Consider the following 60,948-nt stretch of genomic DNA (forward strand, 5'->3'; position numbering starts at 1 on the left):
GTGAATTAATGCTGGAAAGGAGGGAGGGAGGGAAGGAAGGAAGGAAGGAAGGAAGGAAGGAAGGAAGGTTGGTTGTTAACCATTTGTTGACACACTGGGCCACAAAATGTGAGAAGAGCAAAGACGGTGACTCTCCCCATGTAAATGTATTTCTCTTTTTGTTGTTGTTTTCTCTACCAGAAGCCACTCCAAAACAGATCTGTAGCTACCATGATGTGGTTGAGTATTTGAATATCTCCTCTCAAAAGGAACTCCTCTTATACTCTATGCCCAAGAGGAACTGGGAAAGCTCCTTAGAATTGAACCTAGACTTCACGTTGGTATCCATCCTTGCAGTGGTAAGAAAGAAAGGCACACCATCTCTTTGCTTTCCAGTGGCAAAAGTAGCCCAAATATTTGTCAGTACTCTTTTGGAAAAGTGAGGTATTAGGGCAAGAGTTGCAGAATATTCACCTATATTCACCTAAGATGCTCTTTAATTTCTTTCAAGTAAAACTTTGGTAAACTTTGGTGAGTTTTCCTTAAATGACAAATAATTCTTTTCTTCCATCAATAGCACTTTCTTATATAGAAACAAGCTGCTAGGGGGAGAATTGCAGAACACTCACTAACTTGCATAATATATAAAAGACAATGAAGTCTCACGATATCTTTAAGGCTTTCCAATATCTTTCAATTAAAGCTTTGGTGAACTGTAGCCCACTTCATCAGATGCAGACACTTGTCCTTTGTTCAGCAGTTACCCAGTTGTGTCATAGGTAATCTGCTAGTTGTGGGTGATGTGTGTATGTATGGTTATTTTCATAGGGTGTTATCCACCTGGCTCAACCCAGTGACATTCGAAGTATAATCATATCGTTACTTGAGAAGAATCTCCATTGGAGGCCATGGGAATCATGTTTGAGACAGTCTGTACAGCCTAGCACTGCCTATGAATGGACTCCTATCAATCACCATTTCAGTTTTCGATGCTATTTCTGTTTCTTTCCCAAAAAGCTTGCAGCCTGCTAGGATACCTGAAAATTGCTCTAGAGCAGAATTTTCCAAACTGTGTGTCAACTACAATGCATACATGTGACACATGAGCATAATGAGAAATGACAATAATCTTGGAAATATATGTTATTATCTTAGACATCATATATTTTAAACATAAATGAAAGGTTTATATTAGATATCTTGTATCTCATACATTTTGTTATTATAATTTATGTATGAATTCATATCTCATATAAGAAGTTGGTTTAACCTCTATTTTGCTAGTAAAACCTAATTTCAGAATCATTAAATTATACATGTCTAAACTTGTGTCAACCAAATACAATTTAGTCTATGCAATAGGAGAACTATAATGACCATATAGCATGTAGCAACACCATAATCCCCAATACAATGAAATAAAAAATACAGTGGAAATGGGACAACTGTTCTCAAACTGAAAGTATCTTGGTCTGATATCAGTCCCAGTGTATGAAAGCTTCAGGGGTCCAAATCTGATGAAAAAATCCTACACAAAGGAGTGAAATGAAACTGGTGGATGGTCAAGTAGCAACTGTGCAGGATGGAAAAAATAATAATGGAGCGCAGCTCTCAACGCTCAAAGTCTCCACGAATGAAGTCAATCATGATTCAAAAGGGCTATAAAAGTCCAGACAGGATGAAAATCCTCCAATAAAAGGGGTGAAAAAGTTCAGTTGCAGGTACAGTACCGGTACTGGGTTTTCTGGTTCCCTGTTTCAGGAAGAAAACTCCCTTTCTACAGGTGATACAGTGGTCAGCAACTACGAGTAATGACGCACATCTGTATACAAGACATAATATAACATGCAATTTACCAGCAATTTACTACAACAAGTCAACATAGTTAACAAGTTAATCACATAACAAACAGTATACTCATACCATGCATAATAGCATCAAGGGAAATTGCATCAAGATTCTCTCAGCGAGAAGTCCTAATAGTTAAGTGAATGGTTTTAAAGAGATACTTGATGGCTTAAAGAAAGCAGCTGAAGTTAAGTGATTCATTGAGCTTTCCTACTGATATCAGACCAAGACCAGAATTGATATCAGACCAAGATGTTTTCTGTTTGAGAGCAGTTGCTCCTTTTTCACTGTATTTTTCTTTTCATTGTATTGAGCTTTGTATTGGGGATTATGATGTTGCTATATGCTCTATGTCATTATTGACGTTTCGGGCTAAATGGCCATGTTGTAGAGGCATTTTCTCCTGACATTTCGCCTGCATCTATGGCAAGCATCCTCAGAGGTAGTGAGGTCTGTTGGAACTAGGAACATGGGTTTATATATCTGTGGAATGGTGGGACAAAGAACTCTTGTCTGTTGGAACTAGGTGTTGAAACATTCACACCTAGCTCCAACAGTCAAGAGTTCTTTGTCCCACGCTGGTCATTCCACAGATATATAAACCCACTTTCCTAGTTCCAACAGACCTCACTACCTCTGAGGATGCTTGCCATAGATGCAGGCGAACTGTCAGGAGAAAATGCCTCTACAACATGGCCATATAGCCCGAAAAAACCTACAACAACCCAGTGATTCCGGCCATGAAAGCCTTCGACAATATATTGTGTTTGTTTGTATATATTTACAAGCATTCTGGGATATTGCTTAGTAAACTTGTGTCACCAAGATTAAATGCTTGCAAAGTTCTGCTCTGGAGGGTAGGCAGGAAGGAGAATCAATTCTCTGTCAGTTGAATGGGGATCTTCCACAATCTGCTTTTCTGCCAGTAGAAATCCACCGTCTCTTCATTCTTCGAGGAAGGAAGCATAGTAGGCTTATCCTGGTAATATTTTCCTCTTTATTTTTTTACAGCAAGAAAAGTCGCAGGTGGTCGCATTCTATTTCTGGCTTAATTTGGTAAGGTATTATTTTTCTGCTCTGAAAATAGATCCCGGCTAAATTGAAAAACCAAGCTAACTAACTGTGGTCTCACCCCACCCCACCCCACCCCTAGAACTGGACAAATGACTTCATCTCCTGGGATCCTTTGGACTTCTGTAACATTTCCGCTATCACTCTTCCTGCAAACATATTTTGGGTCCCTGAAATTTTCATAGATGAACGGTGAGACATTTTATGTTAGATTTTGATGATGCCTTCAGATAGCATTTTGAAAGCAAGTGTATCTGATTGCTGTGCCAGATGCAACACTATGGATTGATGGACTCATCCTCATTCACACTCCTGTTTTTCTCCACAACTTCCTTAATTTCCTTTTCAATTTTATTTATTTTATTTGTATAATTTTTATTGTGTTATGTGAAAATAGCATGCAATCTACAAAATTCAACACTCAAAATGCAAATATTATTTCTCCAATTACACCCTCCCCTTCCCCCCCCCCCCCCCCCGGTGCCCCAATTCCCACCTGTGACTTTCGACACCACACAATATGGAACTACGAGGGGCGTTCATTAAATATTTCCCCTGACCCACTTCCTGTGGACTGAGAGCAAAGAAACTTGGAACAGTTATTAGTCCTTCTCTACATAGATGCCACCTAGGAACACACACTTCTCCCATCTTTTTAAGCAACACCTCGCCTGTAGAAGTCGACAGGTTGCTCCAAAAGCCATGTTGTGAGTTTGGAAATCAGAAACTCATCATCTGAAAAATGCTTGCCCTTCAACAATAACTTCATTGTTGAAAAGAGGTGGAAGTCCAATGGTGTGAGGTCGGGTGAATAAGGGGGATGTGGTAAAATTTCAAAGCCACAGGAGCATGCTTTCATTTGGGAAACATGTGAGCTGTAAACTGGTTCATTGTATTGCCGAAGACAATACCACGTCTCTTGGTTTTGATGGCCTCCTGCAATTCCCACAGCAGTGAAGCTTAGTATACCCAAGTAATCATGGTATCCTTTGCTAGGAAATCCATCAATATTACTTCATGCAGGTCCCGAAATACTGTGAGCATGACCTTGCCTGCCAAGAGTTGGACACGTGCCTTTCTTTTTGAGGCAGTGAGTCATGATGTTTCCATTGCATTGACTGGACTTTAGTCTCAGGCTCATAGTGATGAACCCAGTTTTCATCCTGTGTGATCAGTCAGTTGAAAAGGTCCTCCTGGTTTCCATGGCACATTGTTAAGAGAGCCTGAGAGCATTCAACTGGTTCCTGTTTCTGGAAAAGTGTGAGCAGCCAGGGGACCCAGCAAGTGGTTAACACATGTGAAGATGGTCTTGAATGACTGTTTCCACAGACCCCACACTAATCTTGACATTTTGAGCTAGGTGGCGAATGGTTACACTGTGATTTTCCAAAATGGCGACCTCCACTTGCTGGGTGGTGTGTTCATCAATAATAGAGTAGGGTCGCCCTGGAATTGGAACTGTTTGCACCGAAGTCCTGCCACATTTGAAATGATGATGCCACTTCTTGAATACATCATATGATGAGGAATCATCACCATAAACCTCTTCCATCTCCTTGAAGATCCCCTTTGGTGTGCGGCCTTTCAAGTCAAGGAACCTGAGTGCTCTGTATTCCACTGGGTCCATTATCAAACATCACACCACTTCAGCACCCGTAAAAGCAATACCATTATCAGTTCTGAGTTGTAAATTGACACATAACCTATAGAGACTTATATCATTACACATGTGCAGTTTTAACATCTTGTAATAAATAGCAGTGAGTCAGGAAAAGTCTTTAATGAACGCCCCTCATAGTATCGAACAAAAATCTATCCTTATCATTACACTAATAGATTCCCCGTGTGGCTATTTCAAAATTCTATTTTTATCTTCTTTTTTAAATACCCAAAGGCAAGACTCCATTTTCTCGCAAACTCTTAATTGTTTCCTCCCTTTATGCCATTGACTAATTTTCTTCTCCAATCCTTAATGAGTAGTTGTTTTTCCCTCTTCCACATGGAAGCTTAATATCTATTATGTTGAAAATAACATTATTTCCTAATGATTTTACTATGTCTTTAGAGCTGATGAAAACAAGTACACAGCCAGTTCTTTTGTCAGCATCAATTCCACGGGACAATTTCTTTTCTTTCTATCATATCGGCTTACTTCCTCCTGCAACCTAGATGTCCGTGCATTTCCTTTTGACAAACAAAAATGCAAGTTAACAATTACAGCCTCAGCATATCCAGGTAACACAACTGTCTTTCTCCTGTCATACATGTACTTTTTCAATGCACATTCCCAGGCTGTGCATTGAGACTCTGGAACTCCTTGCATAAGGAAACCAGAATGGGGCTCTCCCTGCTGTCCTTACAGCACCAGGCTAAAATCTTTCTATTAAAGAAGAAAGTTGTTAAGATTGGGTCACAGGGTGTTGTGTGGCCTTTTATGTATTTTAAATTTGTTTAAATGCTTTTAATGGTTTTCATTATTCATTTTGAAATTGTACTAGGTTTAATTCTATTTGAATGTTTGTAGTCTTTAGGTTTTAATTTGTTTATTTCATTGTTTTTATCAATGTTCACTTTTCAAGTATATTTTAGAGAAAAAATGATATATAACTAAATAATAATAATAAGTTACCATTATTATCATCAGCATCACTATCATTGTTTTCCAATTTTCTGCCTCTTTTCTACCTTTGCCTTAAGTCTCTTTCTTACTGCTTCCATGATTCCCTGTGTGTGTTTTACCCACATCTCTTTCTACTGCTGTTTTTCCTTGCACATCTGCTCTGCAATGCTCTCGCTTCCCAATTCTATGTCCTCAAAAACTGAGTTGTTTCCTGAAGAGTTTTTTGGCCTTCATTCACCACCACCACTCAATGTATCATTGACACCTCACTTCATGTGATCTCCTGTAATGGTTTTGTTTGCATGCTAAGCGACATGGAACCAAGAAGAAACCATTACTTTATTATGGTTATGATTATTATGATGGTTATGGTGGTGGTGGTGATGATGATGACGATGATGAGTATTATTTCGTACCCACCTCTCCTCAAAGCTCGAGGCAGGATACAACATAGTAGAAATACATACATAAAAACAATAAAATCATTAGAACACATATGCCAAAGAACTGAGACATTATATTAAGCACACATTTAAAATATCCATGTTAATAAAATTCCATTTTAAATTCAAAGTCTAACATCTACTGGGTAGGCCTGCCAGAAGAGATAGGACTATAACTCTGTTTAACATTCTCACAATTCATTTAGTTGTTGCAGCTCTTCTAGTAGGTCATTCCACAGTCTAGGGGCAACAGAAGCAAATGTCCTCTGGAAGACAGTTGCCAGTCTAATTCCAGCTGGATGAAGTAAACATCCCTAGGGGACCTGAGTATATGGGGCAGATTGTACAGGAGAATGCCACCCTCCAGGTAATCTGGACCCAAATCATGTAGGCCTTTAAAAGTCTAAACCAATACTTTGTATTTTGCTCAGAGACTAATTGGCATCCAGTGGGATAGGTTTAATATAGGTGTGACATGTTCACTCCTAGATGTACCCATAACCAATATGGCTACCATATTTTGAACTAGCTGAAGTTTCCAAACTTGTTACAAAGGTAGACCAATGTACAATGTATTGTAGAAATCCAACTTTGAGGTTATTGGCATGTGCACTACTCTTTCCATCTTCCAAGTATAGAAATTCTCCATAGAACATCGAATGGATAGCTATTCCAACTCAGCAATACAGATATGGCAATGTCCGGTGTTTCCATTTCAGCTGGGCAATGGCATCCAAATGGAGGACAGGCTGGGGGTCGTAATGGAGCTCACTAGGATATTGGGTATCTGCTTCTTCAGTTTCCCAATGTACTTATGTTGGCATAACTTGAGTTTCCACCAACATAAGTCACCAACAAGATACTGGCTGAGGTGTATACTGTGCAGTTCTACATTTGCCTCGTTCTTGGAAGTTTTTGAGAGAAACAGACAGTGACACCTTCAGCTGGTTGCTTTTAGATTTGTTCTCATTATCTCTTTTGTTTTGCTTTGTTTCTTCCACGATAAAATCTATTAAGGGGGAAAAGACAGAATAGTTGCATAGTGCCTTTTCACTGTGATTAAGAAAGTCATCTGCATGGAAGCACACTTTGACTAAATTGTCTTGAAGTGGCAACTCCGTATCATTTGTTTTCTCTTATCTCTAGATGAGAACATTTTATTGAAGAGTGTTAAATCTTCCAAGGCAACCAATCAAGATAGTCACAAATATTACATGACTAATGGGGAATGGAAGTTTGAAGAGTTGAGGACCATTCATCGTTATATATCTTATGGTTCACTGAACTGCAGTGCGGTCATTTATGAGGTCTGTGTGTGCATGTGCAATTATTAAGCTGCCTGTTGACTTATGGCAGCCCCAGGAGTGTCATAGGGATTCTTAGGCAAGGACCAGCGATAAATAGATTCATAGTTTAAATAAAGTAAATAAAGAAAACCAGAAGTGCAGATAAAGTCAAATATAATGACAATGGAAGAGCTACAGGCATTTAAAACTGAGGACCAAGATACAAAATAATTTAAAGATTCTCTGTATCTTCTTTCAGTCGTCAATCAATGCAGATTGACGACTGCATAGAAACTGCTCTGGTAGTGGCCCCTTTTTTAGAAAATAGCTTGTACATCAGAGCACATAGATATTAAACTAATCCCATTTCTTTTAGAATGATCCACATTGTCTGTGAATAACTATTTGAATGGTTCATCTATCTCCATCAAAGTTTTTATTTCACAACATCCCTGGTTTGTTCCACAGTTCTTCTGGTTCATGATCAATAATAGTAGTGCAAATCTGTTTTTTTAATTAATATAGATTTTTCAGGGGCATTCCTAACATTGTATTGGAATACTATGATTGACAGAGTCCGATTCATGACAAAAGTCAGATAGAAATCAAATAAACCAATAAATTGAATTAATGTTCTTTAGCTTTGCTCTACTTTTTGGTATTAACAGTTCCTGGTCTGTGCCACCATCTGCTCATGGTGTTTTGGGGGGGGGGGGGGGGCAGAGGTTTTTTTGTGTTGCTTCTCCTACATTTGATATTTTATTTCTCTATTGAAATCTAGTGGCATCAACTTCTTATATAGTCATTGGGTTACTTGAAGAATGAAACAGAATCAAAGAATTGGAAGAGACCACAAGAGCCACCCAGTCCACTCCCCTGTCATGTAGGAAAACACAATCAGTGCACCCTCAAATACAATTCTAGATATTAGGCCAAATCCTCCAGCAACTTTGCTGTTTTCTACTTTTGCATTTTGATCATTTTCTATTATGAAGATCTTCCATTTGGATGTATGATCAATTCTTCCTGGATATCTACATATAACCTCTCAATTTCTCTTCTTCTGCCTGATCTTAAATTTCCTTTTCTCACTTCTTCTTGAGAGAATGAAAGTTAATGTCTGTTTGCACTATGATGACTAGAAGAGACAAAAATAATTTTATTCGATGATTTCTTCTTTTTATTGTTTTTTTCCTGCTCCCCCAAAACTGGCAAATCCAAAGACGTTCTTTACAATTCAATGTCCCTTATGCTTTAGAACCTTGAAGCTCTGTTTGTAACAAAAACATAACAATAAAAATGTAATTAAAATTATAATTATTGTTCGAATAAACTTTTAAAAAATATAACAACCCCACTGATTTTAAGCTAAATACTACACATTTGACATTTGTCAAAAGATCTTCATACTGGAAAATACAAGTAAAAATAGTTTTCGATTTCTCCAATATTGTGTTTCCTACTGACCCCCCCCCCCCCCCCACACACACACACACACACGCCCGCGCGCGTGCATGACCCCCCCCCCCCCCCACTTTCAAATTTCCAGACATTTTGCATATTCATTCAGGTGGCAAAACTACTTGGGTAAGTTTTGCTGCCCACACCATGCCCCGGAATGTGGTGGAGACTCCTCCTTTGGGGCTTTTAAGCAGAGGCTGGATGGCCATCTGTCAGGGGTGCTTTGAATGCAATTTTCCTGCTTCTTGGCAGGGTGTTGGACTGGATGGCCCATGAGATCTATTCCAACTCTCAGATTCTATGATTCTATTAAAAATGTTAATTTCCCCTTACAATTTGGATCTGTGTTGCTTGTTTGTAACTTGGCAGGTTTTCTGTGCCTTATAGAGATATATATCCTCATGAGAATAACATTTTAAAAAGTTAAAAGTTATCATTTGGACTAACATAAGGATGCAGTAATAAGAAAATTCTGGATTGTTTACAAGTTTGGTTTTCATTTTAATTGTCACCCAAGCGATTAAAAGGAAAGGAATCACACAGCCATTCCATTTCTAAGGCTGCTCCAGCACACTTTGGATCTCACCTTAGAGCTTCCTAGAAATTCCACTTTTTTCCAAAATATAAATCACTGTAATGAGAATATTAAATATTTAGGCAGGGTACATTAAATTAAATATTCAGGTTGTCTCGCCCATCCTTAAATTGCTAAGAATTAGACCTAAGCTTCTGCTGTTATTAATAGTATTTGTATTGAAAATGTTCTACATTGAAATATGTTATTTTTATATCTTTCTTCTTCTCTTTTTGGACAGATAACTATGTCAAGGCGATCCATTTTCTATGTATTAGTGCTGATTGTTCCAATGTTTACTCTCTTTTTACTGGACATAGTCATTTCTTATGCTTTTTCCAGTCCTGGAGAAAAGGTTGCTTTCAAAATGTCCTTGATCCTAGAAGTTACATTTTTGTCATTGATACTTACTGATATGCTACCAGCAACATCAGATGATCCACCAACAATAGGTAACTGCCTTTACTGGGAGAACTGACTAGCACTGACAGTCTGAACATTTAAGGGCTATCAAATACCTTGGACTGATTTTCATGAGACCCATATGCCCCATGGTTAAATGAATGAATAATGCTTTACTGGAAACTTGCTCATTTGTACCTATTAAGATGCACAAAAAGAGTGCCATAATTATCTCTTAGCATTTAAATGGAACTTTGCACCACACTTACAAACGTATAAATCACTTCACATATGTTATCTTGAGGTCCTTAGCACAACTGGTTAAGGGAGGCCAGTTGTATTTCCTATTCTTAGTACTGGTCTGTAAGAACTAGTATAGCTTATTCATTTCAAATAACTAGCAAGTTGTAATCAACCCTCCCTTCATTCTCTACCTTCTTCCCAGGGATATGGATGTACTAACAACAATCATTCCTTCTCCTTCTTTTTCCTCCTCCTCTTTTTCTTTTTCCTCCTGTTCTTTTTCTTACAGTAACATTAAAGCAAACCTGTGTTATATCATGGATTCCACACCTGACCACAAAAGAAAGAAACACTGCAGGGGAGAATGGCTAATGAGGGGTGTTGGTTCATTGTCAGTAGTTAAAGATCTTGATTTAAGGAGAAAATACCCCAACTGTTTGGGCCTCCAACTCCCAGAAGCCCTAATGAGCTTGTTCAATTCTCAGGAATTCTGAGAGTTGAAGGCCCAAATAGCTGGAGGGACGAAGTTTGAGGATGCCTGGTTTGGAGAAAGACACTACAGACTTAGTTCACAGTCTTCCGGCTCCTTTTCCATGTGCTTGGGAAATGGAGCCCCACAGGAGTCTCCCGGAGACCATCAGATGATATAAGGGCACTTCCGATGGGACTCTGTGGGACTCCGTTTTCCTTGTACATGGAAAGGGAGCCCGAAGACCTCTAGTCAGATGTCAATTGAATCCGATAGAGAAAGAAGGGGTAAAGTGGGGAGAAGACAAAGAAAGGCACAATATGCAAGTGGGATGGCTGGTCACCCCTGAAGACAGGGAAAGGTGGAAGGGAACAGATTAAGACGGTTCCCTCTGCTTTCCCCCACTTTTCTCGTTTCCTCCCACTCCATCTGATGAGGTCCTAAGTAGATGCTCGTGAGTTACGAATTCCAGGGGAGAACATGATCATCATCATGAAAATTTTCTAAATGACAAGCCACCTTATCTCCACAAAGGTTTTTGCCTCTTCACATTGTTACTCATGATATGATATCTGTTCATTTTCACCACTTCTGTTTCTTCCTTAATATAGCAAAGTTTTTCACCGGCATGTTCATGCTTCTGGTCTTCGGCACTTTAGAGAATGCCTTTGAGGTGTATTTTGGTGAGAAGAAGCTAAAGCTCCCATCCTTGGTAGCACGTGTAAATACATTTAAAAGAAATGAGAAAAAGGAATCTGAGGACACTGTTACCTACTTGGGTAAGCATTAATCAACAGGTAAATAAAAATTACAGAAAAATGCAAATTCTGAGCAGTTGAGAAATACGAATGAGTGCTCTTCACTTAATTTTTAAAACTTTTCCTCTTAGACAAAATGGGAAAGTATCCCCTTTTCAGACTAAAAGAGCTGTACATTAAGATGAATCCACACCGTAGAATTACAGCAGTTTTATACTGGAATAATTGGCATGGCTCCTTCCCATGGAAACCTGTGATTTTGGTCTGTCTTCTCCTGTATTACGGCACTGCACATCTCTAGCAGAGAACTCTAACTCTCACATCAGTTTCAGTCAGTCAATCATTTGTTGTATTGGACTAAAAGCCATTACAAATCTTATGTTGTTGTTCATTCGTTCAGTTGTCTCCGACTCTTCATGACCTCATGGACCAGCCCACACCAGAGCTCCCTGTCGGCCGTCACCACCCCCAGCTCCTTCAAGGTCAGTCCAGTCACTTCAAGGATGCCATCCATCCATCTTGCCCTTGGTCGGCCCCTCTTCCTTTTACCTTCCACTTTCCCCAGCATAATTGTCTTCTCTAGGCTTTGCTGTCTCCTCATGATGTGGCCAAAGTACTTCAACTTTGTCTCTAGTATCCTTCCCTCCAGTGAGCAGTCGGGCTTTATTTCCTGGAGGATGGACTGGTTGGATCTTCTCGCAGTCCAAGGCACTCTCAGAACTTTCCTCCAGCACCACAGTTCAAAGGCATCTATCTTCCTTCGCTCAGCCTTCCCTAAGGTCCAGCTCTCACATCCGTAGGTTACTCCAGGGAATACCATGGCTTTGACTAGGCGGATCTTTGTTGCCAGTGTGATGTCTCTACTCTTTACTATTTTATCGAGATTGGACATTGCTCTCCTTCCAAGAAGTAAGCGTCTTCTGATTTCTTGGCCACAGTCTGCATCTTCAGTAATCTTTGCACCTAGAAATACAAAGTCTGTCACGGCCTCCATATTTTCTCCCTCTTATAAAATCTTATAAAAACCAATAAAAATCAATAAAGAATACAATACATACATACACATACATTCACATTCATGCACCAAAAAAATTCAAGATAATGAACACAATCTATAGCAATATCTTTCAAATAAATACCACAAATACTTTTAACAGCTTTCATGAATAAAGAGGTTTTATGTGTAATTTATTTGTCACAGTCTGATAGTAGCAAGCATACTTTCGTGTAATATCTCAAACCCTATAATAAGGAGGCCAACATTTGTCTAAGAATCACTTCCCGGGTTTTTTTTAATAAAGCTGGCAATAGCATAAATGTCACCAGAAATGCATCACCAGAAATATAATATGCAGATTTGATAAATGTGGATTTAATATGTGTGGGTATGAATGGAACTGAATGGGAGGTATATGGATGGAGTTAATAATTTTGGAGACACCATTCTAAAATATTAAAGCCTGTAATGACTGACTGCCTGCTTGCTGGACTATAATTAAAAGTTGCTAAGGAGAACTGAAATGGTTGACTTGCCATAGTAAACTGATAAGAACTGTGACAGTGATAAGATAAATGTTTACAATGTTAAGAATGAAGTCAACACAATGCTAACATCAATCAAGAAGAATCAACATCTGTCCAGGATGGAAGACGTTTATCATTAATTTACAACTTTGGGACTCCGTCAGCAGAATATTCCTAGATAAAAGACTCAATCTAATAATTTTCAAAATGTGACAGACAGCAGCAAGCTATTCACCCGCTATGCTGTAGTCCATGGGAAGTCAGAGATAGTGAGTGTACCTATGGAGAGTGCCAGGTCTGCTATGGGAAAGCAGGATTCTGTACACTTTGGGGCTTCTTTCTCAAGGGAAGAGGAAGGAGTGCATTTTGGAGTCATGATACATTTGCAGGGAGTCATGTTCTGCTGTATGGAAAACAGAGATCCAGTCCTTGCCATTGTGCTTAGGGAAATAAGTTTTGGCATTTTGGAATTTTGGCATTATGGAAATTTTGGAAGTTTTGTAAAAGGTCTGATATACCCTCTCATACTGGAATTTGCAATAAAAATATTGCAATTTTAGCAGGCTGGAGGGAAAATAGGGTCTGGCCTAAACAATATTCTTCTCCAGGAGATGACAGAGGAAGAATGGTGATGTATGCATGAGGGTGAATGCGCGTTTATATGTGTGTGAATGCTGAATGAAAATGTAAACCTCTTTTGTTTGTTATTTAGCCAATATAAGTGTAAGTTGTTTGTGAACCCAATGTAGTTACATAGAATCTGTATGTCTGTACGTCCAATATCGTTCCTTGTGTAAAAATGTAAAAGTTTTGTCAAAGGTCTGATATACCCTCTCATACTGGAAATTGCAATAAAAATATGCATGCTTTAAAGTCATTGAAAAGTTATTAATGACATAAAGACAAGAATGTATCTTTTGCCCCACCCACATCACTAATACAGAGCCTTCAATTGCTCAGAATATTTTTATATCTGCCCTGTATCACAGCACTACATGTTCTTAGACAAGAAGTCTTGCACCAGTCTTGAGCTGAGACATTTTATTTTTTAATTCTCAGGTGTTAGGGATGGGCAGATATAGTTTGGTATCCTATTGGTTACCCCCAACTAGAGTAAATACATTCAATCAAATATTAATTTGTGAGTCAACACAATAGTAAATTCCATGTATTGAATAGGTCTACTACTTTAAGAACTCTCAACAGGATAGGCCATCATTTCCTGTCACATTTTCAAAGCTTCTCCTCATTTTCTTCCGCACAGGATCTGAAGTCCCTAAAGGGAATGATCAGGGCACTCCGTTTCCCTTGGCAGAAAGCAGCACTCTCGCAGACAGCCTGGCATTTCTGAAACATCTGGATGGGGAGCTGCAACAGAACAAGAAACGCTTGGCTCTAGAAAAGGGCCAGGATGTCACTGAACACCATGAGATCTTGCTTCCTGTGGCAAAGGGGTTGTATTATATCCGCCTGATTTTGTCACTGATGTTTTTAGCCTTCATCATTATAAGCTGGGCAAACTAAAGTACAGATCATTGACATTTAGTACCCCATGTCTCTCTGGCCCCTTTTACACTGCCATATAACATCCAGATTATCTTCTTTTAACTGGATTATATGGCAATGTAGACTCATATAACCCAGTTCAAAGCAGATAACCTGAATTATCTGCTTTGATAATCTTAATTATATGGCAGTGCAGATTCAGTCCAGAGAATCCACACGTGGTGCAATTGTGCTAAGTGACCTGCTCTTCTTTGCGTGAGGTCACTAAGACTACATGGCAGAAAGTTATATGGAATGACTGAGCAAATATTTTGGGGAAATTGGTAGGAATGGGTAAGATTTACAACACTGTGGAGAGTTGAGAAAGTGTTTGATTTTTCAAGGCTCCAGTAACATGTTTTCAGACCTGACATCTCAGCAAAGGGAATGGACAATCTCTGAGGCCAGAATTGCCACTTTAATTTCCTATAATGCCCTTACAACACCTACGATGACATGCAGAATTCACAATTATGTGGGCATTCTCTCTCCTACAATATTGTGGCATTGCATGCAGATAATTGCATAAGCGCAAGAAATACTGCATGACAAATATATTTTCTAAGCAATTTCCCATTTGTGGAGTTTCAACAAGCATAGGCAGGGTTACTAAATGCATAGAAGGCTGCCTTTGAAGACAGCTCACAAACCTGAATTACTGCAGAATGTCGTTGCTCATTTCTTTGTGGAGCTGTAGAAGTTATGTTTAACTGTTTGTTATGCCTCCTAGAAATGCTCAGGAACTTTGTACTGTGTTGCATTTAAGAACTGCTGCGAAATAAATGAATGTGTGAATAAACTGCATACTCAGATGCTACTGGACTGCATCTCTCAACGTTCCTTCCCACTGGCTATGCTGGCCAGGATTAATGGGATCTGCAATCCATCAACATTAATATATGAGAACAGTCTGTCTAAATCATCTGTTATACAATGCTAAATGCTTAAAAACAATATCAATTTATGCATAAGTAACATAAATAAAAACAGTAAAGAGACTGGAATTATCGGCCTTTTGGCTAAGATCAAGTGTAAAAACAGTAAGGAGATTGGAATTGTTGATGACTTTTCATACAATTATTACTGTGTAAGTATTATATCTGCATGACAAGAAAAATACATAAAGAAAGGAACTATCACCTCATTCTTAAGCATAAAATCTGTGGTTTTCATGGGCCACCATGAATCATTCTGAAGGCACACATGGCAAGGGATACATGTAGACCAGTGCTGAATATATTTATGTTTACAGTTCACCACAAAGAAAGAAAGCTGGATGGTGCATTGAACAAGTACATATTGTGCATCCTTCTGAAACACATATCTGAAGCCCACATTTCTTTTGCTTCTATGGCCTTGTGATTTCTTGAATCACATACAAAAGTACAGTAAATATAGCCCCACTATATTTTGTGTTGGCCAAGTCTCATCTGGAGTACTACACTGGATTCTGGTTGCTTAATTTTAAGAGGGATACAGTTCTGGTTGCCTCATTTTAAGTTGGAGCAGGTTCAGAGACAGATAACAGGAATGATTAGAGATATAATAGAGAACAAAATATATGAGGAAGGACTGAAGGAAGTGGGCATGTTTGCCCTGGCAAAGAAACAACTGAGGGGTGACACAACTGCACTCTTTAAATGCCTCAAGGGCTATCACGGACAATAGGAGGGGAAGACTTATTTTCTGCTCTCCCAAAGGGTAAGGTGAGATCTAATGTGGTTTGAAGTTATAGGACAGGAGACTTTGAATGAATATTAGAAGAAATATCTTGATAGTAAGAGGAGTTCAGCAGTGGAAGCAGCTGCCTAGAGGAGTGGTGGTAAAATAACTAGTACACAAATAACCATTTAATATAGTTCGACATTAAATGATTTACAGAGTTAATATAAAATGCCATCTACATTTCCAGATAAGGAATCACTTTCTTACAAAGTATTTTTATTTTTGGGTTGCTATGAGTTTTCCGGGCTGTATGGCCATGTTCCAGAAGCATTCCCTCCTGACGTTTCACCCACATCTATGGCAGGCATCCTCAGAGGTTGTGAGGTCTGTTGGAAACTAAGTAAGTGAGGTTTATCTATCTGTGGAATGTCCAGGGTGGTGGAAAGAACTCTCTGCTATAGGTACGTGTGAATGTTGCAATTAGCTATCTTGATTAGCATTTAATGGTCTGCAGTTTCAAGGCCTGGCTGCTTGCTGCTTGGGGTAATCCTTTGTTGTGGGTGTTAGCTGGCCCTGATTGATTCTTGTCTGGGATTCCCCTGCTTTTTTAGTCTTTTTATGTTTACCCAGGCCATTTTTCCCTTGTACTCTGACTGGCTGGATGGTTTTTAGTAGCATTGCCATTGGGAGGCATTGGGATGGTGATGGTGGTCTGAAGGAACACAGGCTTTCAGCGCTAGAATGTAGCAGGATGTCTGCAGGAACAATGCAATAATGCCGGAGCTAGTAAAGAATAAGGTTCTGTCCTAGCCCCTCTTATAGTAACAAGGTATGAAAGAGACAAGCTGCCTCCAGAACTCATGACTGCTGAAGCAAGAAGAGCTAGAAGAGAGAAAGGGAGAAACGGACATGCCTGAATTACCTGCTGTCCAGCCTGTTACAAAGCATAGACCTGTACACATCTGGTCATGAAAATAAACATCATCAGAAAAATGGAGGTTAATGAAGAAATGGTTATCTTTGGATGAATTGTGGAAGACTCCTTTAAGTGGGCTCAAGAAGCTTCACATTGTTTTTGTTTACTTCTGCAAGGATTGCACATTTGCCGGAATATATTAGATTGCTTCTTTTTTGTGGCGTATAAAAACGCTCCCTATTTTTTTTTCCATGTTATTTCTACCTCTGGTTTGACATTTTCAGTTAAAGTAATGCATAAAACACGTCAACTTTATTAATGGATGTTTTAAATCTTTCTATCAGTACTCTCTGTTTATGGTTTGACAGCTGTCAGCCGTAGGAACTTGCTTTCAAGTGTACACCAAAGCTATTGCTCCAGATTAGCTCAGAGTTGACTACATTGAACACAGCATTTCTCCTAGTTTTTAAAGAAAACATATAAAACTTTTGGTAGCGAAGAAAATAGCTTGTGAAATTTCCATTAAGTGATGCCAACGAAGCCATGCAAAAACCTTCTTTGGCACCTTAAAAACAAGGTTATTGCTTTGAGATAATTGTCTTTAAGTATCCTTCTTCCTCAGTGTGATATCTCCTAGAACCATCCCGTAAATACAGCAAGTGTCTTTTTCTCCATTATCTATCCATTAACTGTCCATTATCACCCAAAGGCCCCAGACACCAACAATGGAATCCATTTTCTAGATTGGCATTGAATGTGCAATTTTATTTCATTAACTGAAGTACTGAAAGAAAGATAGTTACAATGAGGATGTGACTCCAATTTGGCATTTGAAACATGGGTCCTGCCAGAGCCCAAGGCATCTCCAGCGATTGGCTTTTGGATTTATTGCAAGGTTTTGATTTTATTGCAAATGAGCCAATCAACAATGTGGATTGGATACCTCAAAATATTTCACCTTACATTTCTTTGGAGTGAATCATTGGATAAAAAGGACTGACAAAGAACAAATATGCTGAACTTAATCTGAGGTGCCGCCTTCCAATCATAATTTGGCAAAGATATCTGGATGGAAATCATTTCCAGTCTGTGTTTATAAGAAACTTTTTAAGCGTTTCAGAACAATTCAAATGGCTCTTGACTTTTCCAAGGCAGACTACTTTTTGGCATTGACAAAAGTATATAATAGACCTCATCACTGCAATACAGAATTATTTATTCTTACCAGTTGACTCCTCAATAGCAACTCCTTTTGATATTTGACCGGTGTACGAAAAATATGTGGAGCACTTTTTATTTTTGTGTCCTTTTCATTCTCTTTCCAGGTAAGAGTCACATTGAGTTTTGCCTAAGTAACTACTATGTACATTAAAGTTACTTTTTTGCAAGAGAAAGTAACTTTTCACTTAAGATTGTATGCAACAGGGTGGATGAAGGTCTGAGGACTGGTTGATTGTTTGATTCACAGATTGATTGAGTTTATGGATCACTTTTCTCCCAAATGGGACTCAATGTGTTAAAATGGGTAATGGCCAGAGGAATTGCCTGAAACTAGTGGGAAAATTGGGTTTGCTTCAAGTGACAATTATGAGAAGAAGAATCTTTTCATTCTCTTCCTTTCCAGGGGCTCTCTGCAAATGGAACTGTTCACACCACAGTTTGGTCGAGTATCTGAATATTTCCAATGACAACAAGCTCCTGTTATATACCAGACCGAAGAAGAACTGGAGGGAACCATTGTATGTCCAGCTGGATTTTACTCTTGTTTCTATCCTGGCAGTGGTAAGTGCCCAAAATTTCTGGTTTATTGTGTACCAAATAGAGAGGTGGAAAGTAAGAGTCTTGCACAATCCGGAAAAAAAAAATTAACATGTGTGTGTTTCATTAATTCCAGTGAGAAGGTTAAACATATTAACCCTAGCTGTAGACATCTGATGTTTGCTCTGCCTCCTTCTGTCTTCCTATTATTATTTCTATTATTGTCATCATTATTATTATTCTATAGGTAGAAAAGTTGCAGGTGATAACAACTTATTTCTGGCTGTTTGTGGTAAGTCATTTTTATCATTACCATTTCTAGTAAACCTGTTAATTTAATCTGATCAGACTGCAATAGGTCTTTAAAAATCCACTAGATTTTTTAAAAATCCTTTTTTATTTGGTTTCTTTTAAATAGTTTTAATTCCATAGAGGCATAGACTATTTAATTTCATTTTAACAATAACTTTCTGTATACATATGCCTTTATATGTATTCTTACTTGTTTATCTTAATTTACATAACCTGCTTTGTGTCCCAGTTTCAGGGAAAGGCAGTTATGATGTAAGGGCTCTTTTATATTGTAATTATAGCAGTTTGGTCCCACTTCAATTGCCATGGCACCATCCTATGGAGTCTTTGAATTTGTAGGATTATGTAAGCTGTAGCCATGGGAACTAAACTGGTATCAATGTAATATAATAATTGTCTAGTGTGAAACAGAGCTAAATGAATGTGCAATTTTCATTTATCAGTTATAATGTTTTGTTTACTCTTCTTTGTCCTGTCCCTTTTCATGCCTGCCCTTCAAGCAGAAATGGAAAAATGATTTTGTATCTTGGGATCCTTCCGATTTCTGTAATATTACTCATCTGACTCTACCAGCGGATAAATTCTGGATACCTGAAATCTCTATAGAAGAACAGTAAGGATAATTTGTTGCATTGCTAACTTCTCTTGTTCTATGTTTTACTGTTTGAACTATTTCTCCATTGTAAACACTGAAGAGGTTTTTCACACCAAGTGGTTTGATTAAACTTTGGAGAATGTATCAAAAATTTTGCTTGAAATTGGGATGAAAAAGAAAGTTTTTCACAGTATAACTAAAAAAAATACCAAAATGATGTTGCCATTCCACTCAGTGGAGATCATGGAGGTCCCTCCCCACCGCTGTCCTGCTTCCTACCCAAGAAATTTGCACACATACATTCATTCCTTGAAAAGTATGATATTTTTAGACAATCAAAAGCACTTTTGTCCCATTGACTTCAATGGGGGAGATGATCACAACTGCTCGGGTTTCCCACTTTTGCAGGACTCCTTGAACCTAACCACAGCAGATGTGAAGAGCAAATTGTAATTCTATTGGTATCATACTCTCTGCCTTAAATTGCTTCTAAAATATGATACAGGCTCCATCCTTTCTGCTTAGAAAAAAAGTTGTTTTAAAAAATGTTAAAAAGCTAGTAACTTTTCCGCTTTCACCCATGTAATTATTGATTTTGTATTGCGTCTGAGGGTTCAATCCATTGCTTTCATGTCTAATTGTCAGCTGAGAGGCATTTTATTCTGCTCGGTATTTTAGATGACTTAGGGTGCATCTACACTGTAGAATTAATGCAGTTTGACACCACTATGAAATCTTGGGAACTGTAGTTTTAGAAAATCTGTCATCTTCCTTGCTAAAAAGTGCTGGTGCCTCACCAAACTATAACTCCCCTGATTCCATAACATTGAGCCATGGCGGCTGAAGTGGTGTCAAATTGCATTAATTTTACAGTGTAGATGCACTTCAAGTTTTGTTAAGTGAGTTACTTCCTGACTTATCTGTTTTTTCATGTGCAAAAGATTTGTTATGTCAGTCTATTGCAGCAGCAGCAACAACAACAACAAATAATTTGTGAAATGTTAAAGATGGCAGAATTTATTATGGCACAGAGATTTGATGAATTATTTTCCACTTCACTATGAAATTTCATCCCCATGGGAGGTGGCTTGAAGCTATGGCTTAGCCATTTCAAATGGCATTTAAGTAGTGAAGTCACGATGCAAAAAGCTTCTTGGAGCTCAGCTAAAGCATTCAGACTTGAATAAAAACAGTGATATTTGGGTGGTGCTCTTTTTTTAAATTGTTGTGATTCTGGTTAAAATTGCCACTCCAAAACTGATATTTACATGTTTGATGTCAATGGAGCCTTCCCTCCTAATCCTAGTACAAGTTGAACATTTCTTATCTGGAATTCCAACATGTGAAATGCTCCAAATTCAAAAATTGTTCACATGGATGACTGAGATGGTGACATGTTTGCTTTTTCATAGTTCAGTGTACACAAACTTTGTTTCATGCATGAAATTACTAAAAATACTTGATGCAAAATTACCTCCTGGCTCTGTTTTCAAACTGTATATATAACTTAATTTCATATTTAGATTTTGGTTCCACATCCAATATACCCAATTATATATGTATATGCAAATATAGTTGGTCCTTCTCATTTGCAGATTAGATTTTTGTGAGTTTGATTATTTGTAGATTTCATTAATACTGGTATGTTTTCTCTAGGTATCTCTAGGTCCCCCAGAATGACTCTATGGCCCCTTCTTCGCTGCCATATACAATCCAGATTGGATTATACAGCAGTGTACACTCAGATAATCCAGTTCAAAGCAAGTAATGTGGATTATTTGCTTTGATAATCTGGATTATGGTATATGGCAGTGTAGAAGAGCCCTATGATCAACTGGAAGCAAGCTATTGAGTTGCACTGGAGCACCTAGGGATCTATAGAAAGAACACTTTTCTAGAAATTTGTAGGCCCAGCAGCACAACTTTATGGTCAGTCTCCAGAAGAAGTTGAGCATAGAATTGTGCTGGAAGACCCAGAGATTTCTAGAAAGGTTTTCTCAGGTTATCAAAATATTCAGTTTTCCCACTTTTGCGTGGATCCTGTACTCCTAATGGCAGTGAATGTGGAGGGCTGGCATTACAGATATTCCAAAATCTGAAGAAAAATCTGAAATCCAAGTACTATTAGTCCCAACTTGAAGTTGTTTCAGGAACAGATGTTGTTAAGAACTAATAAAATATTTCACTCTTCCTGTCTTCTTAAAGCAACATGAATGAACTATTGTGCATGTAAGTGGGCTGGCGTTTGCTTCCAGGACCCTAGTGGATGCCAAAATCTGTGGATGCTCAGGTCCCATTATATACAACAGTGTAGTAAAATGATATCCCTTATATAACATGACCAAATTATGATATGCTTGTAGGGTTATTTAAAAAATATTCTCAAACAGTGGACTTCATGGTTGTAGAATGTGTTGATATGGCAAGTTTTAAATTATCTATGGCTAATAGACAATTTAAAAACAAGTGCACATGCAAAAATGGGCTCTGTCCTCGTTAAAAGTTTGTTGATTCATCTACCAGTCCAAACTTTCAGAACCAGTGATGATTCCCAAATTCATACAGGAGCAGAGAAATCACCAGGAAGGCCCTTCAAACACATCCTTCTTAAGAACTATGCAGCCTGCAGTTGAAGCCAGGATACTGAGTGGAGCGAATACTCACGAGCCTTTTCTTCAGTCTCTATCTTAATTTGACTTTTCATTTGTTGACTATATTTAGGGCCAACGAAGAGAAGTCCAGAAGCAGCCCATTTCTCCAAGTTTCTTCTGATGGGATGATGATGCAGTTCCAAGCTTTTCATCTGATGTCATCTTGCAGCCTTCACATCTATACCTTTCCTTTTGATAAGCAGATGTGTAACATAACAGTGCTATCACCTATGCATTCAGGTAGCTGGGTGCAACACACGTCTTTTGAGTGTACAGTACAATCAGTCCTTCAACATTTGCAAGATAATTCAAGCTGATTTCTACACAGGGCTCAAAGTGGTGACTATACAAGCTGGTGCTGCAATACTAACTCAGATCATACTCATGTCTTCGTTTCGAGGCTGGGAACATTTGCTCTTCCAGATATGTTATGCTGCGGCTCCCGGTAGTCCCATGCAGCATAATCAACATAGGTGGAGTCCCCGGTGGCACAGTGGGTTAAACCCCCTGTGCTGGCAGGACTGAAGACTGAGAGGTCGCAGGTTCGAATCTGGGGAGAGTGCGGATGAGCTCCCTCTATCAGCTCCAGCTCCTCATGCAGGGACATGAGAGAAGCCTCCCACAAGGATGGTAAAAACATCAAAACATCCATCCGTCCCCTGGGCAACGTCCTTGCAGACGGCCAAATCTCTCACACCAGAAGCGACTTGCAGTTTCTCAAGTTGCTCCTGATATGTCAAAAAAATCAACATAGGTGTTGCACATGCAATTTTAAAATCAATCAGATGCTTGTGTAAATAAAAAAAAATGTTTGTACTGAGCAGTATGTTTATGTGTGTTGTGAGGAATATCTGTGTGGAGATTACAATGACAACAGAATTGGGTGCATAACTGCTTTCCTCTTGCCTTTTTTCTGCTCCAGATGAAGAAATAAAAATGTGGAATGATGAAATTACAATTGAAGTGGATGCCAAAAGTCGCAACACGTACTTAACCAATGGGGAATGGAAGTTCAACAAAATCACATATTCCAGTGACATAATGTCTGGTGTCCAGATGAAATATAGTGCAGTAACTTATCAGGTATAGAGCTGATTAAAATTATCCATCAGGGCTTTCAGATCCATTGTCTAATTACATAAATGATATTGATTAATGCCTGAAAGGACATTCTGTAATCACTGTCAGAGATTTTTCTGCTTGAAATTCAACAGGTTTTCATGCAAAGACGCCCAGTTTTATATGTGCTAAACCTGATTATTCCAACGTCCGCACTCTTCTTTCTGGATTTGGTCATTTCTTTCACTTCTGCCAGTCCATCTGAAAAGATCAATTTCAAGATTACATTGATCCTGGAAATTTCTGTTTTATCTTTGATTCTGAATGAGATTCTGCCAGCTTCTTCTGATGAGCCTCCTCTAATAGGTAGATATCATACCTTCAAAAGTGACTACAAGAAACATGCTAGGAGAAATTAGTATTTTATACAGAATTTGCAATTAATTTATTAAAAATATATTCTTACACCTATTGATTAAAATTGAAAGATATAACCATATTAGTCTGACCTATCAGTACACCAAGGGATCTTGTAGCTTTGTAATAACCGAGAGAACAAAGTTGCTAAGTAGCATAAGCTTTCATAGACCGAGGGTGCATCTACATGATAGAATTAGCACTGTTTGACAGCACTTTAACTTCTATGGCTTAATGCAATGTAATCCAGGAAATTGCAGTTTGGTGAGGAAACAACACTCTTTGGCAAAGAAAGCTAGAGACCTTGTAACACTACAATTCTCGTGATTCCATAGCATTGCGCCATGGCAGTTAAAGTGGTGTCAAACTGTGCTAATTCTACAGTGTAGATATACTTGAAGTCTACTTTCTAAAATACAGAAGATGGAATTTTAAAATAGTAGTTTTTTTTGTTTTTTTTGTTTTGTTTTTTTTTGTTGAAGGCCAGGTCTGCATGTTTGCAAAGCAATGGTTACCATTTATTGTTGCAATTAATTACTTTTAGGGGATAATTTGGAAGGATATATAACATTTCTAGTCACTTCAAATTATCTTTTATATTAAATGAAATTATTAACGAACCAGTCAATTAATAAAGGTTATAGATTTGTCAACAATGACAAACATCATTTTAAGTTTGTAGATTAACAGATTAGTGAAAATTATTTTTTCTAACCGAATTATTTCCTTTCCTATCCTAAGATGGATTTCCTATTCTAAGATAATAAGACTCTAACAGTTGTCCTATTTTATACCCATTGAAACAAATGAGAAATCCCATCAGCCTAATCTAGGGTAAGCAGCAGGGATCATGGTGGGAACTGCAATCAAATAACATCTGGAGTACTGTAAGATCCCCATCCCTTCTAGAAAGCCAAATAAATCAATCACTCTTTCTTCTGTTTTGCAGCGAAATTTTTCATGGGCATTTTCTTGTTGATGGTTACTAGCCTCCTTGAGAATTACTTGACAATGGCTCTGAAGGAGATGAACCCTCCCAGGTGGTTCCTCAAATGTGAAAAAGGCATTTGCTTGAAAAATAAGCAAAACACTTCTGAAGATTCTGCTTCTCACATTGGTAATCACAAATCAAGAATTTTGTTATGCAGCAAGCAAGACTAAATTTTGAAAGATTTATTTCCTTTTGATCAGTGAGCAAGAAAATGGTAGCACTGGAGGATATCTTATTTTCCAATGTACAAATTGAGAGACAGTAATAAGGAACAGGAGGTGGGAGAAAATTAGCGGGAGAATGGATATATACTAAAAATGCTACTGAGGACAAAAGGGATTCTCATTTTTATAAAGTAGGCAACTATTGAAAGAAACATAGGTACAAAGATCACTCCTAAAGAACCATTCTGGGCAAAGTTAATGAAGCAGTAAACTATTTTGTCACAATTTTTGCAAGGGTGCTTACAAAGAGAGGCACGTACAAACAATGTTCGGCATGTTTTTACATCTTCCTTTCCTCTCGGCCTCTCGTTCCCTCACTTCATAGAAGGTTACAGTCTTTGCAGTTGCCTTTCTTTTTATGGGAAATATATATTTTATCAAATTTACAACAAAGCATGTAACTATGTCTATTGAGCCTACGGTGGCACAGTAGGTTAAACTGCTGAGCTGCTGAACTTGCTGACCGAAAGAATTTCTGCTTTTTTCCTTTCTAGAAGAGATGCTGCAAAATGAGAAGGAATCGGTTGATAATACCACAACGAGCAAAGAAAACGAGGAAAAAGAGGCCTATGTTTTTCTCAGAAGTGTCTATTGTGAGGTGAAACTAATGAGGGAACAACTATCCGCCTACACCAACCAAGTTCCAGAAAATGCAAACTGGAACAGGCTTGTGCTTTGGTTGGAGAGGCTGTTTTGTTATGCTCGGTTCTTTATATCAATGCTCTTTATAGGTTACATTATTAGAAAATGGAGAAGTGACATGTGATTTCATGATCTTCACATATCAAATATGATTAATTGGTGAATAAACTGGTTGCATGTACATCCTGGTTTTCTTTTCATTCAAAATGTTCCAGATGGCATGCATGGATTTCTCCCTACTTCACAACAGATTTCTGTGAGCTGGATGAGGCTGCCCAAGGTCATTCCTTCATAACTCTGTGGCAATTCAGGAGTGAGTCTTCACTTTCTCAGACTGTGCAAACCACTAGAATTTCCTTAGTGTTTCGTGTGCATATTTTTATTACCACCTCTGTTGAAAGACATGTTCAGAGTTTTGAATAAGACAAAAAAGTACCAAAGGGATAACTGGATTAATCTTCATTTATGTACACCAAGAAGTTCCTCTTTCACATTCACTTCATCTTTTGGGTAGCTGGGAAGTGTTTATAATATCTTCAGCCTAAAGATCTCAGATTTCGAAGGATTTGCAGAGCAGAACGTAAAAACATAAGAAAATATTATTGGCTTTATGATATCTCAAAGCATGGTAACATGATTTTTTACTATATTGTTGAAGGCTTTCATGGCCGGAATCACTGGGGTGCTGTGTGGTTTCCAGGCTGTATGACCGTGTTCTAGTAGCATTTTCTCCTGATTTTTTGCTTGCATCTGTGGTTGGCATCTTCAGAGAGAAGATGCCAGCCACAGATGCAGACAAAACGTCAGGAGAAAATTCTGCCGGAACATGGCCATACTGTTACGGAAATTCGTTTGGATGCGTATGAAGAAAGCAGATGGACAGCAGGAGATGATTTCAAGAAAGTTTACTGTTGGCCAAGAGTGGTGACAGCCCAACTCGCGTTGGGAAAACAAACTGTCACACCCAAATTGGGTGTGCTGGCTTGTTATAAGCTTTTTCTGACATGGGCACACTAAACAAAGCTTAAATTTTCATTTCCCCCGAAATCACATATTATTATTTCCAATAGGCAGAAATGTTCATAAGTTCAGAGTTATATTTTGTTGCTATTCTAACAAGCACTCTGTTGTTCATTAGAGTTCAGAGAGAATGTGATAAGACACTGGGAAACAATTGTACCAAAAGAGAGTGGAGTTTTACTCCTTTTTGTTCCAGGTATCTTATCAGCTGAAGCACTGTGTCCTTCAGAGAGCCTGCTTGTTACTCAGCCTTAGTCAGAGGCCATTCGGATTTTTGGACCTTTTAATTTCAGCATTATTTTGAAACTCCTTTGGGCTCTCTCTTATAAATGCAATTAACAATTTAAAAGCATTTCTTAAGCCCCCTCAATACAGCCCAGAAACCACACCCCACCAATTTTTTTACTTTTTTTTTTATTTTTTTTTTTTACTGCAAGCATCAAACTTAGGAAGCAGTAATGTCCCAAAATCCAAGACCAAATCCACAGGAACTAGAGTCTATGAGTCCAGAATGTCCAAGAATTCAAAGTCCCACAATGATCCAGAAACAAACTTGAGCAGTTAAATCCAAAGGCATGAAGATAAATCCAAGGCAGGAAACAAACAGGAATCTCAGCATGAGCATGAAGCCATGAATACAAGACAAGGATACTCTTCTATTCTAAATGTTGGTTTCACTAAAAGTTACAGTTTCAAAGGCTCTATCTTTATTCAAAAAGCCATGGCAAAAGCATTCAGTTTCTCTTGGGAAACCTCTCACTGACCCCTTTTTTCTCTTAATCTTTCGGACCGTCTTCTACCCCCTTCAAGGTGGCGATGTTGATTGATTTGACTTCTCCTATCAAAGGGTGTCTGGTCCTCCCTTGGTTTGCCAATTACTGCATTCTTTTCACATTCCAACCTTGACTGCCCATAGTCTCTCTCAACCTTTTTTTCTGCCTGTACAAACACATCTACACAATCTGGCTTGACCAAAATCCCCATTTCCAAACCTCTGTGAGCCTGCAGAACCTTGATCATTTAACTCAGGAGCCTGAGGCAAAGAAACAATTGCAGGCTGAACCTCTACAGAAGATAGGAATGATAATGCAACACCTGTTGTAAAAGAACAAGTTACCAATATATCGGTTAACTTCCCAATTAACACGCATCCCAATAAGGTAGCTCTATTCTACTGTGGTGGGTAAACAGCATGTAAAACTTCTGTTAAATAGGCCCAAAACTGGGTCCTGATGGATCCCATAGGCCAGTGGTCAAATAGAAATTCTCTGGCACCGCCTTCTGAGTTTGACCTCTACAAGGACTACTCCACCCCAAAAACAGTGCCCCAAGCCCCATCCCTGGTCCCTTCCACCCAGATGAATAAAATCCCACATTATCAGCTTTGAACTGGAATATATGGCAGTGTGGACTCAGATCACCCAGTTCAAAGCAAATATTGTGGGATTTTCTGCCTTGATATTCTGGGTTATATGGCTGTGTGGAAGGGCCCCCAGAGAGGTGACTCAGAAAGAGACCATGGTATTGAATGTCTCTGAAGGATTCAGCAGAACCACCAGAGAAAACACTCCTACATCCAGTTCCCTTTGGTTATGGATCAAAGATATCTCTATTCCAGACCCAAACCCAGACTGAAAATAGAACAACATAATCCATTTCTTTCAGGAACCTCTGAAGCTGAGGGGTTACCACGTGCTCCAGAGCCTTGTTCACAAGTTAAATACAGGTTTGGGGATTCAGATCATGGGTATCTATCTAGCATAGTCAAGTGCATGGAGGGGTGTTTTCCAGTAGTCCTCTCCATAGCTGCTTTTGGGCAGGATGGAAGTCATCTGGCAGTGAGGCATTCAGTATCTCTGTCACTCATTCAGCTGCCCTCTTTGGCTCTAAAAACTAAGTATTGCAGCTTTCGAACGAATAATAATATTATAATATATCTTTATTTATATACCATCCTATCTCCCCGAAGGGTCTCAGGGCCGTACAACGAACATAAGTAAATACCCATCCCACCCAAATCCCAAAACAAATTTATACCAAAAATAAGAATCATTAAAACAGATGATGGCATATAAAATTTGCAATTCCATAATAACCATTGAAGAACAACAAAATCAAAATGTACAAATGAACAAATGTAAAGAATTACCTATGTCTCCTTTAGCCAGGAGAGGTTGGACTAAACTGCTTTTCTTCATTCTCTGATCTGTACATCTACATTGCAGAATTAATGCAGTTTGACACTTTAACCATGGCTCAATACTATGGGATTCTAGGAGTTGTAGTTTTGCAAGGTCTTCAGCTTTCTCTGCCAAACTACCACTTTAATAATTCCATCGCAGATAGAGTGGCTCAAACTGTAACATCAACTCTGAGACAACAAGATAAAATATGTAATTATTAGCTACTTATTAATGACCAAAAAGTGGGGTGGTTGTAAAATTCTCTATACTCGCGGGAGGTTTGCAATGTCCAGACATTTTAACTCATCTTTAAAGGGGAGGAGAAGGGAACAAAAATCAATATTTTTTGCCAATCCACCTCAACCACGAAGGGACTCGAACCCTCAATCTTCTGATCCGAAGTCAGACGCCTTATCCATTAGGCCACGTGGTCCCAGCGGGGGAAAGGCGCCTCCTTAAGTGTTTTGATATCTTTCCTGAGCAAACCTCTCTCATTCATTTGCAATCAGTGTTGCTTTTTGCCTACTGAAGGAACGCCAGGAATGGGTTGTTCTTTAGATAGATAGATAGATAGATAGATAGATAGATAGATAGATAGATAGATAGATAGATAGATAGATAGATAGATAGGTAGGTAGGTAGGTAGGTAGGTAGGTAGGTAGGTAGGTAGGTAGGTAGGTAGATCTCATGAAAAACAGTTTGGTATTTTCCCCCCAAAACCTCCAGGCAGGCACGCGCAGGGCCGAGGCGATTTAAGAGTGCATCTACACTGCACACTTAACGTAGTTTGGCACCACTTTTATCTGCCACGGCTCAATACTATGGAATCCTGGGAATTGTAGTTCTACAAGATCTTGAGCCTCACCAAACTAGAACTCCCAGGATTCCATCACATTAAGGCATGACAGATCAAGTGGAGTGTCAATGTAACTCTTTCCATTCTTTCCCGCCTTTTCCTCCTTAACAGATTTCTTTTCTTTGTGGTAAGAAAGCAGACAGAACAAATAGGGAAATCCCAGAAAATTACAAAGGAAAGTGAGGATGGTCTGGTAGTAAAAACAACATGTTCCTTTACAATGCTTCTGATATTTACTGAGTTTAATGTGCTTTTAGTGAAGACATCAGCTGCCTTGACCTGTTGTCGCTCTTAGGGAAAACCAGGATATAAACAAATAATTGGGAGGATAGTAACTGTTTTGGGAGATGGTGGTCAGGCCTTTGGACAAGGTGGCCAGTCCAGTGGAGTTGATGGTATAGGATCATAGCTTCAATGCTGGTGGCCTTTGCTGCTTCCAGCATGCTGACACTTGTATGCCTGCCTTCCCAAGCGATTTTTCAGGATTTTCCGGAGGCAATGCTGATGGAATCGTTCCAGGGGTTGAGTGTGACATCTGTAGATAGTCCACATTTCGCAGGCATATAACAGGATTGGGAGGACAATAGCTATATAAAGAGATGCCCCAGTCTTCAAACACTTGCAGCTTCATTTGGAAAAATGCTGCACTTGCAGAGCTCAGGTGGTGTTGTATTGCAATGTCAATGTTGACTTTTGTGGTGAGGTGGCTGCCAAGGTAGTGGTTTAGAGTGGCTGCCAAGGTAACCACTCTAAACACCTTTGCAGAGGCATACGAGAAGCTCGGCCTCTCATTGAACATTGAAAAAACCAAAGACAGCTGGCCCCCTATCTATCCAGGGACGACCTAGCTACAGTGATCCAGGCCACGGTCATCTCAAGACTGGATTACTGTAACGCCCTTTACATTGGCCTTCCTCTACTGGTGATCCGAAAGCTCAAGTTGATACAAAATGCAGCTGCTCAGCTTCTTGCGAGACCTCCGATGAGATGCCATATAACACCAATTTTATTGCAACTGCATTGGTTACCAATTGAGCATCGGATCACTTTTAAAGTGATGGTACTTACCTTTAAGGCCTTATATGGTCTGGGGCCGATGTACCTGAGGGACCGCCTCACCCCCTGCCAACCCCAGAGATCCCTCCGCTCTGAGGACCAAGATTTATTGGAAGTCCCCAGTTTTAAAACCTTGCGTCTAACAGCAACCAGATGCAGAGCCTTCATAGTAGTGGCACCATCGTTATGGAACACTCTGCCACCAGAAGTCCGTGCCTTGCAGGATTTATCAGCTTTCCGCAGGGCTTGGAAGACATATTTGTTTCAACAGGTTTTTGATTTTTGATATGTTGTTTAATTTGTGTTAGATTTTAGTTTGTTCTTGTAAGCCGCTCCGAGCCCTAGGGGAGTGGCGGCATATAAGTTTGAAATATAAATAAATAAAAATATAAAAGTGATCTGCCAGCAGTCACCAGCCAATCCCTCTGCAATGCCAGAAATACAGCTTAGTGGTGTAATATTAGAAAAATGTTGACCATAAAGGATGCATATTTCAAGCACTAACTTCTTCAAGCTCTATATTTTGGGTTGGTCCTCTGCTTCCTTTATTGCTGCTTTCAATTCTATTGTGCTTTTAATATTATTCCTATGTGTTTATTTCTACATTTTGATAGTCTTACTATGAACTAAGAGAGAGGTTTAAGCACCGTAGTAGGACTCCAGGGTTTGGATCCACACATGGCAATAAAAACCCACTGGGTGACTTCAGGCAAGTCACACTCTCTTGGCCTTTGAGGATGTCAGTGCCATATATCCTCTGAATAAAACCTGCCAAGAATACAGCATGACAGGTTTAGATTAGGTTTGCCATAAGTTAGAAATAACTTGAAGGCATGCAGCAACAGCAAGAACTGTGAACAATCTAGAGTTCAAATTGTGGAAGAAGAAGCTGATCTGAATCAAAGAAACAGCATCCTGGTATGATCTAATCCTTGGAGATTTGTGTTCTGCATTTGGTCTCCATTGTAAGGTTGAAGGGAGTTTTGTATTTTATAGTGAACAAACAGGAGAGATAAATCTCCCATATCAAAAATAAATATGCTCAGATACACATTAGTATAGGTAAAAGGGACATCTGTCAGGCTTCTGAATGGAAATCACATCCCAACAGCAGTCATATCTACAAGCAGTAGGAAAAGCTTGCCATATGCAATTTCTGCCTGTCGAACAAGCCCAGGGAATTGATCTAGTCCAATTACACAGCAATTGCACTGAGAAAATTACCTTATGGAAAGCCTCCCAAAACTCTGTGAAATTAATCTAGCTGACACTGCAATTAAAATACTTATGACAAGAGATTTAGTATTGATTAGATATAATGCTGAAATTTGGAATGTGTTGAAAATAATGGACTGGATTCAGAAGTTCAGAACCGAAGTCTGCTTTTGAAAACTGCATCCTCCTGATGTTCAGCAATGCCCTCCTCTGATGCAATCCCTTTCAGGGGCCTGCCCTTAATTCCTGGTACATCTGCTTTAACATCCAGGAGAAGAGATTAAATCACTGAGGAATAGAAAGACAAAGGAATGTCATACCTTGAGAGCATTGATCCAACCCTGTACATTTGGAGCAACATTAAAGAAATGTTTGGATTAACAAAGAGTGAGTCTATGATCTGAGAGATGGGATTGATTGAGAAAGCCGAGAGCAAACCATAAATAAACTCTATGTGTTGGTATGTCTTTATTAAAGTGTTGGATCTTTTTCCTTACCTGGTAGAAGATTAAGTTGTCTTGCATGCTTGTTGTTTCATTTTGGATAGATTTTGATCTAATTGGAAAATTTTGGTGGTGTCTTTTTGGGATGGGGCAGGGGGAATCTTTATGCAAATCCAAATTCTACAACAGGATCCAAATAATTCTGAATATATTTTCTACATGGCCGCTTCCACAATTTTTTATAGATCTATATATTTAATCGAGCTGGTTACTGTAATATTTCTTTAACAGTGTGTGGCACTTGTGTCATCTGCTACTTCCTGTCCACTTATCCGCCTGACACAGAAGGGGTTTTTTTATTCATGCTGAAGGTAGGGCAAGGTGGTAGAAATGCCGTTTGGTCTGAGGTTCCAGCTCAAAATGCAGAGAGAGAGATATATCAAATTATAACTCTACTAAATTATAAATGCTTATAAATATTAATCTGCCTCACTCTGGAGGAAATGTGTATTGTGTATACTCTCCTTCTTAATATTATTATGGCTGGAAGCCTCAAAGATAGCCAGCAGTTTGGGTTTTGGAAAAAGATATTTGGAAATCAGGGTAGGACTCCGCCATGGAAACCCACCGCATGTCCTTGGGCAAATCAGGCTGTCTCACCTTCAAAGGAAGAAAAAGAAGAGCCCACTCCCAAAAAAACCCAAGAAACCTCTGTGCTAGGATAGCCTTAAGGTCACCATAGGTTGCAAATGACCTCAAAGCACAGAAGATGTCCAAAAACTGGGAGGGTCATCCAAAACACCCTATACAGCAATTATCCTTTATGAGTCTTCCCTACTTCATTTGCGATTATCTCTAGTAGAGACAGGAGTAATTCTCTTATATCCTTATGTTGGTTGAAGCTGAGTTATAATAAACCTAACAAACACAAATCCACTACAAGTCGTAGTACATAAATCACAAAGGTAAATGTTTTTTTGCAGCTTATATGATACAATATTAAACGTATAACCAACTTCTTTAATACAGCATTGAGCGATATACAAGGAACAAAAAACTGTTATTAATACAGTGATTTTACATCTGTCACAGAAGTAGAGTCTTTCTTGCTGTAAAGCAGACTTCTCTTAAGGGCAATGAAGTGGACATCAAGTTCTCCAAAATAATAATACTTCCTCGGGTGAATAAGGATACAATGAAGAAGTGGATCTAAAGGGAATATATACAGGTGGCTAGAACATGTTTCCTTTCTAAGTTTCATGCAAGGTTATGTGATTTTTAAAATAAAGCTGGGAAGAGATGTTTAACTGCCCTCCACCCATACACCACAGTCTCAAACCAGACTAGGGCTACACACACTTTCTTGAGGACAAAAAGAAAAGAAAACTCTAACTGCACGTTTCATATTCAACAGAGAAAGCACTTTGATTCTGAGAGGCAAGCAAGGAGAACATCAACCTACATGTCTCGGCTGTAGAAATATTGTTTTTAAGAGAACAGATAGGTTTAATATAAAGTGAGCCAGACTCCATCCGTAATTTTTTTTCCTTTGGGACCACATAATTCTTGAAACCTCTAATACGTTTGGTCAGATCATACCCTTGTGGTTGTTACTCATATTACCAGAAATTTGAAAAGATAGTCCCAAGAGTGAACAGAGTGCTTTAAGCAATTACTGGTGAAATGTTCATTACCGCAATTTAGATTTCAAATTACAGAAGCCTTCATATTTTGATTTTTTTAAAGAATATTTAATTGCATTTTAGGAAGGATACAGGTCCTGTAAAAAAGTTATGGGAGCCAACTCTGCACTTACAAAAAGACACAAGAAATTCCGTTTTCCACTTTGTTCCTAATGAGCTACACTAATGTACACACCCCATTCCATCTCAGTGAAACACATAGACTAATACTCATTTGTGTTCCCACCCTTCTACTTACCATTTTTGCCCGAATAAATGTGTGATCTTTGAAAAAGAGTACAATAGTTTGTCTTTTTGGCTGGCCTAGTAGAAGATACTGCAATATATGCACCTTATCACATGTAGGTCCAGAAGCCAGGAGACAGCAGGGGAAACCGTGGAGCAGCATTCCGCTTCATCCCCTTACCATCATGGACTGCAATCCCACATTTCCCCATTGCCCATAGCTTCCTTTCGTGCTGTCCCTAGTTTCTTCTATGGTGGGTTGGGTAGTTACCTGACTTCTCAGGGCTCCGTCTCTCTGCACTGACAGCACACTGCTGGCACAGAGCCCCGCCAGAAGTAGCCTTGCATCATTTGATGGGCTCTGGAGGACTCCGTCCCAGCAGCATGCCAGCAGCACATAGAGACAGGGAAAACCACCTGTCTGATGAGGTTGTTAATGTGGATAATATTGTATAGCCAGGAGAACACTATGTGTTCTAAAAGTGATGACTGCAAGGCAATCCAGTTCTGCCATAGAACCTATTGTGAATATAATATACATTGACATATATGGCAATGTGGAAAATATTTCTTGAATGTACAATACATCAGATTGAATAAGGACTAAAGTTGAATTTCAATTTAGATATAGAAAAGCTGTTAATGGCTACTAGTCTCATTAAAACTAAGATACATCCTGTTTTGGTTAGGGTGGATTGATGTGATGGACCAACCCTTTTTCTCCCAAAGTGCCAAGGACTGATACTTTATTTATTGCATATTGTTGTATTTGCTATAGTGTCCTAGAAATTTCATAGACCAATAACTGATGGTTCCCAGAACAGTACCAAGCCATGCACTGCCACTTTGAGAAACATGATCTTCTGTGGGACTGCCTTTGAAATACATTCAGAGTACAGCTGCCCAGAACACTGCAGTCACATGTGAATAGGAACTTGCTGTAAGTTGTGTGCTTAAAGATCGCCACTATCAGGTGCCAGACAACTACTTCTAACCTTTGAAATCATAATTGGATACTGATCAAAATTTTCAAAGAACTATCCATAGGAGCCAGATCACAAAGTACCTTTTTTGTAAGAGACCTGCCTCCAAGGACTGCCATGACCAGAAGTGAGGGAAATAATAGAAACAAGATTTTTTTTCTGAAGTAGCACTTAAACTTTCCCTATATTTCCAAGATGCCCAACTAAACACCTCCCCTTGAGATATGAACTGTTTGTCTAGGGATGTTTCTGCAAGAAGACAAAGTATGTGGCTTAAAATGGCTTGTCTATAGTGAGCATTTTTTATGTTTTCTAACATAGACTCAGCTGAAATTTAGAATTCAGTGGGTGTTACACACAAGTAAAAAATGCAAACCACTACATTATCTAAAGTGAAAAATTCAATTCGAACAGTCTGAAGAAAGACAAGTTGCTAGATCTCCAGTACAATTACTTTATTGATTACAGTCCTGAAAAGTGGTGGGTGCTGAAGAGTTCTCCCAGATGGCAAGCCTTTACAAGTCAGCAATAGGCTTGTGTGGCCAAAATGGATACTTCTCTTTGTCCAACCTAGTTTCAGGAAATGCCTCAAAGTAATCATCAAGGGTCATCTGATCAAAGGGGATCATGTTTTTAAACTTCTGAAGCTTGAAAAAAAGAAATGATAAAAATCATTATTAGGAAAGACCAAAATATGCTGGAGCAAGCTCTTTGTATTATTAAATTTGGCAGCTTACCTCCTTCTCATATTGAACAATACGGTCCTTAGAGGCCTGTACATAGGAAGCTGCACTCTTGGCCTGCAAAGAGAACAAATTGTTCAGGCATTGTCTTAGTGATATTCTGAGACACGAACATAGTTGGAGAAACTAGATGTAATGACTCAGATTTTACAGCTCTGTAATTCCCAACCATTCAAAAACGTCATAGTAGAAACTATTTTGTGTACAGTACAACACTTTACAAATGTGAACATGTGAATAATGCCTTCAATCCCAAATACACAAAATCTGAGGCTTGTAACTACAGTAGTTATAACTGACACCACCAAAGTCACAATCCAAGCTGACAGAAAAACTCTGAAATGTGTATACGATCTGGGGAACTTGCTATACAGTGCTGAACCTTACTGTAGGCAGTTTTGCCACAAACCCCATTTCCATAAATGTGATCAGACATTGACCATCTACTGATTTCATCTGCTTATGAGTAACTAAGCAGATGAAATCAGTAGATGGTCAATGTCTGATCACATTGATGGAAATGGGGTTTGTGGCAAAACTGCCTACAGTAAGGTTCAGCACTGTATGGCAAGATCCCCAGATCATATACACATCTCATCTTCAAGCAGTCCAAAGATGACACATAACTGAACAAAAAAACAGACCACTTACAGCTTCTTGCTCTTGGGCATCTATCTTTGCTGACTGGGTATCCACAGGCTCAGGAATTTTGAGGGCTTTAAACTATGAAATTTGAGAAAAATAGATTTTGAATATGTTTCCTTTTCTGTCAATATCACATTTGCATACTAGAGTAAACTGTTTCCAAGCAGTCCTGCCGGCATCTCCCCTCTATGACAGAGAGCTGTAAGCACAGACTTTGCAGTTACTACCCTTCCAGTTCCTCCCCATCTGCTCTGAGAAAGCGTGATAAAACACAAGGCCTCAGACAAATAAGAGCGTGCTACTCAGAATGGCACAAAACATCCGAAAGTCTAACAAAATTCAGTTTTTTCTGCTGAATTCACTTACAAGCACTTGTGAAAAAAGACTTCAAAAAGCAACTATTAAGAACACATAACTACCAATTCAATGTATTAAAAAAGAAAAAGAGTATTAGGTATGTTCTATTGCAACAGTTCTATTGTAATCCGTAACATTTTTAATTATCCTTATTTCTTCAACTCTATTTCAATGCAAGCTTTACAAGTTTATTTCTCTGTTCCACACTAAGAGAACCAACCACATGACCTGGAGCCCATAATGATAGCTAAATCATACAACTTGTGATCTGGGATCATAACATTTACTCTCAACTGCTTCTAGAGAGTAATCTCGTATACATGAGAAATACAATGCAAAATATTAAATGTATTGTCGAAGGCTTCATGGCTGGAATCACTGGGTTGTTGTAGGTTTTTTGGGCTATATGGCCATGTTCTAGAAGCATTCTCTCCTGACGTTTCACCTGTATCTATGGCAAGCATCCTGAGGTTGCTTGCCATAAATGCAGGTGAAACATCAGGAGAGATTGCTTCTAGAACATAGCCATATAGCCCAAAGGATCTACAACAACCCAAAATATTAAAATTTTAAATTTAACTTGCAATGTTTTAAAAAAATAAAAATACCACTAAAGATTCCTAAAGAGCCCATTAACAAGGAAAAAGTGTTAGAATAACCATGACCAAAGAGAAACACACAAGTAAAGTAAAGACTACAATGGTGGCATGTACCAGGAATTTCTGTATTTTGTTCTTTGTAAAGAGACAAATACATAATAAATAAATACATATCCACATCATTATTGCATCATCTTCCTTTACAGTTTATTGTGTGAGACTTTAAGAGAAATTTATGGAGTTACTACACCATACAGTTCTTAAGTCAGGGGCTTACTGGTGCTGAGGGCAAGAGAACAGGCCAACAGCCTAAAGACTGGAAGCTATGGCCACTCAGCCACAGTTATATTACCACAATACCTGCATGTCTGCTAAAAAACATTATGATCAGTGTGACCTCCAGACTGCATGGCATCTAAAGAGCAGTTAGTTTGAATTCGGAAACACACAAAATATCATAATACAGGTTTACCTTATTCTCAAATTCATCCACCATGCCTGCTTTGGCAATTGCAGTCTTGTAAAATGCCCAGTCAATAGCTGGAGGTGCCTCTGGCAAAGAAGTAAGTCTATTTGAATGGAAAACAATACATTAGAACTACAGGACATTCCAGATTATTGATACTTCTGCAAAAAAAAAAAAAAAAGATGTTTCTTGTCCCTTACCAAAGAAAAGATAATTAAAATTGCTAACTTTATCAACTATTCAGACTAAACTGTACATAATTATTACAAGAATGTGATCATAAATGCTAACTAGAGTCAATGCTCTCATTTTTATGTTGCCTACTATCTAAATGGACTGAAATAGTTCTGCTAAAACATGACCGAAGTTTGCGTATTTTAGAGCAAAGAAATTCCTGTCATTACAAAAAATAAAAAAAACCCTCCAGCATGTGACATCAAAGATCTCACTCATGTCTGAATCAGACTTTAACCCCACTTTAGCCCACAGCAAAAGCTTATCTTCCTTCAAGACTAAAAGCATCACAGATATGCTGGAGAACAAATTAAACTTCAGTAAATGGAGCACTGCACTAAAGTATGTTTCATAAAAATCTAGTGAAATGTTCAGTGATTGAACTGAACTGTAAAATACAACAACATGCATTTCATTCAGTTCAATAATACTTTAGTAATTACTGAATAGGCTCATTCATAAGTCAACCTCCTGAATAAGCAGAGAGCAGGTTTGAGGGCCAAAATTATGGATTTTGATATTTATTTATTTTATTTATTTGCTTTATTTCTATACCGCGTTTCTCAACCTATAATAGGTGACTCAATGCGGTTTACACAATATTAATTACCACAACAATAACAATTAAAACACAGCATACCCAATAACAAACACACAACCATTCATACAATGCCTCGATCGCAACCAAGATCCAGTCTCATATCCTTATACCGTTCCTATGTTCAATTTACCGTCATTCTGTGTACAATTGCGCTGATTAGCCAAACGCTTGCTCAAAAAGCCAGGTTTTGAGCTTCTTCCTAAATGCCAGCAACGAAGGGGCCTGTCTGATGTCGCTTGGTAGGGCATTCCATAACCGAGGGGCCACCACCGAGAAGGCCCTGTCTCTCGTTCCCGCCAACCGTGCCTGTGACGCAGGCGGAACCGAGAGCAGGGCCTCCCCGGACGATCTTAATGTCCGTGTCGGTTCATAGGAGGAGATGCGTTCGGAGAGGTAGGTGGGGCCGGAACCGTTTAGGGCTTTGTAGGCTAATCCCAGCACCTTGAATTGTGCCCGGTAGGGAATTGGCAGCCAGTGGAGCTGGCTCAACAGAGGGGTGGTATGCTCCCTGAGAGCTGCTCCTGTTAGCAACCTGGCTGCCGAGCGCTGGACCATCTGGAGCTTCCGGGCAGTCTTCAAGGGCAGCCCCACGTAGAGCGCGTTGCAGTAATCTATGCGGGATGTGACCAGAGCGTGGACTACCGTGGCCAAGTCCGACTTCCCGAGGTACGGGCGCAGCTGGCGCACGAGCCGAAGCTGTGCAAATGCTCCCCTGGCCACCGCTGAGACCTGAGGCTCCAGGCTCAGCGATGAATCCAGGGTCACACCCAAGCTGCGAACCTGCGTCTTCAGGGGGAGTGTAACCCCGTCCAACACAGGCTGTAACCCTATGCCCCGTTCGGCCTTTCGACTGACCAGGAGTGCCTCTGTCTTGTCTGGATTCAACTTCAATTTGTTCACCCTCATCCAGTCCGACACAGCAGCCAAGCACCGGTTCAGGACCTGAACAGCCTCCTTAGAAGTAGGTGGAAAGGAGTGACAGAGTTGGACATCATCTGCGTACAGATAACACCGCACCCCGAAACTCCGGATGATCTCTCCCAACGGCTTCATGTAGATGTTAAACAACATGGGGGACAGTATTGAACCCTGCGGGACCCCACAAGACAAAGGTTGTGAGGACGAGCAGCTGTCCCCCATCAACACCTTCTGGGTACGACCCTCTAGGAAGGACCCGAGCCACTGTAAAACAGTGCCACCAAGGCCCATTCCCGCGAGGCGTCCCAGAAGGATACCGTGGTCGACGGTATCGAAGGCCGCTGAGAGATCCAGCAGGACCAACAGGGACACACTCCCCCTGTCGAGCTCTCTGCGGAGATCATCCACTAAGGCGACCAGGGCTGTCTCGGTACCATGTCCCGGCCTAAAGCCAGACTGTGCCGGATCCAGATAATCAGTGTCTACCAAGAATACCTGGAGTTGTGAGGCCACCACACGTTCCAGGACTTTGCTCAAAAAGGGAAGATTGGAAACAGGCCGATAGTTGACGAATTGAGTGGGGTCTAGTGATGGTTTTTTCAACAGCGGTTTTATTACAGCTTGTTTTAAGCTGGCTGGAATATTGCCTTCCCGAAGGGAGGCATTAACCACCACCTCCACAGCAGAGAGCAGGTTTGAGGGCCAAAATTATGGATTTTGATATGACTAATGATTAAGACGAGGGCCATTCAGCAGAGGAGAAAGTGCCTCTGATCCTGACAGCCACTGCCATTTCCACACTTTGGCATTCAAAAAGGTCAGAAGCAGTGCTGCAGTGGAGAAAGTAAAGGTCCTTCTCCTTGTGTGGACCAAGCCCTTGCCTTTCACCACTCTTCTCAGAGAAAAAGATGGTTCCTTTTTTAAATAAAAGTTAAAATATGGTATTTACATTGATATGTGGATTAGGTGATCTAGATTATTTGGGGGGTTCATTTTCTGTCTAAAATTTCTAGACTTATACATGAATATATAGGGTAACACAGCTAACAATGCTTGAAAACATGAATGCATAACCAGTGTTTCTCCAGCTTTGGGTTTCCAGATGTTATAGACTTCAGCTCCCAGTATTCCTAACTGTTGGCTAGTTAACTGTTGGGGCTTCTGGAAGTTCAAGACAATGAGAGGACCAAAGTTTGGGAACTACAGATTTAGACCTAAGAAAAACTGAAATTAATTCTACAGTCCTTCTATCCATACTGTCATTTTCTCACTCGGAAATACTCACTTTGCTGAGAGACCATCACTGCGTGTTTTCAGGGCCATGAACATGGGTTTTTGATTGGGAGGCACTCGCTCAGCAAATGCCGCCCAGTCAATTGCTTTCAAAGCAGCTCTGCGGCCAGCCATTGTTCCAACCTAGAAAAGGCCAAAAAGAAAGGAAAGAAATAGTTGATGACATCATAGGTTGTTTTTTCATAGCTGATAAAAAAGTCAAATTGGCAGGAAGAGTAAGAATAAACAAAAGAAAAAGTCAATCAATGACCACAATCCAGTGCTTGCTTGCAAGCAGGCCTGTAGCGAGGGGGTGGTTTTAGGGGTTCAACCCCCCCCCTCGAAATGTTTCAGATTTTTTTTAAAAAATCTGGTTTACTCATGAATTTTAACTGATTAACCAAATCCCCATGCTGAGGCTATGAGATGCAAAAAATTAAGAGTCCCTCCAGAACTGTAAGCACTATCTCAAGCAAATATTGACAATTTATTCACACTGTCATTACTTGCAGCAATAGCCGATGTAGTGAAGCAACCAAGTTGTGTGTGTGTGTGTAGTGAAGCAACCAAGTTGTGTGTGTGTGTGTGTGTGTGTGTTGAATGCTCTCATTAAGGAGGCCTGACTTGGTGGAGGTGGTTGACAGGAGTGGAGCTGCAGGCTATTGAAGGTTGCTCTGCCCCCTGCTGTGCTCTTTGCTTCAGCGTGAGCCAGGCATGTAGCTGGGGGGGGGGGGGGGGGGGCGCTCAGGGGGCTTCAGCCCCCCCCCCCGAAATTCTTATGGTGGTTCGCGAAAAGGCCTTACTGGTGCATTACTTAAACTGTTATGTTTATTCATATCATGATCTGATCACCATACTCAATATATCCCATATGCATGGGGATATTGGGGTAATGATACAAAAGGTTTGCTAGAGTAGACCCTCTTTCACTCAGACTCAGCCCCCCCCCAAACTCAGCCCCCCCCTGAAAAAAATTCAGCCCCCCTCCCCCCGAAACGAAATCCTGGCTACGGGCCTGGCGTGAGCTAGGAGGCAGGTTTCAACCCCCACCCCCGAAATTTTCAACCCTCCCCGAAATTTTCAATCCCCCTCCCCGAATTTTTTTTCTGGCTATGGCCCTGCTTGCAAGGTAAACCTTATAAACCTTCCCTGACTTCTGCTCCAAGAATTCTTTACTGTCAGTCAAACTAGCTCAGACTTTTGGGAGTTGAAGTGAAATGAGACAGAAAACCACTGTACTAGAGCTTTAAACCATGTTCTCTCTTTCATACAAAAAAGCATGCAAGAGAGAGAGAGCTGGAAACACCAATTGCCTTGCACAGGAAAATAATTGTTGCACTACAGATATTTCAGTATCATAAACAATCCTGACACGTAATCTATTATATCCAATGAGAATATACACACTTATGGTAAGAGTTGGCAAGCCACTACATACTATTAAACATTACTCTCTACTTGAATATTGAAGGAGCTGTGAGAGGCAAAGTATTACAGTACAGTCTCATTATCCAACCTTTGCTCATCCAACATTCTGTTTTCTCCAACACAGTCTGCCTCCTGCCTGGATCCACAGCTGTTTCAATACATTGTTTTGGTGCTGAATTCGTAAATATAGTAATTACTACATAATGTTACTGTGTATCAAGCCTTCAATAATGACTAGTCTCAAGACTCAAGCCCTTGGTCCAACAGTTAGGACTTGGCCTTGTACCCCATCCATCCCCCAGTTCCCTGTAATCTGAGGGCACCTTTTCCTCCAGCCCAGACCATTTTTATAGTCTTTTAATTGGGCCTGGAATTGAGTGGCCTGGTCCCCTAGTAGGGCAATTGCTGAGATCAATCCTTGCACTGTAGCATTCAGCCAGACCCATTTTCCGTTCTCCTTGCACTAGCCTTGGCCCAGCCCATTCCAAATAGTCCAGGCTCCTTATTGAAATCTTGGCTCCTGGCAGCTTATGTTGCACAAAGAAAAGAGCAGAACTGGTTTTAAATTGATTTTGATGTATGTGTTGTGTTAACAGTTTATGCCTATGTTTTTGTTTTATATTGTATGTTTTTGTATCATTTTGCATATGCGGAAACCGCTCTGAGTCCCCTTGGGGAGACAGGGCAGTAAAATAAAGTTTTATTATTATATTATTATTTTCTGTCAATTTGTTGTAAAAACATGATGTTTTGGTGCTTAATTTGTAAAATCATAACACAAATTGACATTTAATAGGTTTTCCCTTAATTTCCTTATTATCCAACATTTTCACTTATCCAACGTTTATGTTGGATAAGCGAGACTCTACTGTACCTCTAAAAAGGACATTAAAATAGCTCTTATTGGGACATCAATACCTACAGGTGCATCTACAATGCAGAATTAGTTCCGCTTGACACCACTTTTGCTGCCATGGCTGAATGTTATGGAATCCTGGGAGTTGTAGTTTGGTGGGGCACCAGCCGTCTTTGACAGAGAACGCAATATATATTGTCACTGGGTTGTTGCAGGTTTTTCAGGTTGTATGGCCATGTTCTAGAAGCATTCTCTCCTGACGTTTCGCCTATAACTGTGACAAGCATCCTTACAAGGTTGTGAGGTTCGCAACCTCAGAGGATCATGCCACAAATGCAGGCGAAACGTCAGGACAGAATGCTTCTAGAACATGACCATACAACCCGAAAAACCTACAACAACCCAGAAGGCGATAAGCTTTGTAAAAGTACAATTCCTCTGATTCCATAGCACTGACCCATGGAGGTCAAAGTGGTGGCAAACAGCCTTAATTCTACAGTGTAGATGCATCCTAAGAAACCTCTCTGAAATGCAAAAGGAGGCCAAGGCGCAGCTCAGCCCAGTGGGAGCTATTTGGAAGAAGACACCCCGCGTCGCCTGCAACCAGCCGGCCTCCACTCACCTTCAGCAACCCTTCGCTCCACGACCCAAGGCCCGCCGGAAGTACGATCCCGGAAACGGAGGCCGACAGTAGCCAATCAGCGCTCAGAGGACCGGAAGTGCTCCGCGGGAGCAAAGACAGAGAGAGCAATAGAGTAGAACAGCTTTAAAGTCGGGAGAGAATGAGAGTGCAAAGCAAACATGTGTCAAAAGGGAAGCGGAATTATGGGATTTGTAGTTTCACAAGGCCTTCAGCTCCCGGGATTCCACAGCATGGAGAAGTATGCGCTAAAAGGAGTGGCTTCCTCCTCCCCAGTGACATTCATCAATACCGTTGACACACATCTCCATGGCAGCACAGGCAGTCCCCAAGTTACAAACAAAATACGTTCTGGATTGCTGTGAGTTTTTTGGGCTGTATGGCCATGTTCCAGGAACAAACTGGAACATGGTCATACAGCCCAAAAAACTCACAGCAACCCAGTGATTTTGGCCACGAAAGCCTTCGAAAACACAAGATAGGTTCTGTAGGTTTGTTCTCAAGTTGGATTTGTATTCAAGTTGGAACAGGTACATTTTTAAGTGTAACTCCAGCCACATATATGTGTCTGTATATATTTGAGTAGTATAGGGAACGGTGAGCACCCCTGTGGTGTTTGTTTTGCTGCCTGGGCCCCTGTTCAGAAGATTTCACCTCATTTTCAGTCCCTGTGATGATTGGATTTTGATAAAATGGCTTGTTGTGGAAACAAGTCCGAGTGATAAAACTTCATCTGAGACACCTTTTCCCCATGATAACTCTTTCAGGAGTGAATTTCCCTTCCGAGGGGTAGATTTATCTCACTTCCTCTGGTCTCACCTCCGTTCTTAACGATGAGTCATTTCTAAGTTTGATGTTTGTAACTCGGGAACTGATTATGCATGGAAAATGAATGGTGCTAGATTATAACACATAATTTGTCAAGAATGGGAACCATGCAATCCTACAGATTTTACTGGGGTGCAGTTTCCTAACGACCATTTCATTACAGGCAATGGAGGTTTTGCAAATGATGATGGGAATTTCAGTCTGGCAGCATCTGGAGAGCTGCCTATTCCTCAGCCCTGTTGTAAACCATTGTGCCTGGCTCAATTGACATTTTAATACACCACTTTTCCTCATTTCTCAGTGGCAGGGATTCTAACAAAACAGAATGGTACATTTTGTATTTTCCCTTTGATGTTTAGTCATGGAAACCCAGTGGATGACCTTGGGGAAAGCACACTCTCTCAGCTTCAGTAGACGGCAATGGCAACCCCATTCTGAACAAATCTTGCCAAGGAAAATTTTGATCGTTGTCTTTGTGGTCATCAGAAGTTGGAAATGACACACACAAGGCACACAATAACAGGGGTGACTTTTTCCTTTTTCTGGGGAAGACAAACTCTACTCTCAATTGCATTTGCTGGATTCGTGTTTGTTATACTTTGCCCCCAGCTATATTGCCATATGATATAGGGACCAGAGTGAAGAGAGGGGCCAGGCAGACAGTCCCACCTTGTTTCCTGCAATGTGCTAATAATATAATAATAATAATTTGTATATACATATAATATTGATATTATAACGTAGTACAATATAATCATAATAATAATACTATATTATAATATATATTCTATGTGACATGTAATATTACTAATAATATTACAGTATAATTGCATAGTATAATATAGTAATATATAATGCTGATATTGTGCTATGGTAATAATATAATATATTGTATTTACATATTATTTGTAAGCCATTCTAAGTTCCCTTTGGGGTGAGAAGGGTGGCATATAAATGTTGTAAATAAATAAATAATAAAGCTATTTGAAACATTGTATGGTCAGTGTACTCATGTAATGCAGTTCACGAGTCCCAAGGCCCCTTCTACACTGCCATATAATCCAGTTATCAAATCAGATAATCCACATTATTATTATTATTATTATTAATAATAATAATAATAATAATAATACACTTTATTTATAACCCGCTACCATTTCCCCAAAGGGGACTTGGTGCGGCTAACATGAGGCCAAGTCCAAAATAATACATAATAAACACACAGTAACAAAATACATCATAACAAAATATAAAATAACAAAATCAACAATATAAAACAGCATATTAAAACCAGACACGGAGGGCGGGCAAAATGTGTGAGGTAAAATTATCTGCTTTGAACTGGATTATATGAGTCTACACTGCGATATAATCCCGTTTCTAACAGGAAAGCATGTCAACCGACTGCAGGCGTCCAAACTGCGGCCTTGTGATTGTTTGGACCTCCAGCTCCCAGAATTCCTGACCACTGAACAAGCTGGAAAGGGTTTCTGGGATTTGGGGGGCCCAGGCCGATGGAGGACCGCCGTTTGAGGAGGCCTGGGCTTAAAGTAACCACGAAGTCCCCTCTCCTTTCAAGAGGCTGCATGTCTCTACTCTTTTGAGTCTATGGTTCGATTTAGATGAGAACGGCATTTGCGATTGTTCTCCCGATAGTTTTATGCGGGCCTTTCCAGAACTTTATGGCCGAATTCTTATTTTGAATAATGATGATGATGAGGATGATGTTATATTTCTCGGGGTCCCCCCTCGGTGTCCGGAGGTCTCGTCGCGGCCAGGCCAGAGTGCCAAGGGGAAGGCGGTTGGCGCCCCGGAAGTGCTTCCCCGCCCCCGGAAGTGCGGCTGGCTCTCCCCGTCAGCAGGGACCAGGGCGATGGCGGCCGAGTCCCGCCGCGCTCCGCTCCGCTCCCTCCGCCCCGGCCGTTGAGACGGGCCGCCGGGACGCCCGAGAGAAGACGAGGAGGAGGAAGAAGAGGAGGAGCTGCGGCCGAGAATGGCGGAGCTGACGGCAGCCGGGGAGGGCAACCCAGGCCGGGGCCGCACGCCCAGCCCGCTCCCGGGGCCCCCCAGCCCTCGCCCGCCCGCCACCGCCCCCGCCACCTCGGAGGCCGCGCCGGGAGGAGGCCCAGGCGGGGGCTCCAAGTGGGTCCGGCTGAACGTGGGCGGCACGTACTTCGTGAGCACCCGGCAGACGCTGTGCCGCGAGCCCAAGTCCTTCCTCTGTCGCCTCTGCTGCCAGGAGGGGCCCGAGCTCGGCTCCGACAAGGTGAGGGGCGCCCGGCAGGACCTCGCCTCCTCCTCGCGCCTCCTGACAGGAGGAAGGGTCTCTATAGTGGGCCCCAGGTCAGGCAGGAGCCAACTTCGGCCCTCCAGGTGTTTTGGTCTTTAATTCCTGGAGGGCCGAAGTTGGCCCCAGCCTGATCTAGACGCCAAAATCCCCGGGTGCTTAAGTCTCATTATATACAATGGCGCAGTAAGTCGGCATCTCTTATATCCAGTGGCAGAATCAAGGTTTTATTTCTGGGTTTTAAAAAAAATATTATTTGGAAGCCCTGGATAGTAAAATCAGTGGATATGGGGAACCGGATGTATCTGTTAGGGAAAACAACCCAAAAATAAGCACAGCGTCTAAAATACAAATAGGTATTAAAAGTTGAGCAATAGTTCACAGCAAGTAGAGCGTGAAGTGCCCTGTGATGTGGCTGTAAAGAATTTAGAGCTTAGACAAGCAAAGATACAAAGTCCAATATTGAAAATCGCAAAAGGTTTATTTACAATAATAAAAGCAAGTACATTTCTTCATAGTTAAAGAACTGGGTCTGAGCTACTCTAACACCCGTCTCTTCTAAGGTTCAAAGAGAGGGAAAAATAACATTCACTACATCTCTCCTAACACACGCGCAGAGAGAGAGACATCTGAATACATACTGCACACACTCAGATGCAAAAGTAAAATCTCGGAAGTAAACGCTTGCAGTAGAAACACATCCATTCTACACAACCAATCAGAATAAAAGCAGAAACAGAGAGGGCAGAAGAAATAGATACATTCCAACTGTCATACGGGAGGAGGGATTCCCACAGTTTATTCTAAGCTAACTAACTTGTTTCTCATTGAGGACTGGAGACTTGGGCAGTGTGGTGTTGAATCCCAATATTTAGCACCATCTCTGTACATGGTGCATCCCAATAATTAAATAAGTTCCCACTACTCAGGCTTGTAGCCCAAGTGAGGGTGTTACTAAAATGTCAGGGTCAACCATTATAGTAGAAGAAGCCATTGCACACCTACTCAAACAAACAATTTATAGCCTTAGAGTTCGTAAACAAATCATTTCCCTCATACATTTCTTCTCTGTCCGGTTCTGTTTGATTTTAATGACAATATTTGGAGAGAAAAACCTTTGAATAATGCTTGTTAAAGTGTCGGAAATCTTTCCTATTTTACTGAAAATCACCTGGAGATTTCCTATTAGACCAACATATACTTATCATCCAGCCTAGAACTAGGCTATATAGGGAGCATGAGGGTTATGTATCCCTTTTTTCTTTAAAAATTGAATCCCCCAACACTTGGTCACAAAGCACTGTGTTTTAATTTTTCATGTGTATTTAACTCTTTTTTTTTCTTGGACAAATGAATAGATTACAAGCAACTATTACCAAGTGTTATGTTCTTCTTCTTGGTAGGCCTTCCATAAGTATATAATCATTTTAATTAGTATGTAGGAGAAATTGGGGGATTTTCAAGTGCACATGGCTGGCAAAATTGTGGTATTTTTATCATTGATTAATACAGTAGTAATTTGCCATAAATCAAGTGTGAACCTTAGGATTTTATTAGATTAAACTCCCCTCACTCCATTTGGAGGTGGACATATTCTGTCCTTCCCAGTATTGTTTTTGAGTCAATGTTCTTTTCCCCCTCCAGTCAATCAACCCATTCCACCCCTTTCCATTATTATAGGAAGGAAAAACACCAGTTCAAATTTCCTGTCACAACCTTGATGTTTGCCTTTTCATAAACTTCCAGTGAAAGCACTTAATACCACAAAGCTGTCTGCAGTTGTGATTTATCATAACTGCTGCTTCATGTCATTCTCTTTTTTGATATTGTTTGAGTGGAAAGGCTTTTAAAGCAGACTGCATATGATCCTGTTCTGTTCTGTGTGGCTGTTAGGTTTTATATTCTCTCCATCCAAGATATTTGTTTTTCACTAACTCTAAGGACAAACTAGATTCTAAATTCTAAAACCTAACCTTGTCTCTAGTGAGATTGGAGAACTCTTTCACTGTTGTTAAACTGGAGCTTTGATCATTCCTGCCAGTACTAACTGGCGCTTGTCCAGCCACTCTAAGAGGGTTATAGGTTGGACATCCCTGATCTCCAGTATAGCTGTGCATTAGCGAAATAAAGATTGCATTTTAGAAAATCAATATAATATATGGCATTTTGTCTAACTCCCATCTTCATTGCTTGAAAAATGTGTGATACATTAAAGTGTACTTAAACAGAGTGCTGGCTTTCAACAAATAATTGTTGATGTAATGGAGGATTGTAAGCATCCAGAAAATGTTTGTAGAACATAATTTTAATTTGAAAATAAGGTGTTTTAAAATACTGCTTGATAGGAGGCATGAATATATAATTGGGGAAATATTTGATCAGTTTTCCTTCACTATGGTTTTTGTATAGTGTGGTCCTATACACTTCTGCTCACAAGTAAATCTCATTGAGTTCAGTTGGACTTACCTCCATGTAAAAGTGTGTAGAACTACATCTTTAGTGATTTTTATAAAAATGCATTTAAGCTGGTGGCAAAAGGAATTTATGGCCCGACATTGTTTGTGTACTTTAAAAGCGTTGTTTATTGTAATATTCTGTTATGTTCCTTACCATGTAGAATTATATTTACTTGCCACGTAAGAGGCCTAAAACCTGGGTGGACAATTCCTTCATTTTTATTGCCTTTCATATTGTTGTCAAAATTTGGTGAAAATACACATATTGGATGAGACTGCTACCGCTGTTTTGGTCTACTAGTAAATAAGCATATGATCATATATCTGGGTGTAATGCTATTATAGAGGTGGAGGCCTATCTTTTTAATTGCATCATGATGGCATCTATACAGCAATACAGGCTTCCTCCTACCTGGTGACACAGGACCTTGGAATCCAGCAAGCCCTTTTTTCTTCCCACTCACTGTCACGCTTTCATGTCTTTTTTGCTCAGACTAAGCGTTATAACAACAACATTTTAAATCCAACATTATGGAGGATTCAGGATAAGAGTTAGTTAGTTAAATGGAGTCTATTTCTTTTAATGAGATCAAAGCTTTATCTACTGAGAATCCAACTCTCATTTTATGTCATTAGCGCCTACAGGAAAGTATCTTCACTCCACTGAATTTCCTTTTCAGCATCAGACTCTAACACTGTTATATTTCCAACAGGATGAAACGGGGGCATATCTCATTGATAGGGATCCCACATATTTTGGTCCAATTCTGAACTACCTCCGGCATGGAAAACTCATAATAAACAAAGAATTGGCAGAAGAAGGTAAGAAAATAGAATTACAGTTTTTGTTCTGATTTTGACAAATTTATAAAGTACTCTATTATCTTTGAATACTAGAGGTATCATTAATGCATTAAAGACTGTAAATATCTAGTTGAAATATATATAAATGAGACACTGTTTTATGATGTATAATGTTTTTAAAAAGAGTTTAGAGCACTCATATATGAAATAAAATCTATAACAAAGATTACAGTAAATCAGTTACTATGTTAAAATATAAGTCTATGTATATTGCCATATTTAGAGATGTAGAATTTCTGTAAATTATGAAACCTTAAAAAGGGGGGGGGGGTTGGCAAAAATGTAAAAATGTAATTATACTAGTGTCTTTTACAGATTGACAACCATTTTATTGTTTTAGAAATATAAAATATATACATACTATGATTAAATTTTATTTGGCATTACATCGTGTTTCTTATGTCAGTAGTACAGTTTTGACAACAGTAGTTACAAATAAATTTCTCTTTATAAAACAAATATTTTTGCTACAAATACAGTTATTACTTCTTGAACCTAAGGAACCTTTTTCATTTTGCCACATTAGTAGAAGCAAGCAGAAAACAATAAAAAATTGAGCTATATATTTATTTTCATCTAATTTTCCATAACACCAAGCAGATTTACATTATTCAATCCCATAAAAAGATTGAGAATCACTATTAAAAACATGAATTGCAATGATCAGATACAACACTTGGTTGTACATTGGAGTCTCTTTTATTTAGTTTTTAGAAATAATTTGGAAGGGGCTAAATATATAATACTTCATCTTAAATATTATATTCATTATTCTAAAAGAAATAATAAAAATATGTTCCATTCCCATTCCTAGGTGTGTTAGAAGAAGCTGAATTTTATAACATTGCATCTCTCGTGCGGCTGGTGAAGGAGCGAATACGGGACAATGAAAGCAGAACTTCTCAAGTAAGAAAGCAAAAGTCAGAAGTCTGTGGCCAGAATCACAAATATTGCCTTGGCCAGTCATTACTTGTTGTTGCAGATGCCTTCCTTTCCATAGTATCTCTTACTTGGCAGTATGGAAGAGGGGAGAGGTGTTTTCTCTGCTCCTGTAATTGGCACAACGAGCAAGTACAGCATTTGATGGTGGTGTTGTCTATAAAAATAAACCAGGAAAAAGAAGGGCAAACCAGCTTTTGCGTTCTTCTCTCAAGTTCTCCCCAAGCCAGTGGAGACTCCTCTCCTCAAAAACTAGTGCTGGGCAAATTTATAACAGGATAAATGTTGTTTCAGATGCTTGCCACATGTCTTCACCCTTGTCATGAGCAGCTGGCTAGAAGTGCCCATTTACAATTTTTCTTAGAAGTTCACAGACATCTTATGAGTCTACATTCACTTTCTTGATATTATTATTATTAATAATAATAATAATAATAATAACCTTTATTTATACCCCACCACCATCTCCTCGATGGGGACTCGGAGCGGCGTACATGAGGCCAAGCCCAAACAACAAATTACAACAGAGTAAAACCAAAGACGCAAACCGAAAACGCGAACAATAAACAGCTACATCATAATTACAGAAAACATGTGAATACATAACAATATAAAATTACAATAAGCACAAACACAGTGATAATGGGCGAGCTACATGTAATGATTAAAAGCAAAACTAATTAAAAACGAATTAAAAACTCGGGCGAGATAAAAGAGAAGCATATTATTTGCAGAGCAGATATTATAGCAGGAGTTGTGGAATCAAACTTTCCCACGAGGGGGAGACACACACATATACTCCAATGACAAAACGTTGAGGCTAAGCAATAATGTGAGATTGTGTATGCCATAGATGCTTGTGTAAGCCATAGATGCATTTCCTTTTAACATACTTAACAAAGTCAAAACCGAAACTTCTGGCATGTTGATGGGTATTATGTTTGGATTTCAGGGACCTGTCAAGCACGTATACAGAGTCCTGCAGTGCCAAGAGGAAGAGCTCACTCAGATGGTGTCCACTATGTCTGATGGATGGAAATTTGAACAGGTATTCCATTCTAATCATAGTTTTCATATCTAGAAGAATGGTACAGTTGGGCATTATTCATGGCTTGTCTGTCACTGTTGTTATTTACTATTGTCAGGAAAGGGATTGTATGTCCACCATGAAGGTATTGTGTATTTTCCTTTCTGCCTTTTTAGAAACTAGAGAATATGGGTTTCTAATAAAACATAAACTGTAGCTAGCTGCCTTGTCTCTGTGGAGAAGTCTGGCTGCTGAACTAGCTTATCATTTAGGGTTCCAAATCTGGGGCCCATTTTATTTGATTTTTCATTTTATTGACTTTGTTTAAACCATTTTAAACACCCACTAGACAATGTACAGTTTTTTAAAATGCGATATTTTAAAGTGTAATGGTAATGTGAGAAAGAACCCTTTGTTTTGAATCCTCTCACATCCCAAATTAGAAAATGAAAAGTTATCCTACTACATTTTGCCCAATGTGGAAATGTGGTTTAGGTAGTTCTGTTACCACTTCACAATCAAGTTGAGCTTGCTATAGTGTTTGACAAGGACCTCTATTCAGATTCTTAGGTTTAAGATTGTTTTGTACCATAATCTCTTCCTATCAATAAAGTGGGATTAATATTTCAGATTCAGTGTTTAAATACAGGTTGAACATCCTATATCCAGAACTCAAAAATCCAAAACTGTTCACATGGGTGGCTGAGGTAGTGACATTCTTGCTTTCTGATGGTTTAATGTACAGAAAAATTGCTTCATGTACAAAAATTTTCAAACTATTGTATACCTATGCGCATCAGCTTTATATGAAATATAAACAAATTTCATTTCAGACTGATGTCACATTTCCAACCTATCTCGCTATGTATAGGCAAGTATTCCAAAAAGAAATAAAAATTTGAAATATGGGGCATATTTTGTCCCATGTATTTTGGATAAGGGATACTCACTCTGTACATATATTTCAGGGAACCATCATATGGAGGCTTTGTAGACGTCAAGGCCTCTCTTAAGAAAATGATTTTTTAAAGTATTTGTATACATGATTTGGGGCACTTTTGGGGGGGGGAGGGTGTTATTTATTGCAAACATTAAAGGTATCCTGAAGAGACCAGATAGTGGGCCAGGTGACCTTTACGTTTGATCCTATAATAAGTATTGTATTGCTGCTTTTAATCTTGTATCTTCTCTGTTTACCCTTCTGTCAGCTAATCAATATTGGATCTTCCTATAACTATGGAAATGAAGACCAAGCAGAATTTCTCTGTGTTGTATCCAGAGAGCTCAATAACTCTACCAATGGCATAGTCATAGAACCTAGTGAGAAAGCAAAGGTGAGGACTCTATCCTTGAGGATTGCATTAATCTTTTAACATGAAATTGAATAAAATAAAATAAAATGCAGCTTGTTTTCAGTAATGTGAAGTGTGTGACTCCTAATCATTTGAATTTTGACAAATAATCTTGTATATATTGACTGCAACACCCTTTTAAGAGAAAATCTATACTGGTTGTGCTGATATTTCTTAGGATATCGGTCAGTTGTCTTGTGAAATATCTCTGAAGGAAACTCTTGAATGCTCAATAGTATGTTTATCTAATAGACAACTTCGTAAGGGCTTTCAATTTTCAGTTACATTTTCTTTGACATTTTGAGATAATCTTGGAAGTTTTTAAATGCTCACAGTTCAATTCTGTAATGTCTACTGAGAAAGTAATCCCATTGAGTTCGGCCAGTTTTTTTATAGGCAGGTATGTGTAGAATTGTAACCTTAAATGCAGGAAAACTGATTTCCTCTTTGGTATTGCTATGCTGAATTCAGAAAAATAACTTATTGATCTCCTGTAAGGTGAGTGTAGTAATCCTCGCATAGCCATGATTCATGTAAGCAGTTGTGACAATATTTATGCAATAGCCTCTGTCCCTAAATGTCATACTGATGCTTGAATCTGAAAAGTGATAGCGATTCAGGAGGAATCTCAAGTAAATGATATGCATGCAATTGCAGATATGGACAAGCTATTTGTTGTTCTCTTGTAGGAGCAAGGTAAGGGGCTGAATACACCACAAAACAGGAGCTAATGGCCTATTATGAAATCCAACTAAAGTATTTGATATTTTGAAAGCAGGAAAGCCTGAAATGTTTACAGAGGCAAACAATGACACTTTAGATTCAGTTGCCAAAGAGCAGCAGACTGTTCCTTGTAGATATCAGCTGTCAGTTCTTTGGCATGTCCGATTTCCCCCCTCTTAAATCACTGACTGAATTTGACAATATCTAACCTAAATTAGGGGTTCTTTTAGATAGTAGTCGGTATAGTCAAGTTCCCATGGTTATTAATGTTTCCCTTTGATGCTGTGGCTAAGAAATCACTCCCTCGGTGCTATGAGAGAGCTCACGTTTACATTTTCCTTCCAGGACTTGTAAGAGATTAATCTAAATACCAGCTAATGGCTACATTCTTGTTTCCCTTTTCCCAGATTCTTCAGGAACGAGGATCACGGATGTAATCCTAGCATCTGCTTTAAAACTCCCAGATGTCAAAAGGGCAACCTAGCTGAGCAGGGCATTTCTCCTGCAGTCCAACCTTGCTTTTGTACAGTAATCAAACTAACACAAAGCAAAGCTGAGCCTGTCCTGCCAACGGAGAATCAGTCCTGGTAAAAACCAAAGGCTCATCCCACCCAAGTTATGGCAAGTGAAGAGGAAAGAAGAGAATCTTCCAACTGGATTGCCCCTTGCCCCACCGTTTCTTTTTCTTTCTGTCTTGATAATACTGTGGCTTTTCACATTTTTGTTTAATTTTATCTGGGGAGGGAGAGCTCTTTTAGAGCCTTTTATTGCGAGGGCTGCCCAGATTCTTGGGCTCTTTAAGTTTAATAATAGACATTTGGTATAGCAGTGTCATTTTTAATGGTTCTAATGGGCTACGTTAGGAAATTTGTTCAAACTAGATTCATCCAAATAAGATGGAAATGGAAAGGAATATCTAAACCAAGAATATCCCCTTCCTCAAAAATTTTCATTTTTTGTTTGTTTTGGGTTTAATACTGGCTGTATATTAGGGAACGTAATCATATTTTGTGCACCTGGGGCCTTGGCTGAATGAAGGGGCTTTCTCCCGATAACACTAAGAATACCAGCTATAGGCATCTCTAACATTGTGGTGTGGTCATCACTCTTCATGCACCTTACAATGTGTGGTTACCCCCAAGTTTTAGATTCAGTGGTACTGTCTCATTTTCTCAGCATCAGAGGAAGGGAGGGTGGGACATGTGTCCTCTTTCTACTGCCAGAGCCTGGAAACTAGTCCTTTGGCTTACTTTAAAGTTGCTCTTTTGTCTGAAGGATTTGTGTTCTTGCCAAGTTCAGCTTTGCCTTGTCTTGTCTTCAACAGCATGAAATGATCCCCTTGTTCTCTTGCTGTCCTGCACCAAAGCAGGTTTTCTTTTGTATCCTAGTCATTTTGGTAGGCTTTGACAACTCTTATCCAATACATTCATGGACAGAGTCTCTTATTTACACATGGTTAATCTGTGCTTGCACCCCCCACCCACCCCTTATTGTATCACCTTTCCCAAATAATTAAGGGGCATCACACAGGTTGGGGGGGGGAGGGTGGAGGGGTGATGGAAGTTGCCAAACTGTTGTGATGTTTCTTGTCCAAAGTGGTGTGTGAACTTCTGTAACTTTTTCCCCCTTTGGAATGCCTTGAATGGATGTGAAAATGTTGTGCCTCTCTTGAATTCTAATCTTAGCCAAATGGGACTCGCTGATCTTGTCAGTGAATTTGTGCCATCCCTAATCAGTGAAATGTCCTCTCCTACTTGTTGGTAAGTGGAATCCTTTAAGCATTGGCTGCATGATACCTCCCTCCCACTTCCTGGCTTTGTTCTTTGTCAGTCATTTTCAGCTTCTGGGTCTTGGATTAAGCTCCAAGCATACTGAACCAAAGTTGAGAGAAACAGGAATGCTTTGGTCTGTCTCCCTGGCAATAATCAAAGCTCCCATATTAGGCCTGTGATCAGAGGACCTCCTTGTTGCAATTGATGTGCTTGGGATTTCCCATTAAGAAATTTCACTCTGTGTCTTTTTTGTGTATTATGCTATAGGTTAATGAGGCTTCCTATCCCGTTTCTTCCATATCGACACCAGGGGTGACAGTGAGGGCTGGGAACAACAATGGGCAAAGTGTTATAGTGGGTATATGGAACACATTCACCATGGACAAAGCAAAGGAAGTTTGGCACCAATTCCCCCTGTCTCTGCATCCTCTATTATCCTTCAGTGTTTCTGTGCATATATCACAGCTTCCCCGCCAGTTCTGACAACATAACCTCCAGTGGTGTTTTGGTGGGTTAAGGTTGGAATAGCTTATGTAACAACAGACTGTACCCAAAGTCTTGAGGTCAGTTAACTGACTGTTGAAATTCAGCTGGCTCCGTAGTATGTTCAGTTAAACCAACGTTCTTGTCCTGCTCCACCCTTCTTGTTTTAATGTGTTGCTATTGGCATGGTTAGACTATATGTCTTGGCTGGATTTAACTAACACTGTGATGTGTACATAAACTTCTTGAGTATCTTGTACGTTCAGCTGTTGTCAGTGTATATGCACAACTGTGAAATAACCAGGTGTGTGCACGTGCTGTGAGGAAATCTAAAAACCACCAATGTATAGCATTCACATATGCCCTCGTGACCTCTCCTTCTAGGGGCGGAGGAGAGGGTGAGCTGCTGGTGGTATGAACTAAGTGAAAGAAAACAGACTGACGATGCCAAGAATAGCTGCCATTTCCAACATGGCCTAACCCAACTCATTCCCCACCTTGCTGGGCACGTAGCAGTGTTAGGTTGCTTGGAAGGAGACTTTACTGTGTAGCTTTAGTTAACCGAACCAAATACCTCATTTCTTTATTTTTGGTCACCAAAAACACCATGCATGGGGAAGCCCCATTAGAGGAGTGCCTGATGTCAGAATAACAGACCGGATAATATATGTTTTCTTTTGCCCGTATTGTGCCATTGGGAACAGTTCAATTTAAAACTAGGAAAATCGGGGTGTCAGCTGTGGCAGGGTTGAAGGGCTGTTCTGGTAACAGCAACGTTTGAATTTAATTACAAAAGCCCATGTTTCCGACTGGTAAATGGGGCAATCCTGTTGTATAAACCCCACTTGCTGCTATCAGCTAGTGGGAGGTTTTCAGTGGGTTTTGTCCTTCACTGGAACACAATTGCCTTCTCCTTCCCATCCCATGTTAAATATTCTCAATTGAAGTAATTAAGCTTATTGAGACTCTCCCTGGAGTGGTGAGCTATATAGCTGGGGATAGAAACAGTATTAGGGATTGGGAAAGCCATTGGCTTTCCTGGTTTAAGGGCTTGAAATCCAGCTGTGGACTTCTTTCCATTCCAGCTCATCTACCTGTGGTATTCTCTTTCCCACCCTAAGATGCATCTTCAGGCCAAGTTAATTTAAAGAACTGGCTTCCATGTCTTGCATCGGTTGTATCTCTGCCTTTATAGCAACAGGGCTTTTCCTTCCATTTGCCTTGACTCAATCAACACTTTTTCTCCTAAGTTAAAGCTGGAAAGAAAAAAATTAAAATGTCAGTTTCTCCTATGGAAGACAGTCAATGGAAAGAGAAGCAAATGGTAGGATGGGTATTCATCTGAAAGATTTGCATCTCTTGAGGTTTTCTATAAGTCATTAGCTAGCCCCTGGGGACCATTCTCCCAGTGGCCAATTGTTCCGTTACAGCAAGGTTGGAGCTAACCTTCTCTTAAAAGTGTCTTTGTTTCTGAACATTTTAATCAATTTTTCTCAGGGGTGACTGAGTGGTCCGAGGGGAGGGGGCTCCCATAAGGGGGGGGAAGGCGGCTTCTCGGACTTCTGCAGCTGGGCCGTGGGCTCCTCACCCTCAGGTTTTGCCTGCAAACCTGGAGGTTTTGTACAGTTTGTCACATGTCAGTGCCCTTTGCTACTGTTTCTCTTTGTTTATTAAATGTGTTTGAATAATAATGGAGATGCTGTGATTTTTTTTTTCCAATAAAGATTCTGACATGACTGGAGCCTCTGAATTGTTTTCTTCTGTCCTGCAGAGCTGGTGTGTCTCTTGTGCCACTGTTCCTCACTGCAGTAGACAGCAACACTTTCTGGTTATTCTAATTGTTATTGTGTATTCTGCCTTTTTGCCAGCCCTGAGATGTTAAACAGTTTACAGAATTGAAAACAAAAAAAGGCTAACATCACTAAAGTAAACAAAAGTTAAAATACAATTATATTTTCAGTAGAATACCTATTTTATTAAAATAGCTATTTTATTAAAAAATATCAACCATACAATGAGTATTGAAAGCCCTTTCTCCATGAGCAGTAAGTTCCCAAAGGCCTATCAAAATACAAGCAGACTTCAAAAGGTTTCTGCAATTTTATTAATTCTATTACTAAGAATTTCAAACAAATTACATCACTTTCCTTTGCAATGCATTTTTCCCTAGTGCCGAACCAACTTTTTATTGGCCTCAGCAAAAAATGTTTTGGTTGAGTGCATAGCCACTGATACACTGCTGCTTTCATGCTCCTCTGTAGTTGCCTAGGCATCCACCTGGCACACACTTTACTGAACTTAAGGCTCTTATGAATCAGGGCATAGGCAGATGCTACGCTTGCATTCACTTTCCTGCAACCTCTTTGATTGTTTGTCTTCTGTTTTTGCAAATCTATTCCAGGGTTCTTTCTTCATTCCTTTGGCAATGGCTGTAGTTGGACATCTGGAGCATTCTGCATCCATCACACTAGTATGGTCATTTTCAATTATTACAGTCATAGATGATTCTACAAAAGAGATAACTTTATACTGAGCACATATACGGAGATGAATCTGTGCTCCTGGCACACCACCTGTCCACAAAAGTATATGACAGAATACTGTTCCTCTGATGCAGGCTATAAGTTTCACAGCCATCTTCACCACAGCATGACAACTTTTATACTTAACTGCAAGGTCACCCGGCTAGCCAGACAGACTAGTCACACCATACTCTCAGACATAAGTAATTACTTTTCCCACTCACCGCTTCCAGCAAAAATATAAAAATGAAAAAAATTGAAGACCCCCTCATAATAAAGTCTTTTCTTACTGCTAGAAGGGAGGAAATCTTGACTTCTCTGGAAAGGGAGCAGCCACCAAGAAGGTTCTCCTTAAAATCAAGCATTGTTGAGCTTAGAAAGTGACTTCTGTTGCCACAGTTCTATAGAAAGCTTGATACCTCTTAAACTTTGCAAACATGTTGAGCAATGCAGTATGATGTAAAATAATAAAAAGCAGGAATTGTGAGACAAAACTGCCCTCAATCCTATTTCTAGGAAAAAGTGGGATATAAAGATATATGCAGTAATTTATATTAGTTTACATTATCTAGTTACATTTGTCTATATTATCTAATTACTTGACAGAAGTCAATTGCTTACACCGAGTACTTACGTGATGTAGGTCAATTGATAGTTTACATTGTCTAGCTACTTGACACACATTGAAAACATGACAGAAGCTGCTTTGTTGTTATAGATAAATCACATCTTGGATAAAATACTTTAGAACCATTCCTTCCACTGTTGTAATTCCAATCATATAATACAGCTGTAGTTCTGTAGTTTTATAAACAAAAGTAGTCAGAGCCACCACTTCCTGTAGCATACTGCCTGAAGGAAACCTGGACCTCAAGCATTCTCAAGAAATAAACATAGGAATGTGAAGCATTTTGGATTAGTCCTATTGCTGTTTCTTTTTAAAATCTGAATATGAAGCAAACATCACGAAGGACATATGAAAATGAAACAACACAATTAATTTGTATTAATGCATTGGATGATCCACGATGTGAACTTTTTTTTATAATAGTTTTTTATTAAGATTTTAAGAATAACATCGAAAGATGGAGAATATTAAAAAAAGATGATAGGAAAGTAGGAAAAAAAGTAAGAAGTACATCCCCCTACCTCCAAGTCCACCAGAAAATACAAAAATATAAAAGACACACACACACACACACACAAAAACGAAAGAAAAAAAAGAAAAAAAAGATAAAAATTGACTTCCATTATGTCCTCAATGATTTTTCCATTATATCCACTTCATAATGTTCCTCTTATTTATTTATTTCCTTTTCGTAGTTTTCATATAGAGTCCAATCTGTCCTCTTTATCGGGTTCCCGGTATTCTTTTTCAAGAAAAAAGTTAATTCGTCCATTTCTCTTATTTCTCTTAATTTCCCTAACCACTCTTCAGTGGTAGGGATATCTTCCTGTTTCCAAAACTTCGCCAATAATATTCTCGTCGCTGTTGTAGCATAGGTAAATAGTCTATCTTTGTTCTCATCTAATTGCAATTCCAAATCTGTAAATCCCAATAGATAATATTCTGGTTTCTTCTTAAAGACTCTCTTCAAAAATTTTTGTAGCTCTTCGTGTACTTTCGTCCAATAATTCTCTATTTCTTTACACATCCACCACATATGATAAAAAGTACCTGTTTGATGGCAACCCTTCCAACATTTATCAGAAGTATTCTTGTTCATTAAAGATAGTTTCTTAAGAGTGGTGTACCATCTGTGGAACATTTTTATCCAGTTTTCTTTTAAATCTGTTGC

The 60,948-nt window shown here is 39.5% G+C and overlaps 2 protein-coding genes and 1 non-coding gene across 3 annotated transcripts; 1 reads left to right on the plus strand and 2 right to left on the minus strand.

Annotated features, from left to right (window-relative positions):
- Window positions 1-29,016: 29,016 nt before the first annotated feature.
- TRNAR-UCG (transfer RNA arginine (anticodon UCG)) lies at window positions 29,017-29,089 on the minus strand. The gene has a single exon. It is a non-coding gene; the product is annotated as a tRNA-Arg (tRNA).
- A 6,488-nt stretch (window positions 29,090-35,577) lies between these two features.
- ATP5PD (ATP synthase peripheral stalk subunit d) lies at window positions 35,578-43,978 on the minus strand. The gene is made up of 6 exons (XM_060764713.2): window positions 43,879-43,978; window positions 40,986-41,116; window positions 37,954-38,050; window positions 36,532-36,603; window positions 35,875-35,937; window positions 35,578-35,784 (listed from the first exon to the last, which is right to left on the minus strand). Exons 2-6 carry the CDS (start codon window positions 41,105-41,107, stop codon window positions 35,653-35,655), a joined length of 486 nt encoding a protein of 161 aa, XP_060620696.2. The 5' UTR covers window positions 41,108-41,116; window positions 43,879-43,978; the 3' UTR covers window positions 35,578-35,652.
- A 2,572-nt stretch (window positions 43,979-46,550) lies between these two features.
- On the plus strand, window positions 46,551-58,363 carry KCTD2 (potassium channel tetramerization domain containing 2). Its single transcript, XM_060764722.2, has 6 exons — window positions 46,551-46,990; window positions 50,181-50,289; window positions 51,146-51,237; window positions 52,223-52,318; window positions 53,506-53,631; window positions 54,780-58,363. The coding sequence occupies exons 1-6, from the start codon at window positions 46,718-46,720 to the stop codon at window positions 54,807-54,809; spliced, it is 726 nt and encodes a 241-aa protein (XP_060620705.2). The 5' UTR covers window positions 46,551-46,717; the 3' UTR covers window positions 54,810-58,363.
- The last annotated feature ends 2,585 nt before the right edge of the window (window positions 58,364-60,948 follow it).

This window comes from Anolis sagrei, chromosome 2 (assembly GCF_037176765.1).
Source record: "Anolis sagrei isolate rAnoSag1 chromosome 2, rAnoSag1.mat, whole genome shotgun sequence".
Taxonomy (NCBI): domain Eukaryota; kingdom Metazoa; phylum Chordata; class Lepidosauria; order Squamata; family Dactyloidae; genus Anolis; species Anolis sagrei.

Excerpts from the sequence above, each read along its gene's own strand:
- KCTD2 (XM_060764722.2), top strand. The coding sequence starts at position 46,718 with ATGGCGGAGCTGACGGCAGCCGGGGAGGGCAACCCAGGCCGGGGCCGC. Across the intron at positions 46,991-50,180 it reads CCGAGCTCGGCTCCGACAAG|GATGAAACGGGGGCATATCT; the intron begins GTGAGGGGCGCC and ends TATTTCCAACAG. Across the intron at positions 51,238-52,222 it reads ATGAAAGCAGAACTTCTCAA|GGACCTGTCAAGCACGTATA; the intron begins GTAAGAAAGCAA and ends TTTGGATTTCAG.
- ATP5PD (XM_060764713.2), bottom strand. The coding sequence starts at position 41,107 with ATGGCTGGCCGCAGAGCTGCTTTGAAAGCAATTGACTGGGCGGCATTT. Across the intron at positions 35,938-36,531 it reads ATGCCCAAGAGCAAGAAGCT|GCCAAGAGTGCAGCTTCCTA; the intron begins GTAAGTGGTCTG and ends TTCTCTTTGCAG. Across the intron at positions 35,785-35,874 it reads TTGTTCAATATGAGAAGGAG|CTTCAGAAGTTTAAAAACAT; the intron begins GTAAGCTGCCAA and ends CTTTTTTTCAAG.